Source organism: Lissotriton vulgaris, chromosome 5 (assembly GCF_964263255.1).
Source record: "Lissotriton vulgaris chromosome 5, aLisVul1.2, whole genome shotgun sequence".
NCBI lineage: Eukaryota > Metazoa > Chordata > Amphibia > Caudata > Salamandridae > Lissotriton > Lissotriton vulgaris.
Window position 1 is genome coordinate 1,799,662,081 of NC_141693.1, and position 72,089 is coordinate 1,799,734,169.

Sequence of the window (72,089 nt, forward strand, 5' to 3'; positions counted from 1 at the left end):
TGTTGATTATTTTTTGCCTGAGTCCTGCCATTTAGTGAATTGTAGGTGTTGGGTTGGAAATGTCCCCTGTACAGTTTACCTGCATTTGCTCCTGCCCTGATTGCCCTACTGTATGTGTACCTGGTATCCAGATTTTTAATTTCGCCTTAGTGTCACGCTAATCTAGTGTGTGAGCAGAGGTTTACACCGGACCTTGATTACTTGAGGTCGTGGATGTGTGCTGTGACGTTCAGCGGTGCAGAAAGCCGTTAAAAGTGGACAGAGGACTACTGTCCCTGTTGTGGGTGTAGCACATAACACATAAAGTGCTAGTGGCATCTTGCTGTGTTTAGAGATTGATTGTGTGACTGGGCCTTTTGATGTGTGTTAGCGAGAAGATGGCCCACAGGTCCCACTTGTCTAAAGTTCCTCTGTTCTGAGTGTACCAAAAATCTTGTGCAGGCCTCATGTATTCATGCTGAATGTGGGTGCGTGTGTAGTGTGTCTGTAGAACTTGTGCAGTAGTAGGGCTCTGTGTGGAGTGAGCCTAAGGGCTGATGCCAGTGGGATACATTTTGGGTGTGGCTGGTTTGGCATGCCACAAAATGGAGGATGGGGAGAGCTTCTCGAGAAAGTGGAAGTGTATTGCCTAAATTTCTGGAAGGTGGAGCTCCAGATACTACGTCAGCACGATGAAGACAACGCAACTCTTAGAAATGTCATTAGGACTTTTGTTAGCAAGGGGCCAGCTGAATAATTCTTCCTGAGCAGTGTTAATTGGTTGATGGTAGGAGTGAAGAGTGAGACTGCAGTTTCTGTTGTGCAAGGTGAGGACATTTCTAGGCCAGATGAGCTCTTTTCTCAGTCATTGATTACTGCTTCAGAGGGTTGATGACAGCCAGGCAAGAAAATGCACATTTCATTATTCCTGTGTTGTAAGTGCTGCAGTTTGGCATTAACCCCAATACTACCTGTTGTGAGTAGTTTCACTTTACACAAAGCATGTGTCTTGTTGGCAGCGTCAGAAGTACTCTTATAGGAAAACCACCCCAAACTGAGTCTAAAGTATAAAACATTGTGTATCCACATCCCCTGTAAAGACATTGAGTGTAAACGTGGGATCCAAACTATATCATGTTGCCCCAGTTTCAAGTCCTTCAAGGCTAAGGAGGCTCTGACACCCACCAACCACACATGCAACCTGGGGTTCATCCTGGACTCATCACTGTAATGAACCAGCAAGTCAACGCCATCTCCTCCTCCTGCTTCAACACCCTCTGCCTGCTTCGCAAAATCTACAGATGGATCCCCACAGGAACCAGAAAGACGGTCACCCAGGCCCTCGTCACCAGCAGGCTGGACTACAGAAACACCCTCTAAGCGGTTACGACAGCCAAACTCCAGAAAAGACTCCAACGTATACAGAACACCTCTGCACGCCTCGTCCTAGACATCCCCCCGCCACAGCCACATCACAGCCCACCTGAGAGACCTGCACTGGCTCCCAGTCAACAAGAGGCCCACTTTCAAGCTCCTCACCCACGCTAACAAAGCACTCCACGACACCGAACCCCCATGCCTCAACAAACGACTCACCTTCTACACTCCCAACCCCAGCTGTGCTCCACTGACCTCGCCCTCGCCATGGTTCCATGCATACACCGAACGACCACCGGCGGCAGATCCTTCTCCCACCTCGCCGCAAAGACATGGAACACCCTACCCATTCACCTGCGACAGTCCCAGGACCTGCTGACCTTCAGGAGACTCCTCAAGACCTGGCTGTTTGAGCAGTAGCTGCCCCACCCCCCCTTTAGCGTCTTGAGACCCTCACGGGTGAGTAGCGTGCTCTACAAATGCTTGATTGATTGATGATCTATCCTTGCACTCCATCCATTATCCTCTTTTTCACTCATTCATCACCCATCCTTTCACTCAGCCATCCAGTCATCCATCCTTTCAATTTTCCCACCACCCAATCACTCAACCATCCATCAATTTACCCTTTCACTCCTCCATCCATGCTTTCACTCATCCGTCCACCCATCCACCCTACCTTTCACTCATCCATCCAGTCATTCATCCTTTCAATTTTCCCACCACCCAATCGCTCAACCATCCATCCATTTACCCTTTCACTCCTCCATCCATGCTTTCACTCATCCGTCCACCCATCCATCCTACCTTTCACTCATCCATCCTTTCTTTCACTCATCCATACATCCATCCTTTCATTCATTCATCAACCTATCCAGTCTCTCTTTCACTTATTAATCCAATCCCTCAGCCATCCATTATCTCCAGCATCCATCCTTTCTTTCATTCATCTACCCACCCTTTCACTCATTCATTCATCCTTTCGCTCATCCATCCACCCTTTCACTCAGTCGCGGCCTGCATGACTCGCAGGTGGGCAAACGAGGGGGGTTGCACGGGGGTAAGGAGGGCTGTATTTAAAATCTAAAATAAACTTACCTTCCCGGGCCCTGCGTCATCTCTGCTCCTGACCTGCTCTCCTGCTGTCCTGTCTACGGCAGGAACAGGAAGCAGGCAGCCTCCCTCACCTCCCCTAAGCCAATCACAAAGCTGCAATGGCACTCCCCTACCCTAGAGTAGCTCCGCCCATCCACCCACCCCCAACCAAACACTTCTGCTTTCTCGCAGTGCGAGAAGCTGAAACATAAAATGGTAGTTATTACCCTTTTATGTTTCTGCTTCTCGCACTGCGAGAAAGCAGTGGGGTGACGGTCCTCTGCCCTAGTGGAGGAGCCACCCCTGCTTTCACTCCACCGATTCATCCTTCCACTCCATCCATCTGTCCATCCTTCCTTTCACTTCTCCTATCCATCAATTCATCCACCCTCCCTTTCACTGAGCCATCCATCCCTTCACTCACTCACTCACTCATCCATCCATCCTTTCTCACATCATCCATTCACCCTTTTTCTTATCCACCAATCCACTCTCCCCTTCACTCATCCATCCATTCACTCATCCATCCATTTTTCACTCATCCATTCTTACATCCATCCTTTAAGTCATTCATCCATCCATCCTTTCAGTCACACGTCCCAGCCTCCATTCTTTCACTCATCCATCATCTATCCATCCATGCAATTGCTCATCCATCTTTCCACCCTTGAATTCTCTCCACCATTTCGCTCCCCCATATGTCCATGCTTTTACTGATCCATCCAACCTTTCTCTTCCTCCGTCCACCTTAAGTCCTCCATCCATTCACCCTTACATCCATGCAACCACCCTCTTTCTTTCATCCATCCTTTCACTTATTCATCCATCCACACTTTTATCCATCCACCCTTGCTTTCGCTCACCCATCCTTACATCGATCTTTTTACTCTTTCATCCATCCATCCACCCTTTCACTCATCTGTACACTCATTTACCTTTTCATCCACCCACCAACCCTCTTTCATTCATTTATCCATTCTTTCAATTATCCATCCATCCACACTTTTATCCATCCATCCTCCCTTTTAGTCATCCATTCATTATTTCACTCATCCATCCATTCACTCATTCATTTATTCATTCACCCTTTTACTCACACACCTGTCCGTCAGTCCTTTCACTCACTCAGCCAAACAACCACCTACCCTTTCAAGTTATTTATGAGCCTTTGTCTGTGGAGCTGCAGACAGAAGAGGCCCTTCAACGACACCCCTGGTTTAACTGCTGAAGCGGGGGTTCACTACGCCAATGAGGCCACTGCTTAATTTGAGCCAGTTGTTGCTGGTGGAGGCCACTGGCACTTCTTTTTGAAGACTGGCACTTAATTTTCCTAATTAAACGTTTACTGAACTCAATAGAGGGAAACACGCAAAGATTGGAAAGACGGAGGAAGAGAAATATGGCAAAACCATCACAAAGGGAGGAACAAGTACCTGCAGTAACGAAATAAAGTGGCATGGAGCATCTGGTAGAGGATTAATGAGGCATAATGTGGATTTAAGTCTACCAGCATTGGAATTCAGTGTCCTGACATTTAATTGCCCTGGTTGCAGCTTCTGAGCAAAGCATCAGGCACCAGTACTCTTTCTTTCACAAATTAAGCACTGGTGGAGGCTCACAGCTGAGAGAGGTATTCCATTACTTATAGCTGGATATTGTCACTATATCTATATAGTAAAACTGTTGACACATGTATTGGAAGAGGGTCCTCTATGTAATGTAAATGTAAATTGATACTTGTATAGCGCACTACTCACCCGCAAGGGTCTCAAGGCGCTTGTACAAATACCGCTGTGGAACCCATCCTGGCTTTCCCTGTGAGGTGTCCACTCCTGGGCACCCCCAAGGTGGAGGCCAGGCATCCTTAGCATTTTGGGGGCCGTTGTGGAGATTAAGCAAGCTATTGCCCAGAGTGGTTGGAATAGGCACCGAGGCGAGAATTATCAGGTCTGTAGAATTTTTGAGCCCAAGACCCACAGAGGCGGGTAAATGAACCCTGGTCCCAGGCCAGACCTCTGCATCAGGGTCTGCCGCTCTAACCATTGAGCCACACTTCTCCACTTGTATGTGATGGGCCCAATGTAACCATGTTCAACAGACAAGGCCAAACTGCCCTAGCTGGGCATCGGGCGATTTCCCGGGAACATGGAAGGGTTGGGTGGTCCGGTTTTGTTAGTGGGGGGCGGTTTTGTAGCACTGCAGCAGTTTTAAAAGCATTACAAAGTTCTTGTTATCCAGCATTTTTGGGCAACAATAAAAGTGTCACGATAGCTCTGGTGATTCATGTACCTTCTGGAGAGAGATGAGAGTTTTGTCCAGTGGTAATTTTGACTCATCTAAGGTAGCTGAGAGGGTTAATATGCCTGCTACAAAAAACATGTACCATGCACATCAAAGAACAGTATTTTATGTGCACAGCTCAGTGGGTTTCTGCTTTTATCACAGAGATTCTTTTGTTACTATGCAGTTCATAAATTACATTCGTAATCTAGCACCTTGAGCTATGAACTGCCATCAAAGAGCGTCTGGCTAATTCATGCATATTTCCGAATTATGCACGCACACTTAGGGGCATGCCCGAAATTAATGATAATCATTAAATATGCTATTTTATAACTGAAAGGGCATTTGGAGGTTGTCTCTACATGAACATTGTCTAGGCAGGAGCAGTGCAGACAAAAAAGAGGAAATTTATTCAAGGAGGCTTAGTATAGAGCCATAGAACAGAGAAAGCCGGGGCTGCGAGAGGGAGGGCGGGGCCATGTAAGGGCTGACTGGATAGGTGGGCCTGGCGGATCTTATCTGACGTCAAACTCCTGTTTCTGTGAGTACAGAGTCTGTCTCAATTTCGCTCAGCGCGAGCGCATTGTGCGGCGCGCGAGCGCGCGCGCACCTGCCGGCTTCAGACGCGCTTCCAAACTCTGCCCTGACGAGGCCAGATGGCGTCGAAGACGGGCCCGCATTGTCTCCTCCATTCCTTCATCTGCCTCTAATCTCAGACCCGCTCCTGCCGCCTTAATGAATTTTTAAAGCCCTTCGGTGCCGCTGCCTCAGCGGAAGCCTTTTGTTCCACTCTCGCTTTCTTTATAGAAATGCAGCCAATTTAGTAGAGATGGGATCCGCTAAAACGGTTCGTTATGGAACGCTGACCTATTTCGAAAGATGAGTGAAGTTGAACCTCGGTACATTTTGGTTTCGGTGTTCTAGAATAGTCCAGCCTCAGCCAGCGACTTGAGCCTAGGCAGGCTTCTATTCTCCCGTCCCCTCGCAATTAAAACATACGTTACTGCATTTTCCAAGCTTTCCTGCACAACATAATACTGTATAAGAATAAAAAAGGTGCAATCAATGAACGGCATGGAGAGAAAGTGTTCAGATTGTGTCGTAGTTGTGTGACATTGTGTTTCAATTTGCATTTATTTAGCGCTTCGTACTTTTTAGGGGCAGCAAAATGCTTTGGTGGGCGGATACCAAGCTTCTCTGTAGGTTTTGATGGCTAAAGTTGTGCTATTGTTGTGTTATGAAACTGCCCTCCTGTTGAAAAAGAGAAAAGAAGTGTACTCTTACCCTTGTGAAGTGAGCTTGTGTCTGTTATAAAGGGCGAGAGAATGCAAGGGAAGCTCTGAGGAGGGTATTTTGGCAGCACTTGCTCTTGTATGTATGAAGTATGAGGCTTATTTACGAGCCCTTGCGTCACTTTTGCGCCGCCGGTGCGTCACTTTTTGTGACGCACCCACAGCATAAAAAATGCATCATATTTACAAAGTGACGCATCTAGGTAGATGCGTCAGTTTGTAAATGCCACATTATACCTGCGCCAGGAATACTGTATGCAAGGGGGCATTCTGACGCAAGAAAGCCTCGTAGAAGTGATGCAGTGAAATCTATGAGATTTCACTGCGTCACTTCTAGGACGCAAATGCATCAATACCTTACGCCTGCCTCACAGCAGGCGTAAGACTGACGCAGGTACCTTTGAAATGGGACTTGCCCATGTGTAATGACACATTGCTGGAGTTGAGTCACTTTTGTGACACACTCCAGCAATGCTTCATTTTTGCGCCTACAGATATGTCAGAAATATTGACGCAACTGTAACTTCTTGCGGCAAGATGCGTCATACTGTAAATATGACGCATCCAGCATGTCGCAAGGAGGGTGCAATGAATAGCAACGCATCGTTGTTTTCATGCAGCAATGCGTCACTTTTCATAAATGAGGCCCTCTGTTTATAACACAAAGCTAGTCGAAAAGGACCGGAGCACTGGACAGGCAAACAAATATATAGTCAATGTGTGAAGGAAGGGCACCTGGTTTGTACTCATGAGTGTCCTTTAAAGAGGTGAGTAGGGAAATGTTTAACAGGATAGGACTAAGAGATCACCCTTAACCCCTTGAGCGCGGCCGCGATTCTGCGCCTGTGCGGCCGTTTTTAAGAGTGGGCGGGTTCATTACGGCCCCCAGCCGTCATCAGCACACGAGCACCGTTATGCATGACGGCTGGGGGCCGTCATCAGCATGGAAGGGGTTAAGGGACACCTTATTTCACTGGAGTCAGGAACATCTTAAGGATTTTTGGGGGCCCTGGGCCAAACGTATTTTGGGGGCCCCTGTCCAGAACAGTTTTGAATATATGAGCCAATTTCAGCTCTTTCATGCCCTCTTTGGCTAGCCAATGACAGTACACAGGCATACTGGTCCAAATTCTAAATGTGTTTACTTCTAATATTCAGGGATAGTGGGATATATTTTCAATATAGTAGCACAACTTCAGCTCACTAACATTCCCGCAGATTATCTCTGTGACACAGTCTCATTACTCATAGGTAAAGTCCTGTTTTGATCTAAAAAAAAATTTTTTTTATGGATGTTGCCTATAACATAAACACAACATTTCTATGCAAAATGTTTGAAATAGACTCACATTTCATCCACATAATTTTTTTTAAAGGAAAACGTGTTTAAAACAATATTATTCTAGGTTATCAGGGCAAGACTGTACAGAACAGAGCTGGGCGTACCAGGGTGCCTCCTGACAGGCTGGGGCCCTGGACCAGAGCCCACTTTGCCCATGTCTTAAAACGTCTCTGACTGGAGTGTCGCAGGAGGTGCCGGAAGCAAAGAAAGCATGCAGAAGAGTGGATTGTGAGAAAAGAGTGAAGCTATTTTACAGCCTGATTACCAGTTGCCAATGTTCTTAACCACATCGCTGCTACAGCAATTCCCCTGCTGTGCTGAAGGGTCTTCATTCCCATTATACATGACGAGCTCAGCTCGTCATAAGCACAGCTCCACTGCGCCTCATGACGAGCTGAGTTCGTCATTAGCATCAATGTGGTTAAGTCTCAAAATAAGGATAGGGTGTGACGGTCTCAAATGCTGCAGAGAGAGACAGACGTGCCAGAGAGGCAGAACCATGCAGTTCTAGAATAAGTCTGATATTGTCATTAGGGGGCGTGGCTAGCCAGCATGGCCGAGTAGACGTGCTTCTACGGAGCTCTGCGCAGCGGCCCTATTTTTGACAAAATCCTGGAAAATCCTGCCCCACTGTAAGCAGAACAGGATTACCATAGGGCCGCGGGACCCCGCACGGCTGTCGACAGCCGCAGTAGCGAGGATATCACCCTTTGGGCCGCTGGAAGGGTGTTGCGGCCTTGGAGATGTGGCGGCGCCATTTTGATCTGCCCTGGAAACAGTCTGAGGGGATATGTGCTCTCGGACTTGCCCTGGGCCGTGGCTCAGTACAGAATATCCGGATTCCCCCTGGGTGTGGTGGGAACGCCTCGCCCATCAGAGGACTGAGTGCTGTAGTGTGTGTGCCGAAGGGCGCGCAGAGGAGTCCGCGGTGCTGTGCCTGGTCCGGAGAGGCCTGGAGTCAACGCTGAGTGAGGAGGCCTCCTTCCGGGAGCTAAAAGCATACGGGATGCGGCACAGACTTTGGCGGGGGAGCAGGAGAGTGACCGCGGGCATCCTGACTGCACCCCGCACGCGGAGATAGAACACAGTCTGAAGAGTGAAGGTAGAACACCTGGGCCAGAGCTGAAGGTAAAGATTGGATGACGTCACTGGATTGTACCGACACGTCCTAAGCAAAGTGGCTCACAAGGAGACACAAGACTCAAGGCTGGATGTGCAGGAGGGAAACCAGCACTGGCAAGACCTGGAGGGACTGAGCTGAGGGAAGAAGCTGATAAAGGTACTTTGCTGGATTGTATACTGGCGGGGACCAGGCCTACACTTTTAGGAATAATAAGCCCGCTGATCCCCCCACCTGGCGGGCGCGCTGAGGACTCAATTGGGTTACACCAAACTGGCGCAAGGGATGGGCCAGTCCTGGCGTCTGGAGGCCCGGTGTTTTCGGGCTTGGGGCGGGCACACTCCTGTGGGGACTTGCATGTAAATATTTGGAGCGGACTCCTGAACTCTGGGGACAACATTGGAGAGAGGCTGGTGGCTGAGTACCCCACCATGCAGACACTCGGATGGTACATACTGGTCGCTGATTGAAAAAAAGAAGAAGCCTGGTGAACAGGCTGGATTTGCGCTGTTTGTTTTAGTAAAAAGGCCCCTGGAACTGAATGCACACTTATCAAACAGTGGTGGCCAGAGGTTGGTCCATACTGAGGAGATATAATCTAACACTGTCTCTAGAGCTACTCGACTGAGGGTTGGTCATTAAGGTGCTGGGAGCCATACTGAACTTTATATCCTTATAGGTACCCTGATAGGTCTGCAACTATGTTGAAAGATAAAACACCCAAAGCTCAGGCAAATAAGATCCTGTATTATGCCCAACCCTTCCTCCAATGAGTTGGGGCTGAAGAAGAGGATCCTGTTGGCGGTAAGGGAGCTGCTGAGCAGGGGGCGGCGGAAGCTCCGACGTTGAGGGACGTCATCCAGGCAATTCAAACTACCAGTAATGACATAATTCAAAAAATAGATGCAGTGGCCGTCGATGTACACCTTCTCAGATGTGACCTACGGAAGGTTTCGGACAGAGTGTCAGTTACTGAGCAGGACCTGGACACTCTCAAGATGAAAGTCAAGAATCTTAGTGCCACAATGGTGGAACTCAAGCGACAAGTCATAACACTGGATGACCGGGCAAAAGATTTGGAAGGGCTGGCCTGAAGGAGGAACCTTCCTTTTGTAGGATTCCCTAAAATGGCGGAGGGTCCACCTGTCCAACTGTTCCTTGAGGAGTGGATAATGAAGGAAATGGCACCAGCAGGAATATGTAAATGTTTCCGTATTGAAACAGCACATAGGGCGCTGGTGGCGCCGCCTCCACCCAGTATGCCCCCCAGGGCGATCATAGCGAAGCTATTTAATTTTCAGGACTAAGACCTTCCTCTGCAGTTGTCCTGGAGTGGAAGGTGCTTCTTTTTCGAAGGACATTCTATATCAGTGTATCCAGATTACATCCAGAGAGGATGGGAGCAGAAGAAGACCTTCATCATAGTTAAGCAGAGACCACGGGCCCTGAACTTAAAGTACAGTCTGATGTTCCCTGCTAAACATCAAGTGGAAAATGAAGGCTGCACACTGTTCTTCTTCTCGGCAGCGGAGGCGAACAACTGGTTGGACCCAAAGGGTCCGGGAGGGGGGAAATATCTAGTGCCCTCCATGGCCTACACTGGAGCAACAGGGGCACAGAACTCACAGCGAGGCCGGAGGTGTCTGAATCGACAACCGGAGGCCGTTTAGATGGCGAGCTCCGGTCGCATGAAAGTCCTGTAGGATGGTACCCTACAGACATCGGACACAGAGACAGGTCCAGACTTTGTTGACATGAAGCTGAAACTAGAGGCTGGGGCAGGTGACCCAAGCAGTGGACATGACTGATCGCTACCAGTGGAGAACTCGGGGGCTAATGTGCAGATAAGTGTAATAAAAGTGATTATGGTCGAGTGGGGTGCGGGAGAGACCTACTAATGGGGGCGATGGCGTTTGGGCTGCCCCTCTACTTTATTCTAATGTTTGTATTCAGAACTATATACGTTTCGAAATTACCACAGTGAGAGCAAGGCCCTCGCAGGGCAGCGACTTCCCCCAGCAGAGTTTAGGCGTGTCCGGGACGCTAGAGAATAATCTTGCTCCCGAGCGAAGTCGGTTCTCTAGCACAGCAACAGATGCGAAAGCCCTACTCGGGTAATAGGCAAGGATATGATATCTTTCTGCCTCTGAATGTCTGGGGGGGACTAATGTTTCTTGCGGGTGAGGGGGAGGAGGTTTGGGGCAGTATGCGCTGATATTTGTATGTGTTACAATGTATACATCAAAGGTAATGCTACTGCCCATGGAGTGGGGGAGGGGGAGGGACTGTTCAATTTTAACGTACTTTCAGTTGTTGCTGGAATCCCAGGGTCATGTGAAATTGCATATATGTTAAATAGAAAGCCGAGAAGAAGTATTGACCATCCGTGGGGAAGACAGGTGAAAATGTATCGTGCACGTCAACACATTCATGTCAAAACAAACACTGAAGATACTTAACTGGAATGTTAGAGGGATGGCAGGACTTGAGAAACACTGTAGAGTACATGCATTTCTGAGGAGATATAAGGTAGCGATAGCCGGGTTACCGAAAACGCATGTCTGGGGAAACACTATTCAGAGTATACAAAAAAGTTGGAGGGGCCAACTATATGCCACCTCGTATTCGAGCTTCGCACAGGGAGCTCTGGTGTGGCTGGTGCCAGGGGTCCTCTTTCAGCATATACATCACATACTGCATGCAGATGGGAGGTATGTTATCTTGTATGGGAGATGAGAGGGCAAGGAAATCTGCAGGATCAATGTATATGCCCCTAAATCGGATTGCCCAGACGTTTTCCAGCGATCTTCAAAGCGGCGACTCCACACATGGGGTTCGAAGTTATTCTTTTTGGGGACTTTAACTGCATCTTCGATGCTACGCTGGATAGGGAGCCCCCCAAAGATAACACCAAGCTTCGCATGCTAAGGTCATCAGTAACAATTATACAGGGTATGCAGCTCAGGGATGAGGGGAGGGCCTGTTACCCCACAAAGAGAGAATTCTCCTTTTATACCCTGGTGGCCCGCATGTATTCCCGCATAGATCATTGCTGCCGAACAGCTGATCTGTCTGCCAACACTGAAGGAATATCGTACTTAACCCGTTACCTCTCAGATCCTGCGCCGCTACTACTCACTCTTAAAAGCAGGCCTTGTCGATCGGCCATCCCACTCTGGCAACTCAGAGCAGAGACACTTACTGACCCCCCCATACGCACACACTTTTGAAGAGGCACTGTGACACTACTTTACTTTACTACTTTATTGGGGTTCAATGACTCATTGATCACCGGAGTGGGAGGCCATGGAAGTGGTTCTGTGTGGGGGTGTATGAGAACTACATATGGGGTGAGGAGACAGTTGAGCTATGATATCTATGACACTATTAATAAGACACCCCCACAGCTAGCCGATTGGACACAAATCCAAGCGGAACTACTGGAAGCTAAGCATGGGCGAATTTTGCGAATCTCGCGTTCGCGAATTTTGCGGATTTGCGAACTCGCAATCCGCAAAATCCGCGAATTCTCGCGAATTTGCGGATTTTTTTTTTTGTGTGTTTGCGCGGGTTTCTGCCAGTTCGCGAGGGTTTTGTACAATGTCGCAAATTGCGAACTTACCTGTCGGGTCGCAAGTTTCGCGAACTTGTTGTTTCTACGTGTCCAGCCTGTTTGGGACACTCTTCTTCATCACTGCCACTCTCTGTCACCACTGCCACTCTCTGACTACTCATGCCACCCTCTGGCCCACCCATGCCACCCTCTGTTTCATCACAGCACCCTCTGGTTGTCCAGTCAGTGTACATTATTGTGGCAACGCAAGCACACCTTCCCTGCCTCAAGTGACCTGAATTAATTTGGGGCTGATTAATGTTTCACAGAATATTTTTTTAGCTGGCACCTGCTTCCTTAGTGCTTCCTGATTAGTGAACTTTTGCACTTGCTAAGTGCTTTCATTGTTGCAAAATTAGTTACAACACCTGCCCTGCCCCAACTGACAATAATGAATTAGGGGCTGATTAATGGATTTGAACTGCCAGCCTGGCTCCTGCTTGTCTCCCTTAGCTGTAATTCAGGACCTTTGTGGCATATGTGTAACTATTCTGAGGTTCAGAGCAGGGTCACATAATAGTTGCAACTGGCAACTGAACTCTGGAGGGGCCCCTCAGCAAGCACTACAGGAAATGGCTACTAATGATGAGCCTGAACTTTTGAACCTGGTAAGTAGTTACTTTCAGTTTGCTAAAATCGTATTTCTGCAATTTTGCACTTATTCGCGGGGCGCGAACTCACGCGAACTCACGCGAACAGTGCGAGCAGTGCGAGCAAAATCCGCTGCTCGCGGATTTGCGGATTTTGCGGGAGATTCGCGAATCTCGCGGATTGCGAATTTCCCGAAAATCCGCAAAATCCGCGAGCGAAACGGATTTTCGGCCCATGCTTACTGGAAGCCAGGACAAGGCTGGAAAATTTGTGTACACGACACATCGGCAAAAACTGCACATGGAGGGGGACAGATCGGGGACGCTATTGTTGCGATCCTGAGGGAATTCGCAGCTCATTTAAAAATACAGGCGCTGCTGACTCTCGGGTTAGTGCGCACTCCTTAAGGGAGTTTCTAGGGGGCTTGACGCTCCCCACCCTGAGGGGGAGGACGAGAAGTCTCTGGGGGCGCCGATCTTGAGGGAGGAAGTGCTTGCATCCATTAAAAAGTTGAGGTCGCAGAGGTTTCTGGGGAGCGACGACCTACCGGAGGAGTTTTATCAACAATTTGCAACACAATTAGCTACATACCTCCTTGAGGTATATAAAGAAGCCCTGGATCAAGGGGAACTTCCTAAGACTATGCTGGAAGCAACGGTGTCTATGATTCCTAAGCCGGATAGGGACCCACTCTTCCTTGGGGCCTACAGGCCCATCTCTATTTTAAATATTGATGCTAAAATCTTAAGCAGTATACTGGCAGCTCGTCTCCTACCAGCTGATTCACCCGGACCAGGCAGGGTTTATCCCGAGGCGGAATACTACTTACAACTTACGTAGGCTGACGTATGTCTGGCACGAGCCACACCTGGAAGTACAAAGCTGGGCTCCGAGCCTGCTAGATATACAGCAGGCCTTTGACTTCGTGGAATGGAGTTATATGTGGGAGGTGCTCCAAAGGATGGGACTAGGCGAACCGTATATTGCTTGGTTTAAAATGTTGTAAACTGAAGCCACTGCTAGGATACGTCTCCGTGGTCAGGTGTCAAATAGCTTTAGGGTACAGAGAGGCACAGAGCAGGGATGCCCCCGGTCCCCGCTATTTTGGCCATTGCGATGGAACCTTTAGCGATTACTCTCAGGTCACAAATGGGGCAGTGGGGCATCCAGCCGGGGACACCAACCATGTGGTTTCTATGTATGCAGACGATACCCTGCAGAATCTGTACTGGTGCTTACTGGGGAGCTAGCAAAGTTTGGGGAGGTGTCAGGACTGCGACTCAACTCAAGGAAATCTAATCTCTTCCCTATGGGACTTCTGGCTGGAAAGGGGGAGCGAGAGCTACCACAGGTGGGGGTGCAATGGGTGTGCAACAAGGAATATCTTGGGATCAAGTTAGCACACACGCACTTGACCTTTCTGGAGAGTAATATGGGGATCTGTATAGCGGGCATCCAGAGGTCTGTGGCTTTCTGGAAAGAACTCCCCCTATCACTGATGGGTAGGGTGGCGCTTTCAAAGATGTTGATCCTGCAACACTGCCTGTACGTCGGAAGAATTCCAGTAATAGAATCCCGCGCACCTATTTTCAATGGTTGGAACTTCAGCACACGGTGCACTGGTTGGACAACCAGGATAATTGGGAGAAGACGTTGCTGGCGAGCACGCACTGTGAAGCAACACTTTCTGAGATTCTCATGATGGGGACCGGAGTACCGGAGCACTTCCCGTACATCATTTGATATGTGACCACGGTATGGGAAACGGTAATAAAAATGGTAGTACAGAAGGCCTGTATGCCCCCGAGGCCCCGTTGTGGGCGGTATAGCACTTCAAAAAAATAGGACAGAATATGTCCATTGCTAAATGGACAGAAGGGAGATGTCAAATGATAGGGGACTTATATACAGCCCACCAGTTCCTGATGAGGGAAGAGGCAGAAGATGTGTTTGAGCTGGGTAGGGGGCAATACTTTCAGTATGCAAAACTTTCTGTGTTGGCTCATGAGCTGTGGCCGACATTTCCTCAGGAACCGCAGGTTAAGGCAACCTTACAAGCAATGACCACCCTGGCGGGAGGCTGGTCTCCCATATCTCTAGGGTGCTAAGGGAGGACCTCCCCGCCGGCCCCCTTCCTGTCCAGGATAAATGGGACGCTACACTAGAGGAATCTTTGATGAAGGTGGAGTGGAGGAGAGTACATGGGGGTCAAACAGATTAGCTCCAATGCTAGATTTAAACTGACACAATACAACATAGTACACCAAACGTATCTGACCCCACGAGTGCTTCATGAAATATTTCCAGATTGCTCCTCCTGTTGCCCTAGATGTACATTTGCAGATGCTCATTTTCTTCATATGATCTGGGACTGCCCTGAATTGACACCTTTCTGGGGGCAGGTGATACAGTACTTACAGAGGGTCACGGGTTGGACGGTGTTGCATGATGTTGAAGGGGTGCAGCTTGGGCTTCTCCCTGCACCCAAAGTTACTAGGACGTTCCTTCAACTGGGACTAGTGTTAGCCAAACAACGGATAGCCATTAGATAGATGAGTCCAACCCCCCAGCAGTAAAGGACTGGGCTAAAGACATGCACGGATGGAGCACAGCAGAGTTAATGAGAATGAAGAGACTCAGGTGGTATAATAAGCTGGAGGAGGATGCAAGGGCTGGTACACCATGATCACTGACCTTTGGTAGAAATGGATGAACTGTCTGCAGGCACGGACAGGTCCTGCAAATTTACAATGGACCCCTTTTCATTTAGCAAGTTGTTGAGTATCTCATGAAAGGGTTAGGAATCAAGCAGAAGTTTCATGCTGCTTTTCACCCACAATCAGCAGGGCTAGTAGAACGCTACAACTCTACCTTAAAATTAAAACTGGACAAAATACAGTCTTCCACATTTTTGATATGGCCTGATGCACTGCCCTTGGCATTGCTATCCATTGAATATGCCGCTTTTCCCCACATACCATTACCGCGCATGTTGTTACAATGCGGTTGTTACAATGACCGTGTTTTCACAACGCATTCCATTACCCCCAAGTCATAACAACCACTTGCGGAGGGCGGGCGCAGGATGTCGTAATAGCAAAATTTACTATTTTAACTCCAGTGTGTGCGGACTGTAGGGAAGGTGTTGGATTTTAAATCCAATACCTTCTCCCCCCTCCGCAAGTCGTTGCAACGACTTGCGGGGTAATGGTATGCGTTGTCACAATGCATTGTTGTTACGACCGCGTTGTAACAGCATGCGGGGTTACGGATGCAGGGTGACGGCTGCTTACCCTATCCATTAGATCCATACCACATACACGATCTGGCCTTACACCGTATGAGGTGGTTTTTGGAAGGCAAATGAATATTTGGGGAATCCCTAAGCCTCGCCCTATACATGATGTACCCTATGTATTGATGAATTACTATTTGTATCAGTTGACTGGCATTTTGTCTTCTATTTATCAACAGGTTCTGGAGGCCCTTCCAGACAGGTTGCAAGGTGAGGGCCACTGCTAGCGCCCTGGTGACTTTGTCGTCACAAAGTCCTTCCAGAGAGCCCAGCTGCGTTGGCAGATCATTGGCTACAGAGAAAGGACAAGCTACGTCACCTGAAGGGCATGAGATAGTCTTCCCGGACCACACTATCCCTGGTATATCTAGATATCTGCTTCTATCCAGGAAGAAAGACATTTCATCGCAGAAGGAGACTGTTTGAGCCACTCTCCTGGGTGGTTAAAGACTGATTACAAAAGGGGTAGCCTTTCAGTGACTGCTCGTCTCAACCTCAGTGAAGAAACCAAGGTCTTCCCAGGACCTTATTGCACCATCTGTTTTAATGTTCAACGACGAGATGAACATGCTTAAGGAGAAGAAGCAAACTGCTGCAAGAGTCTGTAATCGAAAGAGTATGTTCATTATTGGATTCACTTTGATTGTTGTTATTATAGCTACAATTGCATGGGTTGTAGAGGGAGTAGGTCCTGCTTGAAATCTGCTGACTGCTACTACTCCTGCCTTCATTGAACACAATTACTTTTCTCTTCCTTACCATGAACAGAAGCACAGAATGTCCTACCTCAATAACACTTTTATTCAGATGTTGCACCATATACACAATGCTACAAATGTTACCAACTGCTGGGTATGTGGAATGATGCCAGCAGATCAGAAAAAGGAAGGATCACCTTTTATTCCCTTGCCATTTTCACATAATGGCTCCTGCAGAGCCTGGTTTGCATTGTTGTGGGCCTCTGAAGTTGCTAGTAAGCAAAAAGGGTACAGAGTTCCTCTGAGTTGTGAAGGTTTACCTGGTCTGTATGTAAGACCAATTGGGTCTGGCGAATTAACGCTTCTTGCGTTAAGACCTACCTGGTGTCGGCGGCAGGGTAGGTCTTAACGCAAAGAGCGTTAATTCGCTGAACCCAATTGGTGTCCTTTTTACACCTCCGACTCACTCTTGCAAGTATATCTTACATACAGACCAGGTAAACCACCTGTGTTTTGGGTATGTAGAAATGTACTTACCTCTGTAGTGTAGATAGCGTTTTATTTGATCCTGAGGAAGTGCCCTGATCTCTATGACTACAATGGCGCAAAACATGTCGATCACTTGAGAGCTGGGCATACACCTCTAGATACATCACTACTAGTCCTGTGCCCCTCTCACTCTTTTAAACTAGGCAGTTTACCTTTCCAATAAAGTTGTTTAGGACTAACTGACCTTTTTTACATTCACTATACCACACATCTGCACACTAGGCCCCTCACCCCCACTGCACCCACCGGCAGGAACAAAAGATCCCAGACAAAGAGCCCCGGTTTGGGTGCCCGTCAGGTATTGCAGCGTCGAACTGACGAGGGGCACGCTCATATGATGAAGCTTGACACCTAGCTTGCTGGGTGTATGAGAGCTCTAGTTCCGACAAGGAGATTCCCCTCCTTCTTGCTCACACGTAGTGGTCTCTTCTGACACACTACACTTTGTCCTCCACCCTATCTCCAAACTTCATAACTCAGAGGAACTTCGTACCCTTTTTGCTTACTAGTCGCTGTGGGGTATGTACGCTGGACCTCGGTAAACAGGCCCCTTAGTCCCTCCTTTTGTTGAGTAGAATACCTCTGAAGTTGCGAACATTACTTATGCTGATGTAGGAAGACTAAACTTTCAGTCAAATAAAGTGTGTTACCCTGAGGAGGTAGGAGATCCACAAGCTAAAGAAACGGTATGGGAAATGGAAGAGTATCATTGAGGAAATTCCTCTGCGCGCGATGTTTTCCCCAGCACTCGAACAATCAAGAGAAATGGACCTCCTGTTATTGCTGTTACTAAAGCACTAGCTGATCTCTGTGTGAGCAGTATTGGCAGTATTCCTGTGGGAAAAAGTGACTGTACTATAATGTTGAACATTACTGGAATAAACAATAGTAGTTTTTGGTCCTCACACAACTCCTATTTCATTTGTGGAAGTAAAGGTTATTACTACCTACCTATTGGGTGGTCAGGTAGCTGCTTTGTGTCCCTTTTGCTACCACCTGTGTTTTTGGCACCTGCATCTTACCAGAAAGATTATAAACTGTATAATGACATTTTTAAGAGACGATTCAAGAATAAAATAAATAATGATGAGGTGGATCAAACTGATACTGCACTTCAGCAGTACGTTGACTTTAATTTGGGACTGTTCTATGTTGGTGCAGCCTTAAACAGCAGAAAGATAGGGCATTTGACACGTGTTCTAGGGGCTGTAACCAATCAGACAGCCATGGCACTTGGAAATTTCACAGAAGAACTACAAATTGCGAGAATTGTGGCGCTCTAAAACAGGATGGTACACAATGTCATCCTGGCCGACCGTGGTGGAGCATGTCGCATCATTGGGAGCAGCTGCTGTGTGTACATCCCTGACCACCCACCTTTTGTTTTTGATGCAATTTCCAAAATGTACAAAATAGCCACTGAATTCCTTCAGGAACTTGGACTTTGACTGGATGGCTATGGACCATGTTTACTGTATGGAGCTGAAATTACTGTCAGCTCTATGTATATTTGGTGCGATTCTTTCATTTCCTGCTTATGTATTCAATGATTTCTACCTGTACCTTGTGTATACCGACTAAACAAAATGCTAAAAATGTAAATGCTCACTTGGCAATGGACCAAGAAATTACTGAATTAATGCCGATAGATGTGTACGATATTTTCCGTACTACCTCAAAAGTATATGAAGAAGTCTTCAGCATATGCTAAAAGGGCCGTCTGTGGAAATCACAGATAATCTGTTAGCATAAGCTGAAACCATCTTGTCTGTGGCATCCATTTTGTTAGCTATATAATTCTTCTATCTTCACTGCTGCTTGCCTTTCTATTCTGCTTGAGTCATCAACTTTAGTTAACTCCTTCTGAACTGAGCTAAAGCAAAGCACGTGCTGAGAAAAGGCCAGTAGCTGCTGAAATGCACCTTGTTAAAGATGTAACTGTCAACTATTTTTGGCTGCTGTAAACAGTTCTGTTCCCCCTCCCAGTGAAGTAGTGTGGCTCACTGGTTAGAGGCGGCAGACCCGAGAGCAGAGGACGGCCTGGGACCAGGGTTCGATTCCCGGCGCGGCAGGTTTCTGGACCAGGGTCAGCGGACTCGATAATTCTCTCGCCTCGGTGCCCAGTCTGATCAGCGATCACACTCGGCAACTCTGGGCATTAGCTTGCCTCATCTTCACTAACGGCCCCACCAGACTGCCGGGGATGCCTGGTCTCACCCTGGAGATACCCATTAAGGGACCATCTCTCAGGGAAGCCAGGAAGGGTTTCGCAGCGGTCGAAGCGCCTTGGGACCCTACGGGTAAGTAGTGCGCTATATAAATGCCAATACATTACACACACACTTCGCTGACTACGTGATTACTCATCTGCCCATGTCTGGCTGTAACTATTTCTTTGTAGGCCTATACCTTCTATTTGTAACTACATGCTTACCAGTGCAGAAAAACTCTGTATATGAACACCATGGTCTGTGTATTTAAGCCACTACCTCCAGGAACACTTGAGGGTGTTGTATGGACGTTGTCTCATGAGCGAATAAACTTGTTATTTTGAATTTCAGCTTCAGTGTCAATCTCTATTTTGTTAGTCTAAGGACCCGTGGACAGAGAAGGGTGAACCCTGCACCGGTGTGCCCCTAAAAAAGGCACATTTCCACAAAGCGAGTTGAGCAACTGAGATTGCATAGCTGTGCCAATATTTATTGTTTTAAGGCAGTGCACCACCTGTCCTTTGCCATCTCTCAAGAGCTATGAAGTTGTTTAATATCTAGTGTGAGTTGTTTGGCCAGTCCTGAGATTTCACCTTGTGTAACTAAGCATTCAGGTACATAGAACCCTTCATAGCAGCTACAGGAACCATTCCCCCTACTTGATAAGGGGCAAAGACCTGCTGCGCACAGTTTGAACTACACTAAAAATGAAAGCTGAACTCTCAGAGCACTCAAGTTTTCCAGGTCCATAATGATATGATTACAAAACCAGAATTACAAATCCCAGATTGGAAAGCAAAACTGAGAATTAATTATCTACTCATACATGAGCCACCCCCTTGAAAGTAATGAACTTTTAGCACATATTTGATCACTAGCGTTCTGTATACAGATTCTCAGCTTTCTGGGGTAAGGCTGGCCTTAGCAAACGGCAGTATCAGCATTATGAGGGGATTTCAATCATAAGCTGGCGCTTTACAAAACTAAATAAATATATTAATCGGAAATAGCAGACCACGCACTCACAGGGTGCCACCATCTGTCACACGATATTGTCTCCCTTCACACGGTTACACGGTAAGGACCCGATATCACATTGCCAAAAACAAACAAACCTGGAGTCCCTAACTTAGAGTGGGTTTCCATCTCATATCACAAGGAGGCTCTATGCAGCCGTTCTCCATTGTCGATGATTAATCGTTCCTAGGACTTCCATGGAGGCCAATTTTCCCAGGCTCATTTGTGACGAGTTACTGTAGTGCCTTTTTTCTTAGGATTCTGGGACTTGTAGTCCAGTGGCGTAATGCAAAATAATCCCCTCCCTGTCGAATGTGATGAAGGGCCTTCAAGTCTCACATATTTTACAGATATTGGTTGGGTTTGGACTGAATTGAGGCCCCCTTGAAGGGCTGGGAGGCCCTTGAAGGAGATGAGTTACGCTCCTGTCATAGTTTTGGCTTTATATTGGGTTAAATAAGACTGTAAGTTCCAGAATTGGAGGAAAAAACGTGAATGGCCTAAATAGCAGACATGCCAACCCTCCCGATTCAGGCGTGAGACTACCGATTTCAAGGCTAGTCTCCCTATTCCTGCAAGCAAAAACCCGATTCCTCGGGGTTTCCGCTGACAGGGCTTGGTATTGTGTAAAGTGCCAATTCTACCAGCAATAGTCAGAGTGGCGATGCAGGGGCTCTAAAAGAGGTGAAAAACCAAAAAAGCGTCATTAACAACAGAATGGTCTTTTAAAGACCTGTGAAGTACTGGGGGTGGGGGAGGTGGCGGTGTGTGTGCACAGGAAGCTGTTTCAGACCGGACTGTCACACAGGAGGTGGGGGCGGGGGGGGGGGGAGCAAGCACTTTCAGCAACCTGCCAGGCCAGTGCACAACACTTGCATCACCCTCTCTCTGCCTGCCATTGCACTTCATGCCTCTGAAAGATAAAAAAACGTGCATTTGTGTTTCAAATGTCCAATCCTGCAGCAGCACACTTCCAAAGCCCATACATGACAGTAACCCGATTCAAGCCCCCATTCTCCCGATTTTTTAAAAATTTTAATCTCCCTCTTTGCTCTTCTGAAATGTTGGCATGTATGAAATAGTAAAGTATGAACTTGGGAAACTTGTCCCTATGGACATGGACAGCAGCCTCAGAAGCATATTTGAGAAGCTGGCATGTCTGAAAGTAGTTGATCCACAAACGGACAGGATCTATTGCGATCCAGAAGTGAAATGAAATGAAATGAAATGAAATGAAAAAGAATTTCTAAAGCGCATGGCTGCCCTTGAGCGTCCCAGCGCTACGTGTACACACAGACAGACCTCCTCTGAACCGCATCCCGAGATGTTAGTCATTCTGGGGGAAAAGGAACGTTTTCAAAGATTTTCGGAATCTGGTCAAGTTAGGTTCTTTCCTCATTGATGTTGGGAGGGAGTTCCATAGCTGGCCCGCATTTATTGAGAAGCGGCGTCCTCCGGCCCTTGCTCTTTTTGCTCTCGGGATAGCTACCAGGTTTTCCTCGCCAGAGCGGAGCGTTCGTGATGATTTGTAAGGGCGGATCAGATCTCTGAGGATCGGAGGGCCTGTGCCTTGGAGGACTCTGAACACTGTACAGAGCGCTTTGAATTTCACTCTCGCTCTTATGGGCAGCCAATGGAGTGCTTTCAAGGCCGGTTTCGCTGACGTTCTTCTGGGTGTATTCGTCAGCAGTCTTGCGGCTGCATTCTGTGCCCTCTGGAGCACGTTCAGGGTGTATTCCGGTGCAGCCAGGAAAAGGGCGTTGTTATAATCCAGTCTTGACAAAATAAGGCCCTGTACCAGCAATTTCCTGGAGTCTAGTGGGAGTAAGGGCATAACTTTCCGTATTGAGCGGAGCAGCCCATAGCAACACCCTGCGGTTTTTTTCGCCTGAGTGTGCATCGACAGCTCCGGTTCAAGCCAGACGCCAAGACTTTTTATGGATCCCTTCGGGGTCGGAGGATCTCCTAAGCAGGCCGGCCACATACATTTGGGGAGGGAGGTGCAGAGATTTCCCAGCAACATCACCTCGGTTTTGGAGGCATTAAGCTTGAGTCTTGAGTCGGCCATCCATGCCATGATGTTGGTAAGGCAGGCGGCAAACTTCTCACCGTGGTTTTCTGCGAGCGAGAGCGAAACAATCAATTGGGTGTCATCCGCGTACGTTGCGAGTTTCACTCCAAAGGGTGCGACCTCCCCCTCCAGTGGGGCCATGTAGATGTTAAAAAGCGTAGGGCTCAGTGAAGAGCCCTGCGGGACACCACACTGAAGGGGGGTGGGCACTGATCTATTGTTGCCCTCGCACACTTGATATGTTCGATCACTCAAGAATGACGTTAGCCAGGTGAGCGCCAGGCCTCTTACTCCCAGCTCCTCCACCCGGTGGATCAAGATCTTGTGATCCACCGTGTCAAATGCCGCGCTCAGATCCAGGAGGACCAGGGCTGCTGATCCTCCTGAGTCTAAGATGCACCTGCCCTCTTCTACCATGGTGATCAGCGCCGAGTCAGTGCCCTGACCGGGCCGAAAGCCAGTCTGGGTGTGCCGTAACAACTCGTTGGATTCCAAAAAGGATGAGAGTTGCCGGTTAACCCATTTCTCAGCGATCTTTCCCATCCCTGGCAGTAAGGAGATTGGCCGAAAGTTGGACAAATCGGCGGGGTCAAGGCCCGCTTTTTTTAGCAGGGCTTTTACTATAGCCTGCTTCCAACTGGGGGGGACCTTGGCGGCGGCAAAGGAAGCGTTGAGTAGATCTACTGCCGGACCCGCTATGACATCCGTAAACTGCTTTAGGATGTACATAGGCATGGGATCCGTCGGAGAGCCACTTTTTTGCGCGGCCAGCTCTTTACAGAAAGCTTCCCTAGTGATCGGGGCAAACTTGTCTAGCACAACTCTATCAGTGGCCAGACAGCTCTCCCCTAAGGGCGGGCTCTGACGGGGCAAGGGGAGGCCGGCTATGATGTTTTGAATTTTCTGGTCAAAGTACTGGGCCAGAAGGTTACAGCGGTCCGTACTCCCCTCTGAGGGTTCTGGAGATACTGGAACTTTGAGCAGCTCTTTGAGAATTTTATAGGTTTCCCTTGAAGAACTGGCTGATGATTTTATCCTATTTTCAAGGTAGGCCGCTTTGGTGGCATTGCGTGCCACTTTATACGTTCTCATGGCTGCCCTGTACTCTTCTTTGGAGTTTCCTGCCCAGTTTTTCCGCCAGTCACGTTCTTTCTTTTTACAAATTTTTCTCAGAAGACCCAGCTCTGGGGTAAACCATAAGGATTTGGGGCCCCCCGTCTTCCTGTTGGCTATTTTCAGGGGAAGTACCGCATCTAAGGCTGTGCTGAGCCATTCGCAGAAAGCCTCATCTGCCTCTATAGGATCCCCATTAGGCACCGGGATGGTATGTGTCAGCTTGCGTGTAAGATCGCTGACCGGGAGTTTCGACCAAACCCTTACTGGTACTTGTGCTGTGGCTGCCGGGGGAGGTGGGGGAGCTGTAACAAAACCCATTTGAAAGGGGATCAGGAAGTGATCAGTCCAAGGGAGAGGCAGGGACGGTGACATGGAGAGAAGGGGAAGATTAGAAAACACTGTATCCAATAAGTGGCCCTTGACGTGGGTGGGCTCCTGATTATGGAGGGTGATGTTCCCCAACCCAAGTTCGGATCTTAGGTCGTTTGCAACTTTATCCTCCGCTGAGTCGAAATGTAGGTTTAAATCTCCAAGCAGGAGAAAATTGGGTGCCGACGCTATTAGCATTGGGGCCTCTTCAAGCAGAGAGTTCACGAACTGCTTGATATTACCCGGAGGCCGGTAAATCAGCAGCCCCGACAGTGAGTCGTTGGGGGACAGTTGAATCTTAAATCTACAACTTTCCGCATCCTTGATAGACCCTTCAGCGGCCCTACATGTCAACGTGTCTCTATATATAATGGCCAGCCCGCCCCCTCTGCCTCGCGGTCTGTGCAGGCAGAAGATACAAAATCCGGGGGGAAGAGCGTTCGCCATGTCGAAGTCCGAACTGTCAGATGTCCATGTTTCCGACAAAAATAGCACATCAAGCTTATGATCCAAGATCAGATGGTGGATGTGTAAGGAGTGCCTAGGTAAAGATCTACAGTTCAGGAGGGCTAGTCGAAGTGGTTCCCTGGGGGGGGGAGCGTTGTGTGCCTCTTTACTTTCCGTAGTACATAGATCGCAGACTTTGAAAAGCACATCCATCCTCAATCTCCTCGGACAAAGGCAGGAGGCTTTGGGGCAGAGAGACAAAAGTTGTTCATGCGAGTATGTGAGAGGCCCTTGCTTTGCTTTGGGCAGCATGTCTGGCCCTAGGTCCGTACGGGCCCGGACGGGCCCAGACGGGCTTGCCTCTGGCGCGCCTCCGGCGCGCCATCGGCGCGCCCGCTGCGCCCGCCCGCTGCGCGGACGAGTGAGTGCGGCCATTTATGAAGCACGAGGGCCTGTGTTTGCCCTCCCACTAGAGCGCAAAATGCCCTCTTCCCAATCCAAGATGGCGGGACCTTCCGGTTTAGAATTTGGTTACCAGAGGTCATTCAGAGCCCAGAAACGGCTCGAAAATGCCCCCAACAGCTAATATGAGCAGGCGCTGTGACAAGGAGTGAATTTAAAAGTAAAACAAATTTTTTCTAACCAACTTCGAAAATAACTTTTTTAAAAGCAATTTCGGCTCAGTAATGCCGTGTAGTGCCCGGCTAAGCTCCCTGTGAGTGTCAGGGGAGCCGCCTATGTGTACAGGCTGCGCACGAGGTTTCTGCCTCAATTTATCACACTATCACACCTGTGTAAAGCTTCCTGGGCTCTCTTCTAACACATGATTCAGAGCCCTCTTTAAATCCCGCAGACCCCTGCACGCTTTACAGTAAGCCCTGGCTGGTCCTCGCGTGGGAGGCGGGGGAGGCGGCGGCTCCTGGCAGGGTCTGTTTGTTTGTGCTCAGAGCTGCAGGCTCAGACACTGGATCAGGCCGGGGGTGAGGGGGAGGACAGGCAGGGGGGGCCTGCATTCCCCACACCTGCTGAGGCTTGCTAGCAATGCGCAGGTGGTGTCCGCATAACACAGACTTGTCAACTCAAGCTTTCCGAGTCAGATGCACACCTGCTTCTGTTCACTTTGTACCCCTCCATTAGCGCAGACTGGGCCGGCACTTTTCAAAAGTTTCTTTAAGAATTTGTACACACGACTTGTTGTTCAGATGTGTTTTATAACGTCATGTTATGTGTCAGTGACTTCAGAGTACTATAAATTAAAACGCAACGAACTCTGAGTTTTGTGTCTCAGCGTGTGCCGGTGCCCCCTCACTCCATCACAAGCCCTGCGAACAACCCTGATTTTCACCCACGAACATTTGCTCCCAGTTGTTTTAGTCTGGTTATGTCAGCAGCTAAAACTACACTACCCTGAACGCCTTAGGCTATCACACTAAAGTGCAGGACTGAAAACAGTGCCCGTGATGTCACATAGTGAAGTGGTCCGAAATCTTTAGCCCTTGTACCCTACGCCCCATCAAGCAGCCCTTTAAATTGCTCATAGTTCATTTATTAAGAATGGTGCACGTGTTTAGGTTTCGCCTAGCGGAAGCTGCGCTCTGCGCAGCTTTTCCGCGCAGGCGAAATCCTGTTGAGAACTGTAGTGTGGCTTTTGTTCGGCCCTCGTCCTTGATTGGCTGGCTCCGTAAACGGAGCCTTGCCATTGGACAAGGGGCCTGTCCGTCAATGCCGGACCAGACACGGGGGCGTTCCCGAGATTCTTTGGCTTTTGCCGACGTCACGCGACGCCGGGAACGCCCCCGTGTCTGGTCCGGCCGGCCGTGCTTGCTGCTGTCCTCCCTCCTCCCGCCGTCCCCACGTTTCCCTCCTCCCTCCCGACGTCCGTGTCCTTTCCCGCCCCCCTCGTCCTCTCCCGCCCCCCTCGTCCTCTCCCGCCCCCCTCGTCCTCTCCCGCCCGCCCCCCTCGTCCTCTCCCGCCCCCCCCGTGTCCTCGCAAATATTGGTGTCCCGCCCGGGGGTTTCTTCAGCCGGCCGGCCAATCCCAGCGCGGCCGGCCGGAAGTGCCCGCCCCCCCCCGCCGCCCAGCGCGAGAAGAGGAGCCACGGCGAGCGCTGGAAGTCTGCGCTGCTCCCGGCCGGCAGCTCGGGGACGCTCTCAGGCCTTCGCACCGGACACACACCTCTTCTTCGCAGCGCTACGGTGCCTCCGGGTGCCCGGGGGCAGCGGAGCTCCGGCGGGGGGTACTCACCAGCCGTCCACCTTACCAGAGGGCCGAGAGGAGAGCGGCAGCACCGGAGGCGGCCTCGTAGGAGCGGAGTGAGGCCAGCCCGAGTGTCACTTCCCCCAGTGAGGCTGCCGGGACAGCTGCATTGATACAGCCCGACTAAAAATAACCCCGAATGTCAGCGAGGGAGGGCAACTCCTGCGCCCGGCTCCCTGCCCCGCTCCCCAACCCCCACGCGAGCTGTGGGAGCGCCGCCGACCGAGCTGCAGACTGCAGTGCTGCCGGCGGTGGCTGATCACGGTGAGTTATCTCGGTGGGTCAGTGCGTCTGCTGCAGGTGTGCGTGTGTGTGAGTCTGGGACAAGAGGACACAGAGGAAATAGCCGACCCGAGGGTCACAGGTTGAGATCCTTGCGGGTCAAGTCTGCGTTCCATCCTCTCGAGGGAACTACATCCAGCGTTAATCTATCTCACTACAGCGCTTAGAAGGGCTTCTAAGAGACATGCAATCATTGATGCTTGTGTGACTGTGAGATTAATACAGCCTAGTGAATTGATCACAATCTTTAAGTCTCTGGGGCAGATACAAATATGCTGATACCCATTCAACACACTGAAAACGTGTTGTTCTGTAGCAATGGCGCAAGCCATTCTTCCTACTGCCCTTTTATGATGTTACGCCTTTTTGTAAATCGCTGTTTTTGCCAAGTTTGTTTAATGTGTGTATTAAACGAATTGCCCTTTGGTCCCTTAAACATAGTTGGACTTCGCTTTCCATAATATTGATTGTTGCTCTCGTAGAGGTTCTCTGTTCTCAAAGACTGTTGCTACATTACCGGAATGGAAGCAGTAAAATGATGGTTAAAGATTAACTAGTCATTCGAGGGTAGGCTGGCATGATGGACTGGGTGCACTATTGAGACTTAATCTGAATACAACATCTTGCAGTACATATTTTGTTACATTCTAATTTCCAGTGACTTCCCGCACACCATGCCTCCACCCCTGAGTTGGTTTAAGGATTCATCTGCTGGTTAGTATGACAGACCCTGCCTATTCACGTTCTCAGGGTCACCTTGCCGCTTCAGAGGCCCGAATCAAAAGTTAAGCCCCCCTTTAAATCGTGGCCTTGTGGGACAGTCCGTTCTGCGCATGCTTCTTGCTATCTTGTTGTTGTTCTACTCTTTAGGGGACATGCGCTTTTTCAAAACTGCACATATTATGTAACACATTTTTGCCGATTTAAGCTTCCTCTTTCCATGCCTATATTTTATTAATCCAGTATGTACAAGCTCAGAGAGCAACCTCAGAATGGAAGTGAGATTTCACATTTCCTTTTATACAGCTTGGGGCTGCCAGACACTGGCTCGGATTTCGCCACTCTCACCCTGATATTTGAAACTGGACGAACAATGCTCTTTCTGGTTTCGAGCAGTGCTTAGCACAAGATGGTGCGTCGAATTCACCCTCCCCCATGCAGAGAGCGTTCGTTGGAGCTTCGATGCATGGAGATATCAGCAGTTTCTCTGCGTTCCCTTTGTCCGATAAAAGGTTGTTTGCCAACTTCATACGCGGCCTTTTTTTGTTTCAATTCCTCACCGACTACTAGATGGCTTGATAAATCGGCATGACAATGCCCTCTTTCGCTTGCACGTGCCTCAGCTGTTTCAGGGTCGCATGTGAGCGCGAGCCGCGTCTCTTGGTGTTCTGGAAGTTTTGTGCGCTTTGTTAGTGATACTTGGTTTCCACGTCCATTACTGACATTCCATTCCGTCTATTTGAGCATTCCATACTAATAGTGCTGAAACTTAAGACCCTGTTTACACTAGTTCAAGGCCGTGCACGTCGGCATGGCTCGCTGTATTCATCGGGAAGTAGACATTCCAAAAATCCGACAACTGCACATGGTTTATTTTTCTTGGTATGTGAAGTTTTTGTAGCCAGTAAGCGTGCAGTACATTCAGTTGTCTTTTTTTTCTTGGTGGTCTTGCAATCTGTATTGTCCCAGAAGTACCATTTCTTAGTCTATTACAAAATGTGCCTGTCGGGTGTGTGAAAGCAACTGTTCATTTGCTGCTATACTTTGTAAAATACTCCTCCTGTTGCACCCAAACGAATTTTGTATTGTTTAATATACTTATATTTTTAAAATGCTTAGGGGGAGTTTCCTAGATCAAGGATGACTTTGAGCAAGCAGATCGGAGTCCAAACAGTGATAATGTTTAGGTTTCGTCTGCACAGCGCTTGGGATGGGCTTGTGAAATCTATTATTTTTAATATAAATCTTAAAAGGAGCTTACTTCCTGCCCCCTCGCTTTCCTGGCATTTTATTGGTTCCTGTGTTGCTGCTTACGTTTCCTCCATTTCTATTGGCTGTAGCATATTGTACTGCATGTACCAATGCTTTTTACTTGTTTACTTCTCTTATCAATTTCCTGTAGCCGAAATACGGTTACCTTCCTCTTTAGTGGAACTATTTTTTCATAGTGTTTTGCCTCTTACTGCTTTTTCGTCTTGCAGCAGATTTATATAGCACAATCTATCACCTGGGCAGATAATGTTTGCCATGTCAAATTATTTTACACTTTGCCCTACCTATTTTCAATACCACATGCCTGCCATGGAGTCAACATTTACCATGTTTCTATCCTTAGCTTTATTGCTTCTTTAAAAAATGTTCTCCTTCAGACAGCTTCTTTGATTTGTTAGCCTTTCTTAGACTCTATATACAGGGCGTTAGTATAACCGTAGGTCACCGGGGAGTAGTCTTGCATGCCTCCTTAGGTTTACATATGAAAGTAATTTTCTATCTCGTTTAAAAAAAAAAAAAAATCTATCTATCCGTAGTTCCACTCTTAATTGTGGGGCTCTTTGCATGTGTGTGGGCCTCTTTGCGTGTGTGTGTGGGGCTCTTTGCGTGTGTTTGGGGCTCTTTGCGCGTGTGTGGGGCTCTTTGCGTGTGTGTGTGGGGGGGGCTCTTGCGTGTGTGTGGGGGCTCTTGCGTATGTGTGTGAGGGGCTCTTGCGTGTGTGTGTGGGGGGCTCTTGCGTGTGTGTGTGGGGGGCTCTTGCGTGTGTGTGTGTGGGGGGCTCTTGTGTGGTGTGTGTGGGGGGCTCTTGTGTGGTGTGTGTGGGGGGCTCTTGTGTGGTGTGTGTGGGGGGCTCTTGTGTGGTGTGTGTGGGGGGCTCTTGTGTGGTGTGTGGGGGGGCTCTTGTGTGGTGTGTGTGGGGGGCTCTTGTGTGTGTGTGTGTGTGGGGGGCTCTTGTGTGGGTGTGTGTATTGGCATTGTAAATGAGAATGCCATTTATTTATCTGTTTTCAAAACCAACACATAAATAAAAAGTTTGCCATTTAGAATGCCAATGGCTCAAACTTTTCCGAAGGCGAAACCGTTGCATTGTAAATGCTTGTTGACTTTGTAAGGGATAATGGCTCTTTTCTTGCTACTTTTTATACCACAGAATGTTTACTGATGCATTGACTGCTTCGATAGAAAGGCCTTAATAAACAGCTTTTCATAATGGATGTATTTTTTTTTTAACAACACGTCATAGTAGGTTTTGTTCCCTTTATCATTGCTTGCTAAATCTTTGACTTTACTTATTATGATGCCTCGTGCCCACTTTGCAACAATAATTCTTTTAATAGGACTTTGGTCCTTGGGGGAACCAGTGGAGTGGCCCATCCCATGGGTGGGTCTGTGGTTTGACAGAGTGTCAGGCTCACATTTACATTAGAAGGATGTCTAGATGCAGAGGCCGCTTTGTCTTGCCCACGTTGTCCCTGAGGGTCAACTACCTAGAAGCACCAGCCAGGCTCTCAGGGCAAAGGGAATAGTAAAAAGAGACACTGGCTGCTCAGCACCTCAACTGGAAATCGTATGGATTCTTCCCCTGAACTGAGGTTTAATAACTTGACACAAAAGGCAACTAAAACTCTGTTATTCTAGTTCATAGTTTGCCTTGAGAATTATTGAATAATGATCTTCCTTATAAAGCTGGCAGTCATTCTGAAGCCATACACGCTTTGTATGAATAAGAACATGGCTCCTGTTACACATATTTCATCAATAAGTATAAGTTTTAGTACCTCTTTTAATTGTCTGTGTGTAGTGTATACAACTATTGAGGTCCATTCACTATTTGGTCTTGAAAAAGGAATTATGCGGCAGGAGGAGACCAATTTATGTGACAGATTTGACTAAATTATGCGCCAGGAAAGGGCTAATTATGCAGAGTAATGCTGCATATTGTATGAAAGTATTATTTTGACATTTTAATCCGTGCTAATACTTTCTTAGCAAAGTTTTCACCTCATAAGTTCCAGCCCACAAATACATTAACAAGCTACTGACAAGTGACTGGTCAACCTTTGCGAAGGCCCTTCTACAGCGCAGGAACACGTCGATCCACTTATAATAATTTTCGATCTGTTCGAGGTAGAAACAGTTTTGTTAAAACCTGCTAAGGATGCAGCAGAATAGAATAGAATAGAAAGAAGATTGGTAGAGCGCGGTAGTTACCCTCTGGCGTCCTAGCGCTAACTAGCAGGTGATGCATTCTGTGGCAAGTGCATCACAAACATAACTATTAAAAAGCTGCACAGTAGCCAAATTGCATAATTCCAGTGGCCCAGATTATAAGGTTGGTAAGCCTCAATTGTATATCTGAGTTCAAGGGTTCTTCAGGAGAGAGACACAATCTACCACAGCCCAAATTAATTAACAAGGATCATGAAAAAACAAGCTCTCTCACAGCACTGCCTTAGCAGGAATGTCCAAAATCAATTTGGTAGCAACTAGGAAATCTCAGTCGAACACTTGTGTGGGAGGAGTTCCACACCACCCAGGGCGAGGGACGCTTGGCTTCAAACATGAAGAGACATGCGCATGTTGGGACACTGATTGCTAAACAAAGATCTCCATGGTAAGCAGCTTAATAGACTGAACATTGAAAAATAGTCGCCACAAGCTAATTCACTGTTGGACACTCTGGAGATTTAGATCTTGCGTAGAATTGACCACCATCTTTGATTGGGAAAAAACTTTCTTTATTTACAGGTTTTGTGCATAATATCCTCCATCTCAGTATGGACCAATGCTAACCAATGGGATCAGCTCTGCCTAGTGCCATACATTGGGCATTAACCTATCCAGTTCTAATGCTGATGTCCACATCACATCATTAAAATGCTATTTTGTGCATGATTACCGAAGCCCTCTGAGTCCACTGAGAGCCATTGTACAGGAGTACTGTTGTTACAGAATACTTCATTTGCTACCCTTCCTTCCAGGTAGTGTTTGTTAATGATACGGTACCTGTTTACATTTTACGTTTTATTTAATCTTGCATTGTCTAAGATTGCATGTCTTTCTCTGATGTCGTGCTTCGCTAGTTTTTTTGAGCAACATGGGACTTTTGTAGAGTGCATATTGTTTATTGGCAGGCCCTTAGGTGCCTGACGGAGTTCAAGTTGTGGGTGTGTGTTCATGCTAGGACATGATTGGGCCCTCTGGTGCTAAGGCTGAAAGTAGTGTGAATTTCTCACAGTACCTGCCAGTGGATCATAAAGTTGTTTTTTCACTACATGCTCATCCAGTCCTTGGCCTCTCTGCACCATTTACAGACCGATTGTCACACATGTTCCAGTTGTGATTACTATTTTATGTGAGAGGATTGCGACGAGGTGCACAGGTGTCAAAATACCAAGTACATGAAACTAATGATTATTTTTTTTACAGGTGAGAGTGTGTGTGTGTTTGTGTGCGTGTGTGGGAGAGAGAGAGAGAGAGGAGAAAGAAAGCATGTTGAAGAGGTTACACCAGGAACAACAGGCAGACAGACTGTGAAAAGTGTCATTAAGAGAAAGATGATGTGTCAGATTTGCAGGTGGAGGATTTAATTACAATTTGAGTATAAGAAGGGTGTAAGTGACTAACTGAGAAACTGCAGAAGAAAGTGGTGTGAAGAGAGCAACGGAGTGAGACACTCCAAAGACCTGGCACTGCCCCTTCCACAAACCTAGTAGTGTTCAATACATAGCCTATTTTCAGAATGGAAACATTTTCAATAATAATTATTCACAAAAATATGTATTACTTATTGATCTGATATTTCTAACAAGCATTGGCAGTGCCTATCGGTTTCCCTCGTTTAAAGGGTGCTGTATTTTCATTGTTGTGAAATGTCATTGGAAGCAGCAACAAAAAACTTAGAGGCCCTCAAATATTGGTCAAGGCTTTCATTTACTCGCAACAAAGAGCCATTTGAAATGTTACAGATTTGACAGTAGAATGTCACTCAGAGGGAGACTGAAAACACAGAAATGCTACATATACGCAATATTAAACTGGATACAATTGTGTAGGACAATGCTTGTGTTTTCTTTTAATGTGTAAATTCTGCCTCAGTGTTTTTAGGCATTGTTTAGACAGCTTTGACATACATACCTTTGAGGCAATTTATTATTTTAATATGTAGCTTAAATTTTACATTTCAAATCGGGAAAATACACACATTTGCTGAATTTTCCGAGTCTTGCCATAAAAATACTGGTCCTGTCCATAAAATACTGGCCAGGAGGCAACCTTTTGTCACCGACACGACCCAAATGACGTCAGAGGCAACAAGGCCGATGCTAGGTTATTCTTCTCGGTGTCCATGGATACCCGAAGCGACACACACCCACCTTGTTCACAGCGCCACAGATACAATCTTATTGTGTAACTAGTATGATGTTTATAAATGACGCGTGCGTGTGTTTTAGTTGTTTTAATTGCACCCTTCAGTTGTTAATTTGAGGTCATATGTGAAAAAATGAATTGGCCTTGATTGACACCATTAACAGCAGGTGTGAAAAGCGCATATTTTAGGAACCAAGGCCTAGCTACGGAAGCCCTGGGATGTTCGAGCTGGGAAACCCTGGGTTCTGTAACACTGTATCCTTGGTAACGACAAGCTATGGGATCGTATCTAAAGCATGGCATTAGTATTGTTAAGTCCCAATGAAAGGAAAGCTAGGGGGGAGTGGGTCGGGGGCGTTGTGGCCTCGCGCTCTGTGACGTGTCCTCCCGGGGCCGAAAGCGGGGCCTCTCTCGCGTGTGCACAGCGAGAGAGGCCCGGCGTGGGCTGGTTCAGGACCACACCTATTATTCAGGGATGGAACCGGCGAGGCGAGCTGTGCTCGCGGCCCGCAGACCATGAATCACTACCGGGCTGCTGTGCGCCCGAGGGCGGGCGTCTGGCGCATGCACCGCTTTATCGCTCATTCGCTCTCAGTGAAACCTCTGTGTCTGTGCTCTTGTGGTAAGGATCTTCATATAAAAGAAAGCAGGATAAGCAAATGAAAGGAAGATCCAATGAAATGAAGATTTAAATTATCTTAAAGTTGTATTTATAGAAATGGAGCCACCACTGTCCAGGTCAAAGTCTAAGGCTAATCTCACACAGAACACTGCCAATTCAAGAACAGTGTTTGTCATAAGGAACATCATGTATAAAACATTCTTTAAAGAAACACTACTACAAATTAAGGAATAAATAACTAACATACTACACATCCCCCTTTTATTAGTGAAAAGAAGAAAACCCTAAACAAAACATAAAAATTATAAATAAAAGAAAACAAAATCAATCTCATGAAACAAAGATTAAAAACACTATAACATATTACATTAATGCAATACATAGTCTTGAAAACGAGATGGTACATGTCTAACTCGTCCAGTTCTATTTAACCTACACCCATCCCCCTTTCCATCGTGAGCAGGTAGCAAAGGAGAATGAGGCACAATTTTAGAAGAATCCCCTCCAGCAAAAGCTGGAGTGAATTCTGCTGAAGTACATGGTTGCACATATGAACCCTGAGTACTGGGTACTACTTCAAACTGAGGAATAAATAAGTAACATACTACAGCTCTCTCCCGGAAAAGAAGACCATCCGAGGCGCGAGTCAGGCGCCTCTGGTGCCAATCCCAGCAGACAGCAAATCATTTCTATACACAGGGCTTTAAGTGGGATGAAAAAACTGGGCGGTCTCTCAAAGGGGCGTGGCCACTAATTAGGAGCGTGGCTTTTAAACACTTGCGCTAAAAATCTCTGTTTAGTATAGTGTGCCGCCCAACTTGTATTTTGCTGTTTCTGTCATTGCATCCAGATATGTGATACAATAAGTAACATCATACCTACAACAAGTAAGGACTATTGGCTTTGTCAATGGTTATTAGTTGCATAAGATAAATAAGCTGCAACTACATCTTGTTACATATAATATTGAAAAAGCTTCCAATTAAAGCCCTGGTGACTCTACCACAAAGCCGCTTTCAAACACCGACTAGATAACAACGCCCACAGCAGCAAGGAATTATTCAACATCGTCAAAGAGTTTACCAACCCATCAGCCAACTCCAACGACATCACCCCCTCCCAAACCCTATGCGACTCACTAGCTTCCTTCTTCTACAACAAAATCGCAGACATTCACAACAGCTTCGACAACCGACCCGGAGACCAACCGAATCAACCTACTGCAGGACCTTCACCCCCCTTGAACATCCTTAACGAATGGACCCCAATCTCAACCGAGGACACCATCCGCCTGATGAACTCCATCCACTCAGGATCGCCAACTGACCCATGCCCTCACCACAACTTCAACAAAGCAGACTCCATCATAGCTCCACACCTCCGAGACATCATCAACTGCTCCCTCAACTCCGCCACCTTCCCGGAAAGCTGGAAACACGCTGAACTCAGCGCCCTTCTGAAAAAACCCACAGCTGACCCCACCGAACTCAAAAACTACCGCCCCATCTCGCTTCTTCCTTTCCCGGCCAAAGTCATCGAGAAAGCTGTCAACAACCAGCTCGCCACCTTCCTCGAAAGCAACAAATCCCTCGACCCCTCTCAGTCCGGATTCCGAGCCAAACACAGCACTGAGACCGCACTCATCGCAGCAACAGAGAACATCCGAACTCTATTGGACAATGGAGACACAGTCGCTCTCATCCTCCTCGACCTCTCCGCAGCCTTCGACACAGTCTGTCATATTACCCTATTACAGCGCCTCAGAAACATCGGAATCCAAGGAAAAGCACTGGAATGGATAACCTCGTTCCTTACCGGAAGAACTCAGAGAGTCCGGCTCCCTCCATTCAAGTCAGCGGCCTCTGAAGTCATCTGCGGCGTGCCACAAGGATCCTCACTCAGCCCCACCCTCTTCAACGTATACATGAGCCCATGAGCCCCCTCGCAGCCATCGCACGCCAACACAACCTCAACATCATCTCCTACGCTGACGACACTCAACTGATCCTCTCACTCACCAAAGACCCTAACACCGCCAAAAACAACTTACACGAAGGAATAAAAGAAGTAGCCGAGTGGATGAAGCACAGCCGTCTTAACTCAGACAAAACAGAAGTCCTCATCTTAGGCACCTCCCCCTCCACCTGGGATGACTCTTGGTGGCCAGAGGCCCTTGGAAAAGCACCCATCCCGACGGACCACGCACGGAACCTGGGCGTCATCCTGGACGCCTCACTCTCGATGAAAAGACAAGTCAACGCCGTCTCATCATCCTGCTTCAACATTCTCCGCATGCTCAAAAAGACATTTCGCTGGATCCCCACCGAAACTATAAAAACGGTCACTCACGCACTGGTCACGAGCCGCCTGGACTATGGAAACACCTTATACGCTGGTACCTCCGCAAAACTCCAGAAAAAACTCCAACGCATCCAGAACGCGTCAGCCAGGCTCATTCTAGACATCCCGCGTAAAGAACACATCTCTGGTCACCTGAAAAACCTCCTCTGGCTCCCCGTTAATAAGAGGATTACTTTCCGCCTCTTAACCCACGCACACAAAGCACTTTACGAACTTGGACCCGAATGCCTCAACACACGACTGTCCTTCTACACCCCCCCCCCCGTCAGCTACGATCCTCCAACCAAGCCCTTGCCACTGTATCTCGCATCAACAAAGCCACCATGGGAGGTAGATCCTTCTCCTACCTGGCAGCTAAAACTTGGAACTCTCTTCCCACTCACCTACGTCTTACTCAGAACCACATAACATTCAGAAAACAACTTAAAACTTGGATATTCGACAAGTAACTCCACCCCCCCCCCTCCTCAAGCGCCTTGAGACCCTCTGGGTATGTAGCGCGCTATATAAATCCTGACTTGACTTGCTGCTCTTGCGTTTCAGAAAGAGAAGTGAAATCCAGAGAGAAAATGACTCTTTTTAAAGGATTTCCCTTCCCCCACAAAGCTCACCCGGCATGACGTCATAACTTCTCCATTAGTGAGAAGTGAGCAGCGCACATCCATGTGCTTGTCTCGAAACGGGTCTCTATCTGGCTGTTTTGTGCCCTGGCACTTTTTTCCGGACTGCAGTGACAGTAAACTGCTGCCTCTGCAGTCTGGAAAAAAACGAACCGCCTGTGCCAGGGCTCAAAACAGAGCCCGATAGAGACCCGTTTCGAGGCCTCTTTTAAAAAACTCCCGGTGCTCAGACCCCTTGAGACCCGGCCCACTTAAAGCCCTGTCTATACATCTCTCAAGTTTACTCAGTCCATTCATGAGAAACTCCCCAAGGCCACGCTTTTTTTGTATTTACATTTTGGGAATTGTAGTCCTGCTGATCCCCTTCTAAAATCGAGACACAGTCACCAACTGCACACATAAAATACTCTAAAACAGACGACGGTGTTGGTTACGGCCGGAGCGGACGACTTTCGAACTGGGGAATCGGGTTCAATTCTCGGCGTCCGCTCACCATCCTGTGATTCTGGGCAAATCACTCAGTCTCCGCGTGCCTATAAAAACGAAGGTAGTTTTCAGCAATGTAACTGGTGCTCATGTAAAGCCATCCCGTGCCCTCGAGTTCGCGCTGCATAAAACTGCAAAATAAAATAAGAATAATAAAGAACGTCTATTGAACGCTCGATTTGTGTATGGGACTGAGAGACGCAAGCGCCTTGTCTGCGTTAAATGGGTGTGACATTTCCGGTTTGGACGCGTCTATCAGCCAGCTGGGCCTATGTCTTGGGTGACACATCCAGCCAGCACTGACATTTTTTTATAACGTCACTTGGCATGCTGGTACCTGTCCCACCACGTGTACAAAGGGGAGACACAAGCACAGGAGCTTGAATGCTAATTGTTGTTGGCTAAAAAGCCGGAAATGGTTAAAGATTAACGCTGACTGGACACATGGAAAGTTCCCACCTGTCTCTGTGTTATCAAACTGTTTTGCATTCGTTGGGTCTTTACCAACACATCCTTGCTTTCAGGTGTGTTATTTACAGTAGTTCAATAGGAGCACAGCTTCCAGACACTAAGCATTGGGTTGTCGCGTGAAAGCCCACTGCTGAAAACAGTGTCTGTCATGGCCCTGATTTCCTGTAACCACTTTATTTCCTTTTCATGTAATAATTTGTACATTATACTTGGGAATTGTGTATGACTATAGCAACAGCTGTAAACAAACATTGGAATTTTTTTGCTCCAGGCTTGTACCAGCCATTAGAAGTCCGGAGCAGTCTATTGTCTTCAATGGAGCGCTCAACATACCAATGTTTTAATGAAGTAATCTAGAAAGAAGGAGGTTAACGTATGTAACTTTGGAGGAAAAGGCTAAGGAGAAGGTACATTTAACTTGGAAAAATAACTCTGCACCATATTTTATTAAAGCAGTATAAAACAAGGCTGATGTGGACAATTACATAAGCGGTTCTGCAGACCTCCGTCAAATCTTGTAGCGGAAATGTCTGAGCGCACTCAGTAGTGTAAAGAAAAATTATACACAGAAGCACATGGAGCAGCTGTATAGATTTCTGCAAGATGGATGTACCTGACCATAGTTGTGTATGGTCATTTGATCTGTGCAGAGTGAGTGCTCTGTTCCCTTTTGGCACTAATGCCTTCTTAACATCACAGCAATAACCATTAAACATCCATCTGGATATTGGGATAGAGGGCAAGAGAGATGGCAGCTCAGGTGACTGCCTGGACTACCCTCTATCTTGTATTGATTACAACCTATTATCCGAACCGGTGACCAGCAGCAAAACTAGTTCTTTGCCTTGTGGAATCCTGTACTACACACTACTTCCTGTCTTGCGATGTTTAAAATGGTATTGAAATCCCTTCTGTTTCAAAATCATTGCAAGCTTTAACTTCTCTATATACAGGGAATTATGAGACAAGGGAGGACCAAATTATGTCGAAGGGCTGATGAAATAATGAGACAAGAAAGGGCAATGTATGCGGCATATTGCAGCACATTTTGTAATAGTGTAACTTCTTTATTTTAGCATTTTTATACAAGGTATCATTTCAGGACATGGGTTTCATTGCATTAGTAATAGTTTAACACCCAAATACAGCAGGGCATGTCTAAGATGGTGGATGGGGCGAACATTTGAATGCGAGCTACGATCCCTTGCTTCAATTATCCGTCTCAAAACCCCTGCGCCACACATAATTATGGGGTGCGAGTGTTTGTGTCATGCTGGGGACAATCAGGTGCAAGCCCAGACTGTCGGAGGAGCAGCGGACCGAACCACGACACAGTGACAACATCGCGATCCATTGCTTCGCATGGGCCTAATAAAGTGTAGTCGTGGCTCCAATTGTGGACGGAGATGACAGCACGGACTCCCGCCTGGTGAGCCTTGTCTGGGTTGGGAGAGTCCAGAACAATGAGAGCAGCAGTGGTGCAGGTGGCAGTGCGTGCTGCCCGGGAGGTGGATCCTCGGATGTAGTGGGTGAAGAGTAGGGCATAGCCCCGCTCCAGCTGGTGCGGCCTACCAGGATTCCAGGCCTGCGTGCCGGTTTCGAGGCAGGATAGAGAGGCGGCTACAGCCGCCATAGACAGAACACACTGCCTAAACAGCATGTACAGCACCGCAGATATTTTTGGACTGCATGCGATGGGAGGATGGCTGTCCTGATGCTGCTGGCACCAGTGCAGGCCTGAGCAGATAAATACTGCCTTCCCCTACTATTGCATGGAAGGCACAAGAGACTTTGCTGCTTTCTCCTTTCCTCTGTCTGTGGCAACTACTAATGAGGAGTAACTCATCGGGCACTGCATGAGACTGTCTGGTAGGGCACTGCTGGTACAGGGAAGCTTGCCCCCATGTAACTGCTGCAGCATAGAACAAAGTGCTGCCTCTGTTGCGCTCCTCTCTTGCACATAGGGGTGGTGGGGAGCATTGGACGCTCCAGGATTGTGGGAGACTCTGGCTGGCTTGGAATCCTCAGGCTCCCTAACTGCCCTCTCGAGGTGGTGAAGGTCCTGCAGCGGAAGGGCAGAGATGGCCCACAGATCCGTGCTGTTGTCGAGCCAGCGCAGACCACAGTAGAACTATTTTTACAGGACCATACACAGAAATTCTCTGAACTACTAGCAGCTGGCAGCAGCCTCAAGGCCACCATTGAATCAAAACTTGCCTCCCTAATAATTGTTATGGGGCTCCTGAAAGATGACCACAGAAAGCTAAAGAACAGGGTGCAGAATCCAGTGGTAAGTCCGGCAGTCACAGACCATCAACAACAGATCAAGGCAATACAGAAAGAAGTGGCACTACTGTGAGCCAGCGCAAATGATTCAGAGGGCTGCACATGACATAACAATATCAGGGTGGGTGGTCTTCCGGAAGGGGCGAAAGGACAGAGCATGGACTTGTATCTGGAAAAGTGGCTATCTGAGGAGGTGCTTGGAGGACAGATCTCTAAACTTTTCTTGGTCGAAAGATCACACAGAGTACCAAGTCACCCTCCAGCCCCGGGTGCCCTACCATGACCACTGGTCGTGAGACTCTTCAACTTCAGAGATCGGGACAATATCCTGCAAATTGCCCATGCCAAGAGTCCTTAGAATGTGAATGATAGTAGGGTCACCATCCTTCCGGATTACACCATGGATGTCAGCAAGTTGAGAAACTCATTTCATGCTGTGAAAGAACGTCTTCGCACATTGATTCTATAATATGCATTGTTGTTCCCAGCGAGGCTAAGAGTTGTGTCCGGCACTGAGACAATGTTTTTGCAAAGTGGTGTGGGCCTAGCTGGAGTCTAGGGACAACGCACACCCCCTTCTGAAATTTAGGGGGACTGGCGTTCACAAAATTGCAGGAGACGCCCCACTCAGAAAGCTGGAAGCATACATGTTAGACCCACCAAGGCACAGGCTGCTTTGGGCAGGGGCGAAGTATTGGCAGCAGTAGGGTATACCTGAGGATCCTATTAAGAGGGCTGGGACTCTGACATCAATGGTGGGGCTCCACATGATAACGAGCTGGTGGCAGAGTTGCCAGAGCAAAGTAAAGTTAGGATTTTGTCTCAGTTAAACTTAAGTTTGTCTTAAGTTTAACTTAAGATTTTAACTTCAGACCAAAACTTAAGATTGACTGAGACAAAATCCTAACTTTAGTACTCCTAAATGCTTTATGTGAATACCGAAAGTCGTAAAGTTAGGATTTTGTCTCAGATAATTTTTGTAAATCGGGCCCATAGTGTCCATGTTTGCAGATGATACGCAGATTTATTTTCTAGCTGACCCTGCCATTCTGCCAGGCGTTATGTCGGCTTTGGATGCTTTTGGCCGCGTCTCCGGACTGCGTATCAACTGGGGGAAATCCTGTTTATTCCCCTTGTTACAAATACCTAACCTTCCACATCACCCCACACAGGATTCCCACATTTAGTTATGGAGGCGTGATACATTCAATTATCTATGAGTACAAATGTATCACTCTGAAAATGACCTGGTAGACTGGAACCTAGGGAGGACCTTGTTTGCGATTCGACAATCTCTACCCTTTTGGCCCCAACTACCTCTATCACCCCTGGCAAGAGTGTCTATTGCTAAAATGTTGGGACTCCACGCCTCCTGTACTTCTTTGCAGCACTTCCGGTGATACTGAAGAGGCCTTTTTTCGTAGACCATCAGCAACTGCTGGCCTCATTGATATGCATGAATTAGAGGCATAGGGTGAAACCAGAGATGCTATATGCTGAGTTGGAGAAAGGAGGGTTGGGTGCGGCCAATTATGAACTTTAATATGCTGTGGTCCAACTCCAATGGCCACTCTATTGGCTGCTAGAGGAGACCAACCCGGAACAGCATCTGGTGGGCACTGCCTTTGGGTATAACTTGCCACTGGAGTGGTTCTTGACCTCCACTTCGCATGCTGCTGTTAGTTACGGTGGTGACATGGAACTGGAGGAAATACACACTTCATTGTATGTGTGATACTCCCTATGTGCCTAGTCTCCCACACTGGGCACTCCCACTGAGGAAACACCTAAAAGGAAATTTTCCAGTGTAATCCTGTAACTCGGCTGGGTATGAGACCTGGGGAGATGTAATAGTAGATGGTTGTTTTTACACTTTCAAGGACTGGATGGAGGGGGCGAACTAGACCCAGGGCAGTTTCTTCTGTATTTTGTGCAGAGAACAGGGGCAGGGGAATTGTGGAAATTGGATGGGAATCCTGTGTCCGCGGCCGGCCCATTGGAATTGTTGTTAACATTGACGGGATCCAGGTGCGCTATCCCACACATATATGAAGCATTGTGAGAGGAGGGTGTGGATATGGGGTTCTCGGTACTGGGATGGTGGGAAGAAAACTGAATATGGAAGTGCAGGACTCCATGTGGCGAAGATGTTTGGGCTCAGTAAGTACGAACACGCGAAATACACGATTTAGATTTACGCAATTCAGTTATAAACATCAGAAGTACCTTTTCCCAGATACAATAGTAAAACTTTTTCCCGGGTACTGGGGAAGTGAGTTCCAGATGATCACAGGTTAATGCTGACTTTCTCCACATGGTGTTGTTGTGTCCAATAACAGTGGTCTTTTGGCAAGCAGTGTTCTCCTGTATCTCAGAGGTCGCTGTATCTATTCTGCCGTATGGCCCTGTGTTATGTCTTCTACACTCGGGAGTGGTGACAAAACAAACAAAACAGTTGAAGGGATTCCAGACACTGGCATTGGTACTAGTAAAACCGTGTATCGCAAAAACATGGAGGAGTGCACTCGCCCCTCCAGTGGTTGTGTGGCAGTGGGATGTGATCCGATGGACGAATGCAGAGCTCTCAGTTGAGATGGATATCAGAGCTCGGGATGGGAGGTGTAATCTTATGGAACAATGAAATGAGTGTTTGACCAAAATTAATGCTGTCTTTGCCCCCACCAATCGCACTAACGTACCTCAACCGTGAGGTCTATTATTCAATGAATGTAGGGGTTACTGCTAATCACTATGGTGATATGAGATATGGTCGCTTGACTTAATCCGGCAATGAGGGGTGGGGGAGCGGATTGTGGGTTTGCGGGGAGATGAGCAGAGTTGATTTTTTTTCTTTGATATGTGTTTTATTTCTGTAATGACAGTTGATACATGGCAGCGGGTGATGGCACAGCCATAAGCCTCCTTTGGCTTTATTCATTCGAATATCAATGTGTTGCTGCATAGGCTGACTGAACCAGATTACCTCACATCACGACACTGTAATACCTTTGATGTTGAAAATGTATCCTGCAAGTGCAATGCAACGAACATGCCAATTAAGATATATATATAAAAACACCCAAATACAGCTATAAGTAAATGAAAGGTGACTAGTCAACCTTCCTGTGATAGACAACACATGTTGCTGCATTTTTATCAACTTTTGATGAGTTTGAGGGAGTACATTTTTTTAATCTATAAATTATGCAGCCCATGAGATATTATGTGATTAATCCATAATTATGCAGAAAATGTCATGGCCACAGAACACATAACTCCAGTGGCGCTGCCTATATTACTCTATCTTCAAAACACAGGCTGCCTCCATCTCCACTCTGGAGGTTCCTTTCAGGCACCCTCCCTCATGTATCTCTTATTTTACACAGCTTTCAATTTATATCTTGCTCTTCCGTATCCTCTCTCTACCTTGAACTCCCTCATTTTTGCCTCTTTACTCTGCTGTCCGTACTCCTGATCAGCCGCGGTCCGTGCAGGTAACAGCGGTGGGGCTGTGTAAGGGGGGATTCCGAGGGACGATGCAGAGGGAAAATTAAATAAATAATTCATTTTCCCTCTGCATCGTCCATCGGCATCCCCCCTTACACGACCCCACCACCCCACCGATGTTACCTGCACGGACAGCGGCTGAACCTAATCCATCCATGTTGTGACCACAATAGCATACCTTTACTCCTACTGCTCCCACACCGAATATATTTAAGCGCCCCACACTGATCTGTGAGTCACATTCAGCCCAGCAAAATGTGCCACTGTATCCATTGTGCTGCTGATGTGAATGTAACTTTGCACGTTTATACTTGCTTTGCTCTCCCTTGTAAACTTACTGTTTGAATGTAAAGTTCTCCAACCCCTTTGGGCCACTTTGCACTATATAAAAGCGCATAAATAAAACAAGTACGTTTCGACTGATTGTTCATGTGCCCAGACAATTCTTCATTCTTTTCTTCTGGCCTTCAACCAGCTTGTAGCCACCAGTGCTAGGGATGAGTTTCAATTTGGAAGTTTAACTTCTGAACTTTAAGATACACATGTTCATACCTGTCTGCCAGTCCTAATAAAAGAGATCTGCTCTGCTGCTGTTGCCACAGCCCAGTCAGAATCCACAACAAAATAAAGCTCACACCACAGAAGAGGCGGGCCATTCAAGGATCTGCCCATTCATCCCTAGTAAATCCATGCCTGCAGTGCAGCTCACACAAAGGCATTGTTGACCAGGCTGAAACTCCCCGATACCCATATTGACTCAATACAAATGGCAAAAGAGAGGTCTCCAGCAGGTGCTGCAGTATTCTGCATGCCTGTATGAGTGTGTACACCTCACAATGATGCAATTGTGCTGTTATTGTGCCACACCAAACTGGGCAGGACCAGCTGTTCCAACCAGTACTGGATTAAACCCTGCGGAGACCTCTAGGCAGTACATTTTGGGACCCCCTTGCAAATTATCTCATAATAGCCAATTCACCTGATATTTTTTTACAAACTGATAGTTATCAGAAGATGAGCTTTTAAGGGACAACTGTTATGTGAATCCGATGTCTCTGGTTTGTGTAGTCCTATAAGTTGTACATTAATGCAGTATTTTTCTATAGAGTCTTTAATGTAAAGTTTCATTTCTTTGAGGTGATTCATTTGTTCCACCTTTTGGAAACAATATTTAAGAAAGCTTGATTGTCATTTCCTTTCAAGATCAAATCAATAATATTTGTATCTGTTGCCATGGTGCTCCTAAAAGGAGTGGGGCCCCTAGGCAGGTGCCTACTTTGCCTATTTGATAAGCCGGAACTGTCCCCAACTTGTCACCCAGCTGCCCTATCAAATGATAGCACCTGGTTTGATAACACATATGTTCTCTGCTAGTTACATTAAGTCGAACTTCGGTTGTTTTTTCAAACAAAATCCTTATTTCTGCATGATTATTGCTGTATTTATTGGGGCATCATAAGATGGTCATATTGTTAGTTTGTTTTATTCTTGCCTTATGCCTAATTCACAAATTCCACACACAATTGTAAAGATCTCCTGAGGTTTGTTTATTGGCCTTTTTTCCATGAGTGCAGTAGTAGGCATAAGGAAGAGAATTAGTGGAGACCGTGACTGGTTTGTGTCAAAATAGGGAAATACCTTTTACAAATGGCAGATGAGTTGTAAAGAACACTCAACGGTACGCAGCCTCGCAGTGCAAAAGGTGCGCAGCAGACACAACGCATCATTGTAGATTGGGAGTGGGCTAGTTCACATTCAGCTATGGGGAGTGGGAGCTGCCATTAATAAAGTCTAGGCATCCACAACCCATGATACAGGTGTTGCATATGGAGAAGTATCTTGCTCGACTAGTACAGGAGAAAATTGCCTGCTCCACAGTCTCAAGGGACTTGACCATGGATAGTTAAGAAAAAGTTCAAACACCCGTTTTAGTACAAACCAGCTTTGATTCTCTCCCACTATCATTGTTGTTTTGTGGCAATTTAAAACAAAATGTATTGTCTATGTATTACATAATGTCCAATCCCAGCCCATGGCATAGTGCAGCGAGAGAACAATCGGAATGTTATTTATGCTGTGGAGTGAGGTAAGGTCACTGCTACAATATTGATGACTTGCACCAGGTGTAGATACATGCGCAGCAAGGCAATGTGCAAAACAAAATGTTCTTGGTTCTGTGGGTTCACGGCTGGTTATAGAAGGTACTGGCAAGTAGATGGGCCAGGTTGATACATCTCTGTTTATTACTCTAGTCCTTATACTGCAGGTTTCAGCCTATTGACTTGCATGCAGGATGCAATAATCAAAAGGGGTCTGTGTTTACAATAGGTGGAGTTTCCACAAATTCACCCATAAAAAGGCCGGACCTGAGATTACAAAGATTACAATGGGGAGATTCTTATGTGAACTAGGATGCAGTGTTGCATGCTAAGAAGAAAATCCTATCAGGCGTTGCAGACGGTTGCTTCTGTAGCATCGCGTTGGTGGTCACAGAGGGCTGTTAATCCTGTACCTCGAAGTACAGATCTATAGTTGCTGGTCGTCACTGGAGGTCACTGTTGTGTGAAGAGTAGGGTCCACCCAAGCTTCTCGTTGGTGGTTCTTGAGAGATCTCACTGCAAACAGCCCTATTTGCAGTTGCAAAAAGCCCAAAACTTCAGGATGTCTTCTTTTCTTTACAGGAGGATCTCAATCAAACGTTCAGGATCTGGGGAGGCACCTCTTAGGAATGAGGAACTCACTCCAGTAGAGATCAGCAGGGCTCACGCAGGTCCAGTTGCAGGTTCAGGGAGGCCCAGTGCAGCAGGTCAGCTGGGTAGCTGCAGGAAGGCCTCTGGAGCTTGTTATATCCCTGTAGCTCAAAACAGGAGGTAGGCCAACTGACACCGTGAGTCACTCTTTCTGGGATGAAGGGAGCATCTCCAGTGATACTTCTAAGAGAGCAGGGCAGGCCTCAGACAGCAGGGTTGTCCTCTGGGAGCAGGGCAGTCCTTCCTTAGTAGTATGCACAGGTCCTGGAGTGTACTGAAGAGTGGGTGGGTTTAAAGGTCCTCTATAGTTTGAAGCCTATCAGACAGCACAGATGTGTAGTTTGCTAATTCCTTCTTGTGGGCATTCTGAAAGTTTCCCTGGGAATACATTTTTCCTACTGCTTAGTTTTGGCTTTGCGGTTTGTAATTCACAGTTGCTTGCTCTCTATTTGCTTTAGGCTGTCGACCTTGAGTTTGTCCCTTCAGTGGAGAATCCCTTGTTTACTGTATCATTCTGAGTACTCGCTTTCTGTTTCTTGTTCATATCTTATTACATTTGCTGTGTGTTCAAAGACAGAGGTCAAATGTCGGGCCCTGCCTTCCGAGGGAGCTTGGTGTTTACTTTTTTTTCTCTGACTTCAAAGTGAGAGGTGTATATTTGACAATCCTGCTGGGTACCCATATGAGAGTAGAGTTATGTTATGTTATGTTATTAAATCATTTATTGAGCGCACTAACACTGATTAGTCTCTTGGCGCTAAAATTGACAGTAACACAATCGAAGGTAGGAAAAGTGGATTAAAAAGCTTGTCTAAAAAGCCAGGTCTTCAGTGCTTTCCGGAAAGGTAAGAGATCTTGGCAGGACCGGATTTCCAGGGGAAAGGTGTTCCATAAGCAGGGGGCCAATATTGCAAATCTACGTCCACCAGAATGTTTAAGTTTGAAGGGAGGGGTCTGGAGAAGGCCTAGGTGGAGTGAACGAAGGTTGCGGGAAGGAACGTATCTGGTGATTAATTGATTAATGAATTTAGGGTTTTTGCCGTGTAGTGACTTAAAGATCATACAACCTGCTTTGAAGGAACAACGTTGTATGACCGGAAGCCAGTGCAGCTTGATGAGAAGAGGAGTCGCCGCCTGCCACCTTGGTTGCTTCAGGATCAACCTAGCAGCATAGTTCTGCACCATCTGGAGACGCTTGAGTAAATAGCTTGGGAGACCCAGGTAGATTGCATTCGCGTAATCCAGATGGGACAGAACAGTGGCGATCACAACCTGGGTAATAGCTTCTGGCGTTAGTAGTTGCCTGACCTTCCTGATTTTCTTTAGCTGGTAAAAGCATTTGGAGACCACTTGTCCCACTTGTGCTTTTAGTGAAAGGCCACTGTCCACAATGACTCCAAGCGTTTTAGCTGATGGTGATGGTTGCGGAGCTTGACCCAGATCTGAAGGCCAATAGTGAGGACCCCAGTACTTAGCACTGTCCCCAGTCAGTACCAGTTCGGTTTTACCTGGATTTAGTTTCAGCTGATTTTGATCCATCCAGGATTTAATAAACCTCATGGTTGACTGGAAATGACTCATAGATTTTTCGGAGTTGTCAATGGTGAAGAGTAGCTGCAGATCATCTGCATAATTAAAAACACTCACCTGTTTGTCCCTCAAGGTTTGTATAAGGGGGAGTATGTATATGTTAAAAAGATGGGGTGACAGGGAGGAACCCTGTGGCACTCCACATGGGATGGACTGTTTAACACCGGTCAAGTCCCCCAGACGCACCGCTTGGGAGCGATCCTCCAAGAAGGACCTCAACCAGCAGGCCGCCACGCCCTGTATGCCGGCCTGTCCGACTCGGTCGACCAGGATGTTGTGGTCAACCGTGTCGAACGCGGCCGACAGGTCCAAAAGCACCAGGGCCTGGGGAGAACGTCTATCTGCGCAGTCTCGAAGTGTGTCCAAAACTGCAGTGACCACTGCCTCCGTAGAGTGTGCAGGCCGGAATCCAGCCTGATGAGGGTCAAAGCAGGAGGACTCCTCCAAAAAATTAGAGAGAGTTTTCGCCACGTGTGCCTCTAGAATTTTTGACAAGTAAGGCAATAAGGAGATGGGCCTGTAGTTTGCCTTGCATCCAGGATCCGCCCGAGTTTTTTTAATAGAGGTATGACCGACAAGAGGGAGTCATTTAGAAGGGCAAGAACAGGGGTTGGGTAGGTGGAAAAGCATTCTTTCAAGATGCGAGGGGGACAGATATCCAGTGGGGAGCCAGATTTGACTCTCATCATTAATTCCGAGAGCTGGCCATGGGTTATGGGTTGAAAATTGGTACGGGTGGCAGAGCCAGTCTTTATTGCCATGCCGGTCGTGATTGGGGTCTTTGATTGGGGAATGCTAGTTTTTATGTCTGTGATTTTGTCACTAAAGTAAGAATTGAGTGAGTCACACAGACACTGAGTGGGGATTACTTTAGGACGGACATTCTCCAAGTTGGTCAGTTCATTAAAGACAGAGAAGATATCTTTAGATTTGTTTGATGAGTCTAGAATACGAGAAGAGAAATACTCCACCTTTGCTGTAGAGATGGCATTCATATATTCCTTCCTCGCCCTAGTATATTTAATTTTTCCCTCAATGTCATAATCACGGCGCCACAAGCGCTCAAGATGAGGGAGAGCCAGTTTCCTGCTTTTCAAGTCGGCAGAAAACCATCTGTTGGCATCCGTGCTCCGTGCAAGTTTAATTCTTTTGTAAGGGGCATGGAGATTGCTGGCCGCTTGTAGCCAGTCGGTTAGAAAAGAAACTGACAGATTTATGTCATTGTCCAAGGAGGGGACATCATTAGCTAATGACTGTAGAAAAACAGTCTTATCCATAGCGTTCCAATTCCTGGCTAATCTGCCGGCAATTGGCACAGTGGTTCTGATGTGAGTAACACAAATCTTAAATTTAAGGATAAGATGGTCTGACCATAGGCAAGGCAAGGTTAGCGGGGAGGTCACGCAAGTGGTATTAGACCATTCCTGATCCAGTATGTGTCCTTTATCGTGAGTGGGGGAGAGCACCAGTTCCTTGAAGTTGAGGTTAGACGGAAGGTCAGTCATTCCGCCGATTTCTATAAGATGTTATTGTTTCTAGCACACAACACAGACTATATCAGAATTTGGGAAGTGCAAATGAAACACATTTTTCGTAATTCTGAAGTATGGTGGAAACAAATATTTGAATACGATCAAAACATAACGGTGATTTCAATCGAAAATGTGTTGTCTGTAATGGCAGTGTGCTACCACACCATGCATACGTCACTCTTCAACACTGTACTCCACTCTATGCCCTTCCGCTCTATGCAAGCCACTCCATTCTACGGCACTCCACTCTATGACATACCATTCCACACTACGCCCCTCCACTCTAAGACACTCTACGACACGTCATGTCACTCCACTCTACAGTACACAATGGCATGCCACTCTATTCTACACCACTCTGCACCACACAGTGAGTCAGACTACCTTCGTTCCTCTCAGAACCTACAGAGATCAGCTGCAGAGTGACACCCAGCTGATCCTCTCCCTCACCAACGAACACACACCCGCGAGGATCTTCTTCCACAGCGGGAGGAAGGCCATGGCCACCTGGATGAAAGATCGCTGCCTCAAGCCCAACTCGGACAAGACCGAAGTACTCATCCTGGGACACCCAAACCCTCAGCCTGGAATGACTCCTGGTGGCCTGCCGCACTGGGAAACCCTCACACCCCCACCGACCATGCATGTAACTTTGGGATCATACTGGACTCCTCGCTCACAGGGAACCACCAGATCAATGCCATATCATCATCCTGCTTCCACACGCACCGCCTCCTTCGAAAGACATTCAGATGAATCCTCACAGAATCCAGAAAGACGATCACTCATGCACTTATCACCAGAAGACTTGACTTCGGCAATGCACTCTAGGCCAGCATCACCCAGAAACAGCTCAGGAAACTACAGAACGCCGCAGCCAGACCTTTCCTCAGCATCCCCCACCACAGTCACATTACACAACACCTCCGACAACTCCACTGGCTTCCAGTCAACAAGAGAATCGCCGTCAAGCTCCTCACACATGCCTACAAAGCTCTCCATGATGCAGGACCAGCATATCTGAACCACCGCCTCTCATTCCACGTACCCGCCAGACAACTTCGCCTAGCCCAATTTGTCCTGGCCACCGTTCCACGGATTCACAAGACGAGAACCGGAAGAAGATCCTTCTCCTATCTCTTTACCAAGACCGGGAACAGTCTGCCCCTCCACCTCAGGCAATCCCCATCGCTGACCCAATTCAGGAAGGATCTCAAGACCTAGCTCTCCGGCTGAACCTCCACATTCAGACGGATCAGCAGCTCCTCCTCTCAATGCCTTGTGACCCAAAGGGGTAAGTAGCCGTGCTATATAAACTCCTGATTGATTGATTGACTCTGTACTAGGCCTGGGTGGTGAAATTTGCTCCGTTCGCGGAGTTTGCAGAGTTTTCTGCACTTTCCACTCCGCAGAGTTCGCAGAGTGCAGAAAACTCCGCTTCGCGATGTGCAGCGGAGTTTTTTCCCCGCTCCCGGTCGTGAATGGTAAGTTCGCAAGCTACTGCTCGGGTAGAATTTGTACCCGAGCGGCAGGAATACCAGCATAAACTGCAGTCCGCACTACACTCCACCACATATGGAACTTCCAAAAGTTTTTTGTAACTTTGCGGAGTTTCATGTAGCAAAACTACACCCAGGCCTATTCTAAACTCCTCTACTCCACATGACTTATATCACTCCACTTGAATCTATCTCAGTCTACTCCACTCCAGTCTACCTCAGTCTACCCAACGCCACTCCTTGTACCCCACTCCACTTCAGTCTCCCCAATCTACTCCACTCCAATCTACCCCACCCCAATCCAGTCTACTCCCACTCTACTCCAATCTACCCTATTCCACTTCACTCCAATCCACCCCAATATTCTGTACACCAATCTGCCCTCCAATCTACCCACTCTACCCCACTCCACTCCAATCTACCCCACTCCACTTCAGTCTATTCCACTCCACTCCAGTCTACCCCACTCCACCTCAGTCTATCCCACTCCACTCAATCTAAGGCCCAATCTACTCAACACTACTCCAATCTACCCCACTCCAATCCAATCTACCCCCCACTCCACTCAATGTAACCCAACATGGAAAAAAATAAACCTGATGACCCTTGGTATGGTGCTCTTTCATATAAAAGAGGTAGGATCCTTGTGGACATAAAGGGTAAATATAGACTCTGCATTGCAAAATTGAACACACCAAACATTTGTTAAATATTTGTTGCAAAAAGATACTTAAATTAGTGTAATACCAGTCAGATATAAAAAAATGCTAACTCAGTATGTGTAGAAACCTGCAGAGAGTTTCTGTGTTTCCTATAATTACCTAAAGCATGCAAAAAAATAAACATGTACCCATAAATATCTCATTTCTGACGATCACTGTTCATATAGAATAAGAGAGCAGAAGAAGGAAAAGCCAATTTTTGGCTGTTTAAACTGCAACTTTAATTATGCTGTGGACCTGCCTTTCTCCTTGGCTGCTGGCTGTGGCAGTAGACATGTGCTGTCAGAACTCAACTGTGATAATAAATTACAGTTGAGCAGTTACATCATTTCTTTAGTACAGGCTCCCATTTATCTTAAGACTCTGATAGCCTCTTTCTTCTACTTTAGGGTATTTATTATTTTTGAGTCATGAAAATGCGAACAGTATGAGAACATCAATTTTGGATGAGGTTGTCTTCAAATCTTCGGCTCCCTACATCTAATTCTGAAGGATCTGTATGCCAGTAAGAAACAATAGTAGTGCAGATACACTATCTCAAAGTGACTACTTGTTTCTGAGAAGTGCCTGTAATCTCTGGTTGAAACCTCAGCTGTGAAATGCAGAATCCTCCCTCTCAAAATAAAAAAAGTGCAGGTACGCAGTACCTGAAAGCACTAGCTCTTTTAAAGCACTGTCTTTAAGTTAAGTGCTGACTTCTGACAACTTGGGTGAGTCAGAGTCCTCTAAATTGAATCCTAGTAGGACAAACTATTCCCAATACTATTAACAATAGAGTAGGCACACTGCTAGCACTGTAAAACTGACACATTTGGTTGACCAAACTATGGATTGCAAAAGCATATCTAATTGGGCTGTTTACTCTGAGGGCGGCCGGGAGTAGCTGAATCAGTTTTCTTTAGTTTTTACTACTGTTGGGACATTTTGAGGCTCGATTTTGGTGTTGTGACCCCGAAGTCCCTTATTGGGCGGGACCTTTTCCTTCCGGCAGCCCATTTAACCAGCAGACTGGTGCGGATGCACAGCGGCTATTAGGTCTGTGGTTATAGCACGAACTGCAAAAACTGTGATAATATGTCTCCTGATTTGTTTTAAATTCAGAAATTTTCAAATCTATTTGGGCATGTTACTGTGAGGGTGGGTGGAAGTAGATTAATTGTTTTTCTTTTGTTTCTATTACTGTTGGGACATTTTGAGGCACCGTTTTGGTGTTGTGGCGCTCTAGTCTCCCTAATGGGGTGGACCTTTTACTCTTGGCAGCCTATTTAACCAGCACACTGGCACAGGCTTGCGGCGGATGTGTACAGCGGTCGAACCCATCGCATACTGAAGGCACACCAAAGGCAATCCGGTCTGCACCCATCCACATCCGACCAATGTCCAGCTCCAGCCATGCTGCCTGTTTCACTCTCTGTGCTTCTGATAGACGAGTGACAACTTATAGAGCGACCCAACCTTTAGCTTTAAACCCAGTGCAACCCTGTATTCATCAGTTAAATATGCGACAGCTTTGCCGACCTCTTTCCTCTCTTTGTTGTATTCAGATTAGAGGTGGGCAGAATTTGCATAGTCGCTCTACGCAAAGCTCAGCAAAACGGTAAAAAATCTCAGCGAGCACGCAGAATTCCGTGAACACGCGGAATTGCTTGTTCCGCCCTTTCGTGACACTTTCTTCCTGTTCGCGAACGCTGTTTGCTCGCTAGGGGAAAACATCTCACGAACATGCATTTTGAAAGCACAAACAAGAAAAAAATTCTGCAAAGCTGTGGATTGCTGTATTTTTGGCAATTCCGCGTTCTCTGCGGAACGCGAAATTACCCAAATTCGTCAAATTCCGCAAGCGGAACGTAATTTACTTTTCCAGGCCTAATTCAAATTCATTTGGCAGGAAGGGTTCGTCCTTCTTCCGCAGGGTGGAAAGATCTAGCTATGTTAGTTTTCAATAAGGTGTGTTCAACCAAGCCTTTGGGATCCAAGTTTAAGGCTTGCCTAATCAATGCATTTTCTCTTCTGAAACACATTTTAAATATATTTGACCTGGTTGCCTCAAGCAAATGGGATGCTGTTTTTCTCAGGGAAACATGACTTTTTGATTCTTCTGGTCTTGATATTGCCTTATCAGTCCCCTACAACTCTGCTATTCAGTACCTAAGTAGGCAAGATAGGAAGGGGGTAGTATTGTGATCATTTTTCGCTCTGAGTTTACTTGTTCCTCCATTACAGTTTTAAAATCTTCCCTTTATGCGGGTGCCATTTTCTCTCTTCAGCAAATTTCTCTCTCGGTGGCGCACTAACAAAATTTTTGGTGCTACATTCTTACAATAAATTGCATTAAATATGCACATTTTATTGTTTGGGTCGCTTCTAACACTCATGTGGACGCCAAGCTTAAATGTGGTCTCTCTCATCTCAATGAAGCTTTGCGACTTTGAACATGCCTCAGAAAGTGTATGGTCCCACCCATGAGGTGGGGCAAATCCTTGACTTAATTTGTACTAACCTGCTTGATTTTCGGATTGATTCTCGAAGGCCTTTAGCGTGGTCCATTATCTTGTATCATGTGAAGTGTCACTTCCTTGTAGGTTTTTGTCCTCAGTTCCCAGCATGCATAGCTCTCACCCCTGGCATTAAATAAATGACTCCAACTTGGTCTCGAGTCTCGTCAGTCCTACACCACAACTACACAACGATTTTGGAGCTGGATACTTCTATTTTTAATAATTAGTTGAGTTCAGCCATAGATTCTATTGTGCCACTTAGACATGAACCGATGGCCCAATCGCTCCCATCCGCTCCTTGGTTTACACTTCACACGTTTGCACTTATTAAATCTAATTGTAAGAGATTTGAACGCGCTTGGAGGAATGATTATGGGGCCAACGAGAAAGTGATCTATTAATAGGCCCTTAACAATTATCTTGCAGCTATTTGTAAGGCAGAAGCTGAGTATTTTCCTAATAAAATCGGGGCTTCCTCGAATAAGCCCGGAGAGATTTTCAAGATTGTAGACTTCTTTCTATCTCCTAAATACTGCTCTTGTGCAATTTCTCATTCTACGGCTCTCTGTGAGAATATTTCACTTTATTTTCAAGACACAATTGGAAATATTTATGCAGAATTTCTGGTGAAAGACTCCCCTGTTTAAATAAGGGAGTTCTACTCGTCTGTGGGGCCTCTTGCTCCCTTTCTGGACTTTTTCCAGGACATCTCTTTGCAGGACTCTGAACTAGCAATCTTGAAGTGCCGTTTGGGTTCTCCTCTGTCTCTCTGTCCCACTCCCATTTTAGCCAAGGCAAGGGAAGGCATATCATCAATCCTCATATTAATGTCCTGCTGAACAATTCTATCTATCAGGCGCAAGTCCCTAAGTCTTGAAAACATGCCTCCTCTTTTAAAAAAGCCATCCGCAGGTCCTGAAATTATCGCCTATTATAGACCAATTTCCTAGCCCCCTACCCTTTCTAAAATATTGGAAAGACAAGCGAACCTTGAACTAACTATCGGCTAGATTCATCAAAGTCCCGATTTGCGAGTCCTTAATAGCGATTATAAAGGAATCGCTATTAAGGACTTGCAAATCGGGATTCATGTAGAAATCGCAAAATAAATTGCGATTCCTACAGCCTCCTTATTTGCGATTAGCAAATTGCTAATCGCAAATAAGGAATAACTCCCCATTTAGTCCTATGGGCCTAAAGGCCCATAGGAATGAATGGGGAGTCAATCCTTATTTGTGAATAGCAATTTGCTAATCGCAAATAAGGATGCGATTTCAAAGGTGCCAGGGGTGTCCAAAGGACACCCTGTAGCACCCCTGAAATGTGAATTTACAATGATGTTGTGCACACACATGTCCAAAGGACATGTGTGTGTGTGTAACATGCAACTTAGAAAAAAGCATTTAAATGTATTTTCAAAAGTTTTTGCTATTTACCACGAGGTTTGACTTCGTGGTAAAGAGCGCTCCTAAGTTGCGATTTCGCAATTTTTAAATGTTTCATGAAGAGCATTTAAGGAATCTCTAATAGAGATTCCTTAAATGCTAATCCTCGCAAATTTGCAAATTCTTTATTAGCGATTTTTGCATTTGGGATGATGAATCCAAAATGCAAAAATTGCACTCGCAAAGGGCCAGCTTCTCAGAATCTGGCCCTTTTGCGAGCGCATTTCGCTTGATGAATCTGGCTGTTAGTTCCTTGAAGGTCGCAATCTCCTTCATGACTCACAATCCGGTTTCACACCATGCAACAGTAATGAAACAGCACTTTTGGAGCTCTCTGAATTTGTTAAATTTCATTTGGATCAGGGTCAGGGGGCTATAGTGGTCCTGCTGGACCTGTATGCCGCCTTTGATACGGTATCTCACCCCATGCTGCTTCAAATGTTCGCTGACTGTGGCCCTGGGGGCCTGGCATTTCAATGGATTCAATCCTACATTTCTGATCACTGTCAATCTTTCTTCCTCCTTTTCTATCTTCCCCAATCCCCTGCCTTTTGGTGTCCCTCAGAGGTCTGCCCTCAGACCCACTGTATTTAATGTTTTTATGGCCCCCTTGGCTGATATCATTCAACCCCTTGGGTTCAAGGTGGTGTCTTATGCTGATGACACACAGCTTAAAATATCTTTTTCTGTATCTAACTGTAATCTTCAACATTCTTTTCAATTTTGTCTACTCCGTAGAACAGATTGGATAAAGTCTAGCTGTCTGAAGCTTAATGCGTCTAAAACTGAGGTCATAATCTTTCGTTGTTGCCCCTACCTATGGTACAGTGCCTGGTGCACATGGGAATTGACCACTTCCTCGGCGCCGGTGTCACAGGCAGAAACTTGGGAGTTAAATTTGACAATGAACTCTCCTTTGCCCTACGGGTAAAAGTCATTTTTGGCATGTGCTTTGTGATATTTTGGTAGGTTTTTAAAAATCCTGTACGGGTAACAGCTCCTTTTTAGGTTGTGCGCCTAGCGTAACAAGATAGCTGCCTTCTTTCAGTCAAAGATCGCGGACATCTACACTGCTTTGGAGGTCCAAAAATCCCTGACCGCCGTACCCTTGCTGCCTGCTCTTTCTGAGCCCGTTGATGCTGAACCATCTCAACATCAGGATCTTGTATCCTTTCCTCCTCTCTCCTGTCAGGATCTTGAAATCCTGCTTGACAAAACCAAATCTGGCTCTCCGCTGGATGTCTGCCCGCTAAAGATCCTCAAGCAGTGCAGAGAATCTCTCCTTCCCCCTCTGGTTGACATCATGAACAGGGCGATGATGGAAGGCATTTTTCCCCAGCAGTGGAAGAATGCTGCAGTAAAACCGCTGCTTAAAAAGCCTTCTCTGGATCCTGGGGTGTTAAAATTTTTTCGCCCCATCTCTCTGCTCCCGGCTCCCGCAAAGATGCTAGAAGCCCACCTGAACAAACATCTGGCTGCATTCGTGGAGAGCTCGGGCTGTTTGGATCTTTCCCAGCATGGATTCAGGAGGGAACATAGCACCGAGTCTGCCCTCACCATAGTGCTGGATAATATCCGCACCAGGGTTGATGAGGGTCAGACCTCCCTCCTGATCCTTTTAGATCTCACAGCGGCCTTCGACACCCTATCTCCCGCGGTGTTAACATCTCGCCTGAGGGAGATTGGGGTCCGCGGGTCTGCCCTGGGACTCCTTTCCTCTTTTCTCGATCACAGAGAACAAAGGGTAATGCTGGGATCGTTTCTATCTCCATCCCTGTCTGTGCAATGTGGGGTCCCTCAAGGGTCAGCGCTTAGTCCTACCCTCTTCAATATCTATGTGACCCCCCTTGCCAGACTCATTAGATCTTTTGGGATGGAGGTAGTCTCCTACGCGGACGACACCCAGATCCTAGTCTCTCTCTCCCAGTCAGTTACGTCAACTGCCGCCAATTTTAGATCTTGTATGGAGGCAGTTGGCCAGTGGATGATTCACAACTCACTAAAACTGAATGGGGAGAAGACGGAGGTGATGGTTTTTGGAGGAAAAGAAACGATCTGGTCGGCTGAGTGGTGGCCGAACTCGCTGGGCCTATGTCCCAAGCCCACCTTGTCAGCAAAAAACCTGGGAGTCATGATCGACCCCACCCTTAGTATGTGCCAACAGGTCAACAGGACTGTATCGACCTGCTGGGGGATTATCCACATTCTAAGGAAAATCAGGCACTATTTGTCACCCCAGGCGAGAAAGCAACTTGCTGTCGCACTTCTGGGCTCGCGACTGGATTATTGCAATGCGCTGTATGCAGGACTGAACAAGAGTCAGCTACAGCGCTTGCAGGTGGTCCAGAACGCGGCAGCGAGATTTGTCCTTGACCTACCTAAACGTGCCTCTGCCACCGAAGCCCGAAAACAGCTCCACTGGCTCCCCGTTGAGGACCGTATCCTTTTTAAATCCATGTGTATGGTGTACAAAGCCCTAGCTAAATCCAGCCCGACAGGCATGGGATCGATCCTATCTCAGTATAACCCCGGCAGGAATCTTCGTTCTATTCACAAACTTCTTCTCTCTGTACCTCGTGTTAGGAAAGCAAGATGGGGAGGCAAGGCCTTCTCTAACTTGGCACCTAGATGGTGGAATGCCCTCCCTTTGGAAGTAAGGTCCCGCCCCACTCTACAAGCTTTTAGATCTGCTCTAAAGACCCACCTTTTTACACATGCTTACCCTTAGTGGTGCTCTGCAAACTTTTTGATTTGGTTTTGATAGGCGCCTTGACACCTTCGGGTTTAGTTTGCGCGATACAAGTTGCTTAATAAATAATAAATAAATAAATAGCGTTGCAGTGCGCAGCACTGCTTGCGCAGCGAGAGACTTCTTGTAGGGGATTTCAAAACTAACCTAGGATTCGAACATTCTTGGGCGTGTGCTTTTCCTTTTGGCCCACGCTATTGGCCTCTGCGTGCGTCTTTTTAACTAAGAAAGCATGCAATTGGTCAAAGACGGGCGCATGCTCCGCCCATGGCCTATTGGTGTCGGTTACCCGCACCGCCGCAATGTGGTGTCAATTGTTGTGGCCAAACACAGGTGCGATAATTGAAACACATGTCTCGCTGTGGTGCGCGCGCGCACACCACTCGTTCTCATTTGTACCATCTCTTCACATATATGAAGGTTCCCTCCCGAATCTCGAGCTGCCTCAGCGGCTCCTTCTGCATGTGCTTGTGTTTTTAGTCCCGTTGTGTGGATGTCTGCTAATAGTGCCCGATGCAATTGAAGCCTGAGTTCAGTATGCCCTGGCTCCCTCAACAATTCTCCTGCTGCCGCAGAAGAAGCCCCCCACCCCTTATGTTTGTCACAGCCTTGAATTAATTAATTAATTGACAAAGCTAATTTTCTTTTCCAGCACATGGGCAGCTACTGCCCACTTGAGACACGGGCTCAAACGGGTCAGTCCGACCAGAACATTGACTCCCAGAACACTCTCAGACTGTAAGGAAGTTGAAAAGTTGCTCACTGAGTCCCGGCATGCCTTCTTTGTAGATGTGCGTAGGGATAACACCACGCAGCCCCTGCCCTCCACGTCCCCAATGTGCCCAGTCCTCCGGGGGTGTTGGTAGCACCTTGAGGCAATTCATTTCGGAGCAATCGAGCATGTGCATTCTCTTACTCAGGGCATGCGGGGCTATGGTAATATGTGGAGCTGTGCCGGTGTGCAGTGCAATTCTAGGGGTGCTGTGATCATCTCCCCCACACTAGTGATGTTCCGAGGGGGTCCTCATGACTCAAATAGTGCAAGTACTGTATTATCCCCATCCCCCCTTGTTAGTAGCATTGTGGTCTGTAAGTTTGTGAGACTGGGGGTGGGCATTGTGTTCTGTAGGTTTGTGAGACTTGAGGCGAGGGGGGAGCATTGTAGTCTGTAGGTTTGTGAGACTTGAGGTGAGGGGGGAGCATTGTGGTCTATAGGTTTGTGAGACTTGAGGCGAGGGGAGGAGCATTGTGGTCTGTAGGTGTGTGAGAATGAGGGGGGCATTGTGGTGTGTGTGTTTGTGAGATACGGGGGGCAAGCTCGAGCCGACGAGTATATTGTCACACACACTTGTTTGCCCTGTTTTTCCTCCTGCGTGCGTGCCTTGCGGTTTGCTTGTTCTTTTCAGCAGGTTCTTGTTTTTCTGGCCTTGCTTCTCCAAGGGACGGGCCAGCCTGTAGGAAGGGGGAGGGTTACAGATGTTAACAGCGATCACTGTACCCTCACCCCAGCCCGACTTCAGGGAACTGAACCAGAACAAGCCTGGTGGGGCTGCCTGAAAACTGTCCTTCCTTTGAGACCACCGCTGAGGGCCACAGCCCCCAGTAAAGTTAGGATACTCCAGCAGCTGAACCTTGTGCTGAGGGGGTGACACGTCCATGGGGGTAGCCAAGGCTAATGGCTGCATACAGTACTCTTGATGTCGTGGTCACACTCAAGGTATTCACAGCCATGCGAGTCTCACACTGTTCACTACACCCACAGACACGCGGGTCTCACTCGGTTCACTATGCTCACAGCCACATGGGTCTCAGAGTCACCCTTCTCAGATGTGGTCTCAAGATGTTCACAGCCACATGGGTCTCGCTCTGTTCACTGGACTCACTGACACGTGGGGCTTCCTATATTCACTCCACTTACAGACACGTGGGTCTCACTCTGTTCACTGCACTCACAGCCATCTGGGTCTCCTTCTGCCTGGTGCATTCAGACTTGTGAGTCTCTGCTCTCACATGCACGTGGGCCTCCCTCTGTTCACTGAACACACAGACCTTTGGGTCCCACTCGGTTCACTACACTCCTGGGCATAGTTCATTCCACTCGCTGCCATGTGTGTCTCATTCTGATCACTATGACTGCACTCACAACACGTGGGCCCCCTCTGGTCACTGCACTCACAGAACGTGGCCCCCTCTGGTCACTGCATTCACAGCACGTGAATCACCTCTGATTACTGCACTCACAACACTTGGCCCCCCTCTGGTCCCTGCACCCACAGCACGGGGCTCTCCCTCTGTTCACTGCCCTCCAAGTCGTGTGGGTCTTCCTCAGCTCAGTGCCCTCGAAGCCATTTGGGTCCCACTATCTTCACAACTATGTGGCACTCACTATGTTCACTGTGCCACAACTATGTGACTTTCACTCAGTTCATAACTATGTGAGTGTCACTTTTTCACTGTCACTTCTGTATGTCTCACGTTGTTCATTTCACGCAGACATGAGGGACTCACAGTTGTAGTGTAGTTCCTATTTTCCCAATAGGCCCTGCGCATTGGAATAACATAAACAGTGGTATCGACGTAGAAGTGCGGATCTTCCAGGTCTCCACTGACTATGCTAAACCTAATTGGGTTTGTTACCAACAAGCTCAGAGGTCACTGGAAACTTTCTTGACTGAATAGGAAGTGATCAGCTTCCCTGGTACAGACAAGAAGGGATTCAGTTTTCCAACAACCGCATGAACATGACAACTTTGCTCCTTAGAACAAGAGTCAATCTCTAGAGTCGTGTGAAACAATAGACAGTTATTTTACTCAGTCAGTTTTGTGCAGATTACTTTCACCAAAGTGCAGAGAATAGAGAGACGGGCGTTTTCAATAAAGAGGTATTATTTATTGAACAGTCTTTCTTCTCGTACAAGAGAAATGAATTGCCACAATTGCAAGACTAGTTATTATAAAAAGTGCGTACAGTAAAATGAGTATTGCGAAATAATACTGTAAAAGCATTGATATGGTTTCTTAGCCATACAATGGTTTAAAATGAATAAAACATATATACATTCATATATACATTAGGCTAACGTACTCAACTGGTGCTTCTAACTACGCTTACCCCAGTGTACCTGACCTAAGCCTAATACTTGGGAGGGGAGTAAGTAAGTAGCTTTAGTTAAGTTGGTTTTGCCAAGGTTTGCTTCAAGAATTCTCTCTAAGGGTTTAGTCAACACCATACCTCTGAAATAGAATGTTGGAGGTCTGGTATCTCCTTCCAGGGACTCGATATCCCAGTCACTCGCAAGAGTAGGCTGGAAACGCCGGAGCTGGATTTCTCGGCAGGAGAAAAGACAGCGTCTCTCTTAGCGCGTTGAGGAAGAGGAGGGGCAGCGTCCACGGGCAGCTTGCATCTGCTGGGCTCTTGCAGGGGACAGCTGTTCTGCTCCTATGTGCACCACACCATAGTTCGCTCGTTAGCAGCGATAGCAGTAGCGATAGTAGCAGCCGTGTTAGGGTCAGCTGCATCAGCGATGGTATCATCAGCATTTGCTTAAGGCAACGTTGGTAATATTTATACCTGAAAGGTGCCTGGTTTGACGTAAGTTTTTGGACATAAGACGTCAATGAAGATGTCACTAGGAAGTGATCGTCTCTCAGTGCTCATTAGAGTTCTATTACTAATCAAAACATAGCAAGCGGGGCTTTCCCAAGTTGCTGAGTTTTTATCTTGTTGAAGAACTCGGAGTGTAATCTAGGAATCTTGGATAGTGACTTCTGCTGTGTCATTTGCACTAATGAGCTGCAAAGGAAGTTGCAGAGGAAGCGATTCTGAAATGTGGCTCTGTTCGTGTGAGGCCAGAGACGAGTTTCTGAATACTGCATTTGATCGGTTATGCCAATATAGGGGTACAAAGGGATTATAGCCGTATAGGGGCATAAGGTCACAGTATCGATCAGGGTCCTAGATTAGAACGCGACACCCACTCCACGAATTTATGTCCATCAATTTACTAAAACTATAGCAAAAGATGCATGTGTAACATTACCTACCCCAAAATACATATATGCATTTGAAATGGCGTATCTGAAATATGTGGCAATTTTAGTACTGTACGTCTTTAAGCATAGAAATCATTCAACATTATAGCATATGTAATCAATGAACGATTTTGCGAAAAAATTACACATGAAATATCTCTTAATACAGAAAAGAAGGGCGAGATAATTTCATCACATATAAATGCATTTGTTATAAAATGTGCTAGAGGCTGGTGTAAAGTTATTATGTCTCTAGAATTACCTTAAAATAGAAGTAGAAGCTTCTGTTCTCTATGAATAGGTCTACTTTAAGCAAAGAATTTTCGTGCCAGAAAAAGGTATATATTTTTTTTAAAGTGTTCAATTAAAAAAAAATTCTTGTTGAACAGGGGAATAGAGTTCCAACGCTTTTCAGCAGTTTTTGTTGATCAAAACTGAAGGCCGAATACAGAGTTCATGGTAACGCTGTGTGTCGGAATGCTTTTCTAAATTATTGTTTCTGTTCGGGTGAGAACATCATATCAGACAGGCTCTCAAAGAATTGGTCTACAAAATCAGGTGACAGTTCGACCAAGTTCGATAGTGCTGTAACTTGGCAGGTGTGAGCATGATTGCTGTCATCAAAGTCTGGATCTGCAATGCTCACAGAAGGTCGTACCTGGGTGATGTTGCTTTTATTTTTCGCTCCACTGTCACCACCTAGTCGTACGAATGCCGTCATCAGGATTGGTAGCCGCTGGGGACAACACAATGCGTGAGCCGTTATCGGACTTAGCAAAGTATCGATATCCATTGGTACTGCTGATGGAAGTGCAAGACAGATGTCCAACACGCACTCATCTCCGCATAGCATACATCGAAGCACAGGTAAGATGCAGGATTGCCATATCGGTCTGAATGAAAGAAACCAGGTCATGTTTAGATCTCTCAGCCTGGTCAATCCAAGGACTCTAGTTATTCTGTCCCGGTAGCGTATTGCTAGGATTGTTTCTTCCATCCTCGTAGGAGTCATGTCTGAGCTTTGGCTTGCCATATCGGAGCAGGAGGGTCAAAAATAAAATGCCTGCTACAAGTCCCAAAAATAGGGGTATGCCGCCAAAGACTGAATGGACAAAATTAGGAATGATTCCCAGAATTGCTTGAAATGGTGTTAGCAGTCCCGTAAAAATCGTCTTAAATATGCCTGGGATGCCTATGGCACTAGACATGTTAAGAATTTGGCTAAGCATTTCTACGAAATGCACAGGGCAATTTGTTGATAAAAGGTCATGAATCTCTGATGTTGTCCTTGCAACTTGGAGTTCATACGTCTCTTTTGATGACGTGATGGGCACTGTTGTCTGTAAAAGCACAGACTTCATTCTGCTTAAAGTATCAATTCGTATAGAAGAGAAATTCAGATGAGGCCAGATGGGAGTCTCAGTGTCTCCAGGACTGCTCGGGAACAATGCTTGCATACAGCATTTGACCATGGATGTTACGCTTACGAGATAGGCTTCTCCTGGCAAAAGGCCACAACATCTGTGATCCGTTATTAGAATGTAACTCCCATTTGCGAGTTGCATAAAGAAAGGCTCTATCTGCGTTGCAGGTGTGACATGCTGGTGGCATGAAAGGTTGTTAGAATTACCTTCACAGGCTCCATGTAAATTAATACCCTGGCACAAAAGTAGACCGCTAAGTGAACGTTTACAGTTTTCACCACTAAGAAATACATTTTTGTTGCTGTCACTATAGCATGTGTGTGTGTATGGTAATTTCCATGTTGACTTAATGTATCCTTTACCTAATTGTTCATACTGGCCAGTAGGTATGAATTCAAGGCATTTTTTAAATCGGAAAGTTGTTATCGGAATTGTGATAATCCCGTGTATTATCCATTCAATGACAGGACTTTCTGACATTGTCAAAGGTAATCTCTCAAGTTTTTCGATGCTCAGGATTGTATAGTCTGCTCCTTTCTGTGCCAAGCTGATTTGTTTATCAGTAAGGTTAAAGATGGAAAACAATGACGTTGTGTTGATTAAACGCCAAGGCACATAGCCTGAACGAAGATTTTGCAGCGCCCAGCCTAACTGTACAATAGAACACAATTGCGACTGGCCATGCTGTAACATTAGCAAGTCTTTGTCTATTATATCTATGGCAGATGATACAATACTGTCCAGTGAATATATTCTGGAGGACAGAGTCATTAACCCATTGTCCACAACAGAAAGTGATTTTTCCAAATTAATACGATCAATTTCTCGTATTTTTTCAGCTGTTTCAATTTGTGTGACTTTCCAAGCCTCGTTGTATGCAGCATAGATACGGGTCGCTATGAAACGCTTTTGACGCTGTTTGCGTGGTCCCATAATAAAATTGCGCAAATCAGCACCCTCTTTAAGTAAAGACAAGTGTTGCTTAATTTCAGCCAGTGTGGATGTTTCTAGCCATTCAAGGCACAGCTTCCCTACACTGTACGTTGTTACTATCCCTGGATGTTTTCTCCGGGAGTATCTAGGGTCTTGTCTGGACATAGTTAACCCCTGTGTTTTGTTCAGGAATCTATCTTGACAGTTGTTTGTGTCAGTAGGCCAGATTAACCCCTTTTTCCAATCAGGATGTGTTCTGTTTAAATGTAAAATTTTAGATACGTCTATCTCAATATCTGTTGTTGCATTTTCAGGTATTGGCTTTGGAATAGACGGTTTGTTAAGGTCTTTGATCTTAGCTAGGCCAAGACAGGTTGTTTGTTGAATTGTTTCATTTAAAAACATTATTTGTTCTGGGATCATGCAGGCTCGAAATAGTGCTTCTAGGGCTTGTACCTGCCACTCTTTTGTACCCCAGATGGTTTTTGTTTCAATGTTATTTTTCCAATAATCAAAACCAAATGTCATCATTTTTTCATAAAATGCTTCTGAATATATCAATTTAGTATTTGTCAGCATTGTTTTCAATCCTGTTTTATCTAACAGTTTGTAATAAAACGTTTCTGCATGACTGGTGTTAAACCCTGAGAAGTAATGAAATTTCTCATAGAATGTTTTAGAACTGCTTTTAGGTGGTGTAGCACAATGTTCCCATTGGTTATACTTAAAAACATTTCTAGGCTGTGCAGATGTATGCAAATAATGATCACCATAGTGTGTGAAGCAGAACATCTGTTCATAACTAGACGAACCTTGCAAATAATCATGATCTCTAGCTGACATTACTAAATCAGACATCATATTATTAATACTTTCAAAGTCCCAATCATCAGAGAATGTACTTGGTTTTACAAAGTCACTTAAGGAAACCTTGAATTGATGAGGATACTTCAGGATCTTGACCGGACCATATATTTTATAGTCAGTTTTTTCCCATACTACCCCACCGGGTATTGGAATGGCTGTGACATTTACTGTTGACAGTTCTCTTTTCTTCACGTGGGATGATCTGTGTGGTTTGAGGACTAAGTTGATGTTCTGACTTGCTGTGTCCATTGTACTGTATTTTCCCTCAATGAATTTACCCAAACAAAGTACCATGATGAGCCAAAGCAGGAGGAAAAATATACCTAGACCGAATCAGAACTCTAACCATGGAGAAATAAGGTAAATTTCCTTGAGTTGATGAAAGAGTTCTGTTGCTTTTTCTTTAAAAGTCTTTTTTGTTTCTGGCATCACTTCAGTTATCGAAGTTGATGAAGGAGCCAGAGGCAGTTCTGTCAATTGTTGGGATTGTTCTTTCAATTTGTCTTTCGGTAGCACATTCTGATGCCACATCATTGTAGACTGGTGTTTCTTGACAAACTGTTTCAATCTGTGTCTCAAGAGGCACGAGTTCCATGGCATTATTGCATAGTCCCTCTCTGTGCACTGCAGGCTGATCGAATGTGATTAGTCTTTCAGTTTGAACCTCTTGGATTGTTGCAAGTTTGGGTATTCTGTTGTTTCTCGGGAGTCCACTGGGCCTACTGTTGATTATAGGCCACATGCTTGTGGTTTTACCAGGTCGATTGATACAACTCTGTTCTCCTTTTTACCAGCAAGGGGCGGTAGTACTACTGATCTTGTTCCGTTGATTGCTAAGAAAGGTACTGCTTTTCTGTAAGAAGGCCCAAATTCCTTCTTCATTGCTATTTTTTCTCTGACTAGATCCCCAATCTTTGGAATCCAGACAGGCCTTGCTGGGGCTGGTGTTGCCTCGTCAGTGGTAGTTGGCTGTTGCTTTAACTTTATGTTGCTTAAGGATTTTCTTGTTTCGTTCAAGTCCTGTAAAACAGCCAAACGATCTTTGATGTCAAAGTCTGTTTTCTTATCTTGTACCACTGATACCTGACTATCTAAGTCCTGAATTCGCATTCTAGTTCCGAACAATAGTTCGTATGGGCTGAAACCTTTTAGAGAATTTCTTGGCAAGTTATTTAGGCTTAACTGGACACTTATTAAATGTTTGACCCACCCAGCACCTGAACCTAATACCTTCGCTGTTATAGATTGCTTTATGTCCCGGTTTTTTCTTTCTACCACACTGTTCCCTTCAGGGTGTGACGGACAAGAATACCGCAATCCAACGCCCATGCTGGCCATGGCCTCCTTATGAGCTCGAGAGCTAAAAGCAGGACCCTGGTCAGAATGGAACATGGAAATTGCGTATGTGCCGATAAAGACTCGCAGATCTTTTATAACCGTTCTGGCGTCAGCCGAGCGCTGGGGCCACATTTTTTAAGTGGGTTTAGCCTTCATGATGTACAATGGGACGCGTTTCTCTTGTTTGATACCGCGGATAGATCGCCTAATGCTTTCTATTAGGGCTTCTGACACTACACTGGCCGGTTCTCCACTGCGATCTCTATTGCAGTCTTCACAGTTTTTTGCAAATTCATGAATACCTTCACTCATTTCCGGCCACCAGTACTCTGATTGCAATTCTCTCAGAGAGTCCCTGATTGTTTGGTGTCTCAGACCCAACCCCATATGTGCTTCCTGTAATAGGAAGCCACTTCGGTTCCTTTTTGGAATTACCCTATCCCCCACTCCAGGGATTCGAGCAAAAGGAACGGAGTTTGCATTGATTACGTATGCATAATTGAGTGGATAGTTCACGGGTAGTGCTGCACAGTCGCCTTTTACAGACGTTTTGACCGCCAGCATGGTTTCCCCGTCTATGTATTTTTCTGAACGCTTTTTTGTGGCTACGGAAGCCGGTTTAGTTGCTTCCGCTGTGGCTGTATTAGCCAATGAATTCTCTGCAACGTGAACGCCATCACGTTGAAGACTCTGTGCGTGTATCACGTGAGTCTTTTGTAGTTCTTTCTGTAAAAGAGCTACCTGTTTCCAGAGCAATTTATGCTTTATTGTGGCACCTGTGTCATCTTTGTAATCATTTTCAATCCAGCTCTGCAACTTATTATTGTAAGAGTTGACGCATAAATGAGAATCGCACACGATTAGTGTCGGGAATTCACGTTCTGCATTTTCAAGCGTTAAAGATCTGATTTCAGCTCTCTGAGCCGAACAGTACTTCACTGATTCAGTTTTTGTTATTTTCGATCTGAATTTACCCCACAGCCAGTGACCTTTAACAATCGCGTAGGCTGCATCGTAGGATTTGCTCTCTACGTTGAAATGCTGTACAAATCTATCTGTATAGATTATACAGGCGTACTGTGGGAGAGGCAGAAGTTCGATTGGCAGAGGATATTCTTCTTCATATTCTAAATCATTCAGTTTTTTGAATTGCGGGGCGAAATAGTATTTCACATCTTCCGCTCCAAGAGAATCTACATACTGTATCCATTTCGGATCCAGTGACACTGTAGGCAGGTTTACTGGGCTGAATAGCGCCTCAAAGGCGGATTCCGCTGTGAGGATATTGATCCTTCTACCATGTGCTAGTTCTCGTTCATTTGCTAATGTAATTTCTACTGCTTTCACAATATTTTCTGTTGGACTGAATGTTTTTTCCGCTTGTGTGTACAAGTGAGATTTAATTGAAATTGGTAGCTTTTCTCCCTCATTAGAGGTCAGGTACGTGAATCTGCATCTTCCTGGGATGACTCGGATTACAAGATTGCGTGTGTTGTCACGTGTATCTAATTTTGTTTTTGCTAACATGTCTGTTTGCAGTGATCTCAAAATTTCTGTGTGTTTTTGAGTCCAAGTGATTGGTTTAAAATCAGGTTTAATTAGTTCGTAGAGAGGTTTAACCCTCTTCGCGTAATTTAGAATGTAAGTTCTACCGAAGTTCAGGAAACCTAGAATCGATTGTAAATTCTTCCGCGTTTTTGGAGCTTGGAGTACAGCACACTTCTCTAAGAAGTTGTCCGCTAGGCTTTTCCCTTCACTTGATAATTCGTATCCTAAAAATAATACTGTCAGATGGGCAATTCAAGACTTTTTAAAGTTGAATTTGTAACCCTCTGCTGCGAACCCAAGTATAATGGTGTTCACTCTTTTCAAGTGAGTCTCCAAGTCGTCGTCTGTGAGATAGATATCATCTACGTAAGATAATGCCTCATCATCATATATTTGTAGTAACTCTGTTACTCTGGCTGAGAATAGTCCTGGGCTGTTCTTGAACCCCTGTGGGAGCCTACAGAAATTTTTCTGAGACCCCATTACTGAGAAAGCGGTCAAGTATCTGCTTTCTGGTGCAATGTTTTGACAAAAGAAACCATTAGATATGTCTAATGTCGTTTTATATTTTTTCCTAACTATGTTGTTCATTAGTGCAGTACTATGCGAATTTTGTACTGCAAATGTTTTGCAACATGCATTAAGGTGCCTGTAGTCCAAAACTAGACGATATGAATTGTCTGGCTTGGAGACAGGAAACAAAGGATTGTTCATTTGAGAGGTGCATGTTTCAATCACCCCCTGGTATTCAAGTTGATCTAAAATCTCCCTGACTTGTTTTTTAGCTTCTTGCTTAATGGGATACTGCCTTTGGGCAGTTGTTTGACTTTTTAAATGGATTTTATGTGGAGGAGAGTCCTCATCCAATCCTACATGATTTTTATATAATGCCGGTGCCTGGGCTACTGCCCATTTCCTTGCATATTTATATTTTTTGTGAATCGGAATGTGATTCGAGAAGGCAGGCATAATCATTTCTTCGCCACGAGGGCACTCCCTGACAAACTCTGGGGGCCAATCTTTTTTAGTTAACAGAATGTCATAGCCTTTTGAGAGTTTATCCCAAAATAGACCCTTTATTTTCCTAGTCTTATCACCCTCTATACGCAATGTTATTTCGTATATCTTATGGGGCTCGCTAAGTCTGGTGTCGGCAGTTTCAACCTAAATGTATTCATTCGTGTCCACTGTCTCCAGATGACTCATCAAGATCTTGCGAGCTATACTGATTTCTGCTGCACTGTCTAGCATTGTCTGTGCCCACTCCCCCTTTTTCAACTGTGTCCTCAGTATTCTCGGCATGTTCGATTACTCTAATACTGGCTACCTTCTTTTTCGGAAATTGTAACTTTTTACTTTGAGCAGGTTCCTTGTCTTTGGACTTGGTGTGCTCTCCTGGGTCTGACCGTCCTCTTCTTTCCGATTTCTGCGAAAAAGATCGAGAGGGACATGTATCAATACTTTGATATCTATCAGGCTTCTTCAAATTATCCCTATTTCTAAGGTTATATCTTTTCTCAGAGGGCTCCCTCTGGGGAGACTAGTGTTCTCGAGTCGGAGTTCTTTCCCTCCGTCGGGGAGGGAAACCTTCCTCTGGACTGGAAAACTTTTTCCTTGGGAGTGGATTGTTTATTTCCATCCCAACTCTTTTTAGGAGTGTTTGAATTATTTTTAATAAATAATTTTACTAACTCTCTATATGCCTTTGTTAATTCTCTTATTTTAACTAAGAGTTCTTCACTTGACATTTTATCAATGTCCGGATGTGGTGTGTAGCTGGCTAGAACCGGCCACGTTGCTCCTGGTCTACCTAGTGGACCGAGCCTGGTAATATGATCATTGTGTTTTAGGGCGCCATAATTAAACCAGAGCAGGTGCTCTTGGAATTTTAATGGGATTTCAATCTCCTCGAAAGGAGCGTACTCTCCCGGTGGATCCCCTACTATATAGTAGTGGAACTCATGTGTTGCAGCGTTTGCCGCTGGAAATTTTATCCATGAATAGAATACCTCTGTCTGCCGATATTCGTGTGCCTCTATCACGAAGACAACTGTGCCACCTTGTGTGGTCAGTCCATTTTCTATAAGTTTTAACGTTATAGATTTTCTTAAATGTGCCGGGATGATTATTGCACCCGGTTCAGTAGTACCGGCTGTGAGAAGTTGGCCTGATATATAATGTTCACTATTCTAGTGAGCACTTTGTATCAGTCCAAACAACCCTTATGGTGATTGGTTGTAAGTCAACCTTATAGACCAGCTATCCTAGTAGCGTGGATACGAGCAGTCTTCGGGCTAAACTCTAGAGGGCGTGTTAAGCCAGCTGTTATACCATCACATATACCCCTTGAACACCAAGTGAAAGGACACCACACAAGTGTTATGAAAATAAACAGTGTATTTATTTAGATCACAACAGCCCTGTACTCTTTATGAGGACAGGGTACTAAGCACACAACAAAACTCTTACGAAAATACTTTAAGTTGCACAATTTACACAAATGCCCGAGGGGCACGGAAAACCATATACTATGGAAGTGGAATGCTAAATTACTAGCAGGTAAGTACTGTACTAATAGGCTTTGGAATACCTAGGACTACGTTACTGAACCTTCAGATTACTAGTAGGAGGCCTAGGGGACTCGGGTGCAGAGTGTGTACTCTCATGCGGGATGCGGGACAAAGTCTATGGGAGCTAGTAAAGACAAAGTTAGTGTTCTCGGGTGAACCCGATAAGGTAGGTCGAAAACGACTGTGGATCCTGACCCTTGGATAGTGAGGCTATGCTGGGGCACCGAAATGCCGAAGTTACCTAGCCCAGGGGCTGCAGCTGCATAGGTCTCAAAAGACGTCGGGAATCTTCGTAGACGAACCAGGAGCCTGAAGAAAGAAGTTGCTGGCAGGCGACCAGTGAAGATAGTTCGAGTGATCCAAGCCTGGATCGGGGATGGATGACACCTGAAAGCAGAGGGGACCAAGTTCGTGACTACTAGCCAGTAGTCAGGTGGCACCAGGAGGGCACCGGATGGTAGTCACCTCGACTAGGTGAGTGGGCGACGCTGTGCTCTGCAGATCTCACGGACCAGGAGGCGTTGTCGGCGACCAGGATGGAGGTGCGAGCTGTCCCACGATGGATGATGCTGTCGACGTCACTGGACCCAGGATTGGGGCAACAAGTCTTGGCAAATTCAAGCCCACGCGGTGGACCTAAAATGGCGTCTGGAGTGGACCAGGAGGGTCCGGGGTGCTCCTCTTTTGGAAGGGAGCACGGGCCAGTCTGGAGCAACCAGACCAGCAGCAGTGATGTCGTCGGGCGTCGTTAAGAAGGCCACAAGCCAGCGGGCTAGTAGCCAAACAACGCGGTGAGCTGCAAAAAGCAGAAGGGCCCCACGCAGATCGTGGAGATGCTGGGAGGCTGGACTTCGGTGCTGGAGCTGCTCAGGG